Source organism: Lygodium microphyllum, unplaced genomic scaffold (assembly GCF_053477565.2).
Source record: "Lygodium microphyllum isolate KBCC unplaced genomic scaffold, Lygodium_microphyllum_v1.1.10 scaffold_125, whole genome shotgun sequence".
NCBI classification, from domain to species: domain Eukaryota; kingdom Viridiplantae; phylum Streptophyta; class Polypodiopsida; order Schizaeales; family Lygodiaceae; genus Lygodium; species Lygodium microphyllum.
This window is the reverse complement of record NW_028229608.1, coordinates 185,299-257,387: the sequence shown is the minus strand read 5'-3', so window position 1 is coordinate 257,387 and position 72,089 is coordinate 185,299.

Here is a 72,089-nt window from a genome sequence, read left to right as displayed (position 1 = left end):
TAGATCTTCCCTAAAGGTAGATAAGATATGCATTTTAAGAGGGATTTTTCAAAAATGATTTATATTAATGTACTTTGTATAGTTTAAATTGATTATTCTAACATCATTTTTTATCTGTACAGGTATCAACATTTTCAGGATGAGTCGAGGGATGAGCGATGAGGAGTTTCAGGACATGATGGCACGCATGTCTCCAGATCAGCTCGCGAGATTCAGAGAGATGGCAGATCAGGAGCTGTCTCGTTCTTCGTCAAGGCGCTCTACTAGATCAGCTTCAGCGCGATCAGATGCTTCAACTTCGAGCAGACGATCTCGACGCTCGCGACTTGGGCCAGAGGGAGGGACTGCGACTGCAGGAGGATGAGGGGGGTGCTGCTTTGGAGACACGAACGCGGTGTCTCCGTCTCGTCATTCAGCTGGAGCTGCGTCACCTCCAGGATTTGTCACACTTGTGGGGACGTCCACTCTAGTTACTCCGGCTTTTGCACAGCCGTCGGCAGATGGTACACCTTTTGGTGGCACTCTTTTTGGTGGCACCCCTTTGAGTGGCACTCCGGGAGAGGGTACCCCCGTCGATACACCGGATGTACAGGGGTCTCCTGGATATGCCCAGGAGCGTGGACGGAGATGGGAGAGGGCCCATCTTAGGCATACTCCTAGGGGTTATGGATACCTAGTGGATGGCAGGTCAGGAGCCATCATCATGAATGATGAGGGGAGGAGGGTGATGGCTCGCATGAGGGAGTTGTGCCAACAAGTTTTTCGGCACAACATCCTGAATCATTGGAGGAACATACCGGAGGGGAGCAAGGAGTACATAGTAGCATCCTTGCACGAGGAGTTCCCGGTGCCAGCCGCAGTGGATAGATTCTCTACGGGCTAGATGATGGATTGCATGCATGCATACATGTCACATAGACGATCCGATGCACGCAAGGCAATCAAGAGTAGGGCTCCAAAGCCCGAGTGGTTAGATGCAGACAACTGGTGCCGAGACTGAGGGAGGAGGCTACAAATTTGCCAGGATGTTGGAGTCAGCAGCGGGAGGCGGCGAGGGCACGAATCGAGGCCAGATTGGTACATCATCTTGGGAGTGGCGGCCACAGGACATATTAGGAGGACTTTGTAAGTTTCTCTTTTGTTTTGCTTATTTGTTTTTTTGAGATATTCTTTGTACTGACAATCATGTTTCTAACAGTTAGCATTTTGTTTTCTTTGCAGCACTCCATTACAAATTGTGATCCGCAAGGCCTTGAGACTCGATATGCAGAGAGGCACGGTCTCAGATCATTGATCAACCGATTGTATAGACGTGGCGGCCCAATAAGTCACTCATCTTTCTTGTCCGTAGTTACCATGAGATATTTGAATGCATTATTGTATGGTGGATTGATATGTTGTTTCTTTTTCTGCAGAATCCGTTTGATGCTCCTTTGCAGCGGGAAGAGCTTTCGGGGGACGAGGATTTGTAGCTCGCCCTTGGATCCTTAGAGCTCGCATACCTTTAGTTTTTAGTCGCCCGATCTATGTAGACATTTTCTATGTATTAGTGATATTGTTTTATGATTGTAGCAATCACATTTTATGCGATATCATGTATTTATTTCATCTATCAGTTTTATGATTTCAGTATACATTCTTTTTGTTTGCAAACGCTTTGTATGCAGCAGTGCAGAAACTATTTTGTATGGTGCCACAAAATTTTCTTTTTCTCTGTTACCGTCGCTATTTGCGTCGCAAATTTACTGCACGCGTCGCTATTGTCGTCGCTATGAGCGTCGCAAATTCTCTGTAACCGTCGCTATATGTGTCGCTATATAGCGATGCATATAGCGACGATTCTATGGCTTCGTCAATAACGACGCTTTTTGCGACGACGGGGGAAAATTTTGTTGTTTGTATTTTCGTCACTTTAAACGTCGCTATAAGGTCTATATCTTGTATGTCGTGGATTTGCATAGCTCATCAAGTTCAAGCCAGTCGTCATTATCTATAGTTTCAGGCTGCTCCCCACTCAACCGAAGTGGCTTAATCTGAGATTTCTGCACCAAAACCTGCCATATTTGACTCTTCCACTAAGAGTAGTTGGTACCATCCAACTTTGTAATGTTAAAGATGGCACTATCATGCAAAGATGATGCCATTATGCTGGCTGGAAATGCCCAAATAGTCCAAAACTGCTTGTTGTTTTACTACAGAAACTGCCCAAAAATGACCAAAATGGGGTCCAAAGGGCGAGCAAAGTGTGCCAAAAGCTGCTGCCCACTTAGTTCTAGGTGCGGTACACCAAATCAGGATATTTCAGCATGAAAAGTATACCTCAGTCCACCAATAACTGCTTGCTGTAATAAATTGTAGGTATGCAGTCTAGAGAGCAAACTGTCCCAAAATAGGATCCAATGTCAAGCAAACAATGCTAGGTCCAAAGCCGGCATGAAACGGACATAAGTAAGGCCAATGACAGTGAAAAGAACATGAGCTCAACACCGAAGCATGTCAAAATAACATTTGCCAGTGAAAGGCACACCCCCAGACACTCTAGGCAAAGTGTTCATGTAACTGCCAAAACCTGACACAAATAGGTGTCTGCTCAAAGAGAAAGATCCAAATATGAGACTCAGCTCATAAGCATCTTGTGAACCAAGAGTACATCAATGCATATCCATAAAGATCGCAGTATGATCCCAAAGTCTCAATGCGTATGTAGCTGCTCAAGACATAAACTGCTCCAAATACATGTAAGTGCTCCAATAGCATGCAACTGTCAAAGGTCAAGCAAGCATGTAAAATGCTCCCACTGGCACAAAAGGCGTACAAAGCGAGCTCAAAAGCTCAAAAAACCCAAGAGAAAGCACCAGTGATAAGTGACCCTGTCAATGCATCAAGCACATCCAAGAGAGCATGACATACATGAAGCACCGGTCGTATTAACCATGAAGCAATACATAAGCCCAAATAAGCTCTCGGTCAACTCAATGACATCCAAATAGCAACCAAGATCAGTGATCAAGTAAGCTGGGAATGCTCAAATACATCCAAATCCAAGCTCCAAATGTCGGTATGGCATACACGAACCAAATAGCATATGTCACGAACCAAAGCACGTAATGCAAAAGCCTAACTATCAAGCAGAGACATGAGGCATAGGCGGTCCACGAGCATGCCAAGTCGGTCCAAGTGCCAGTGAAGACGAAGCTAATGAGAAGCTCAAAAGCATCCCATAATCTCATACATATGCTCCAAGTCGTCCCCAAATGTCAAAGACATCATGCCAAAGCTCAAAGCATACATCCAATATCGGTAGGTAAGTGCCAAAGCATGTAAAGTACCTTCAGCCCACTGTTATTCCAGCATGTATTTACTGTTCTAAACAGTAGATTTCGGCCCCGAATTCAAGCCAAAATCATGGTCAAACCAAATGCATACATCCCCAATACATCCGGGTAGGAAGTAGACCGCATACGGGCATCAAATAGCTCCAATGGAATGAGGCCTAAGCAACAAATGTCAGTGTCAAGGGTGCTGTCCTGTTTCCAGCACTGTTATGCAGTGAATGACAGTTTCAAAACTGAGAATGATCAGCTCCCAACCTCAATGTCAAGCCAAATCATCAAAATGACATCCAAAAAATGGCTCAAATGCCCTCCAAATAGGCCAATGATGAGTGCTCCATGAGCAACAAAGCATTCAGCTGTAAAACGTGGAGGTCAAAGTCTGAAAATGGGCGCCATATTCAGCGTGTTGAGGCCTGGAGTGCTGCTTTAATCACATGGCTGAATGTTGAGTGTGGGGGGCTCAATGATGGCCCAAGGTAGGCACATACCAAGCCATGAAGGCCCAATGCAAAGGGGAGGGAAGATATGAGCTATGGAGCTCAAGAAGAGTGGCTGCCCTTTGTTCCTGCCCTGTTTCAAACTAAGAATACACTCAAATGCCTGCAAATGCTGAAGCAATACCTCAAGGGAAAGGCCCTGATGAAGCTCAAGAAGGCCGGGATGGAGCTCGGGAAGTCGGGGAGAGTCGTGAGCTCAAGAGGTCTGCTATGGCTGCCGGAATGGAGACCCAATGCATGAACCGAGTCGATGCAAAGGTCGGGAAGCACCGAGTCGAGCTCGAGCAAGAAAATGCCAAGCTCTGATACCAGTTGAAAGGTGAGAAGGATCGAAGCTTGCACGCGAGCTATGGCGGGAGAGCAAGAGCAAGAAAGAGAGAGACAAGAAATGGGAACTCCAACAGTCACAATGTGTGTTCGCGCCTTCCTTTATTCAAACTGTCACTAAAAGAATAAAGAATAAAGTGACGTGACGGGCGCCCGCCACCTGCAATGTGCAGTGGCGGGTACTGTCAGTGTAGTAATACACGGGGCGGCACGACGGAGGCGCCTTTACCCCCAACAGGCATGACAGTGACCTAAGTCCTTTTCTCCCATGACCGATATGTATATTTTTTTCTTTTTCTTTTTTTTTTCGATTTAAGCAAGGGAATGGTGGAAATACCATGTGTCAGAACCCACCTCGCCATTGCCGCTGGTGGAAAATAGAGGATAAGAGATCAAGGCTGGAAGGTGGGGCTGAGGGGACAGAAGGTTGCGTCCACCTCATCAGAAGTGGCTGAAGAACGGCTATCAGAAGTAGCATCATAAAAGTGATAGTACCACACCAACGAGGGAAAGGATCAGGTGACCGTGATTGTCAAGATCCCCAAGGAGGGAAGTACTTCTTGAGGCGATACCCATTGATCAGGAAGGGATCATCAAAGGCATCAACGGTCTTCACTTGGACAGAGCCATTAGGGTTGACAGAAAGTACCTTATATGGGCCCATCCACCACTATTGAAGCTTCCCAGAAAACTTGCCAAATTGTGAATCATAGGCTAGGACCAAATCACCTTCTTTGAACTCCTTGTGCTTGATGAAGCTGTCATGGTAAGCCTTGCGTCGAGCTTGCCTGGCTTCCATGCACTGTAGAGCCACCTTGTGAGTTTCGTCCAAACATTCCAAGTGCAGGAGATAGCATTGCAGTGAATCATCGTCCCCCAAACGCTCTTTGATAGCCACTCGCAAAGAGGGTAATTCCAGTTCAACAGGGAAAACAGCTTCTATACCATACACCAATTGGAAGGGTGTCTGTCCTGTTGCTGCTTTATGGAAGATTCTGTACCCCCAAAGGGCCTCTGTAAGTCGATCATCCCAGTCACGATGATGTGCGGCAATCATCCTTGTTAGAATCGAGCAGAAGATGCGATTGGTGACTTCGACTTGGCCGTTGGCTCTGGGGTAGTAAGGAGTGGACTTGCGATGGTGGATCTTATACAACTCCGTTAACTCTTCCATGACTTTATTAATAAAATGCGTACCTCTGTCACTTACCAACTCTAGGGGATTGCCAAAACGGGTGATGATATTCTCGTACATGAACAGGGCCACGCTGTTACCATTGTCCCACTTTAGGGCTTTAGCTTCACACCACTTGGTGACATAATCCGTACATATGAGGATGTATATGTTCTGCTTCCTTCTCGTAGGAGGATCGATTGGGCCTACGAAGTCAATCCCCCACTTCTCGAAAGGCTTCAAGGGAAGAATAGGTTGCAGTGGCATGGCACTTGTTTTCGTGGGTTTCCCCATTCTCTGACAAGCATAACATCTTTTACAGTAATCATAGGCATCCTTGTGGAGGGTCGGCCACCAGTATCCTGTAGCAGAGCTTTCCTGACTGTGGCTTCTCTTGCAAAGTGGCCCCCACATGGCTCGTCATGGCAAGCCTTCAAAACAATCCCAATCTCATCTCCTGCAACACATCTTCTGAGCACTTCATCTTTGCCTTTCTTGTACAGTGCGCCGCCTAACAGGGTATAGGGGGCTGATTCTAACATAAGCTTCTTCCTTTCCCGACTAGAAATGCCAGGAGGGTACTGTTAGGTTCCCAACAGATTGGCAATGTCTGCATACAAGGGAGTTACAGTTTCTACTAGGAATAGGGAAGCATCAGGGAGGTCTGGATCATCCGGCTCCTCGTCTGCAGTTTGTGGAAAACGAGACAAATGATCAGCGAGAACATGGGAACGACCAGGTTTGGTAATTACCTCAAAGTCAAACTCCTGGAATAGAAGGAGCCATCTCATCATTCGTCCTTTCACATCCGCTTTGTTCATCAGGAAGGACAAGACCTCATGATCCACATAAAATTTAAAGTGGGTAGATAGGAGGTAGTGGCGGAACTTCTCTAAGGCAAACACCATTGCCAAGCACTCCAGCTCTCTCATTGTATAGTTCCGTTCCCTATCAGTGACTTTTCGGCTTGCGTAATAGATGGGTTGATCCAGCTTCGAGGAGCCCTTCTGGCAAAGAACTGCGCCTAAGCCTTCAATGGATGCATCAGTGTGTATATGAAACTCCTTTGTCCAATCAGGAGGTTGCAGAAAATTTGCACATGTGACCGTGAGGATAACATCAATGGGTTTCAGGACATGGTTGCCCTCTGTATCTATCAGCAGAGTGTGAGATAGAGGGTGGGCTGAGTGTGACTAGAGTTTCTTCAATCAATTACCGAGAGGTGAGATTGAGGGACGTTACGACCCTTGGAGTCAGGTATGTTCCCATTTCCCTATGCACCCATGGGGTGGGTCTCTACCGTCATCACAGGACACATCACCCTGTTCTGTATACTGCACTATAAGGCTCCCTTGCCTTTCTCCTTGCACTTATGCCAGATGGGTTGGACGCACTAATGCACCATCAACTGTGCACCCTGGCATACTCCCTCTGCACCATTCCCTATTGCCGAGTACGAGATATGGGTTTCAATCATTCTTCCTCGAGTAATATTAGTCGTGGGGCAAGTGACAGTTCTTTCATTCCATTTGAGTGATTGTGAGTTGAGTGCAACATCCCTCATCATCGACAAATTTCCTGCGATTCCTTCAACCAGCTACCTCCCTGGGTGCTATTGCATGGTCCCTGCCATGAAGGATGAGTGCTATGAAGATGCCTTGATACCTCCTGCAGCAGCCGACAACGACATAGGACGTGCCATCGACAATCAACCTTGATTCTCAACAATATGGGCCAAGTTTTTCTAACCCTACATCTTCTGTTTCTTAGTGACATTCATGTTTTAAGTGTGGGGACGTTAGTGGATGGTCTGTGGCGTGGTCCTAGGTCCCTGTTGCTCGGTTCACCCTATCCGTTAAGGTCTTAAGTGTGGGGATGCGTCCCTACGCGTCTACATTGCATATCCTTTTGCAATGCCTCCACCTGCTAATACCTCTATGCCATGACTTGCTTTTACCCTGATGGGGTCCCTTCCCACCCACCCTCGGGGCTGTTTCCTTGCAGTTCTCCTTAATTATCTTATTTTGTTGTATTTTTATGTGAACGCACCCTATGTTCAACAAACTTCCCATCTGGCTTTACCAACATGTTCCTCCCTTTGAACTGATTATTTTTCCTTTTTACCTACCCCTGTTCTGGTACACGGTTTTCAAGTTATTAATTTTTGAAGTATTTTGCGCAAATTAGCCGGTTTTCCATGTGAACGCGCTTTGATTGCTTCGGAACCATGCTTTGACGTCATATCCCTAACAAAAAATTTCTCCCTGATATTTTTCCTTTTTACTCCGTGTCATTTTGATGCACGGTTTGTCCAATTTTAATTATGCGGTTTTTCAAGACTTTTTCGTGCGTCTTTTTGACATTTTTCCATGTGAACCTGCCTTGTTTGCATCGGAATTCCAATTTGATTTGACAGCCGTGTCCCCCGTACCTTCTCCCACCTTTTTCCTTTTTCCTCCATCCTATTTTCACTTCTCGATTATTAATTATTAATTTTTAAATGTGTTTTCGGGTGTATTTTTTGTGTTTTTTGCATGTGAACCCCTCGTACTTCTGCCGGACCTGCGTTTTGACATGACAACCCTGTACCCCCCCTTCTTGCGGATATTTTTTCTATTTACTACCTGTCATTCCGGTGAGCGGTTCGTCCAATATTAATTTTCGATTCCATTTTCAGGTCTTTTTTTGGGTTTTTCCCATGTGAACGCATCTTATCTCAGTCGGAACTATGTTTTGACATGATAGGATTGTCAGGCACGTCTTTTTGCACATTTTTCCTTTTTGTTGCCCCTCGTTCCGCTGCACGGATCTTCCGCTATTAATTTTTAATTGCGTTTTTGGACCCGTTTTTGCGTTTCTTGCATGTGAACGCCCTGTCTTTCCCCCAAAACCCCCGTTGCACATTTTTCCTGTCTTCCCCCTGCCGTCCTGCCCACTTTTTGTTTTTACGATATTTTGTTTTGATGACTTGCTTGGGAGATATTCATTTTTCTTTATTTTTTCGTGTTTTCGCGCGACTCGTCCTGCGCGTGAATGTGCCCGTTTTCAATTTCACGCTTCTCCACGCGCCCCGGTCGCGTCCGCGTGACCCATATCGCCATCCGGGTGCTATTTCTATCCCGTCACGGCAAATTTTTTTACCCCGCCCCGCGCACGCGCGCGGGACGGGGGTACGCCTTTCTTTTATGGCTATCATGGGCCCCCCGCCCATCCCATTCCCACCCCCGAGCGCCCTTTCAACCCTACCCACCCCGCCCATTCTCTCCCCTGGGCACCCCCCCACCCTTTCCCCAACCCACCCCAGGTGCCCTTTCCCACCTCCCATCCCATGGGCTCCCCTACCCAACCCTCCCCCTACCCTTCCCCTCGGGCACCCCCCCACACCCTTCCCCATCCCCCCACCCCACCCTTCTCTCTCCCTGACCCCTTCCCCCCAACCACCTCCCTCCCTCTCTCCCGCTCCCTTCTCCCTGCGTGTCTCCTTCACCTCTCCCTTCCCTCCACCTCCATATTCTTCACCTCCATCTCCTTCTCTCCCTCCCCTCCTCCTCCTTTCCTTCCCCTCCTTTCCCTCCCTATTCTCCTCATCTGACAGCGCCCTGCTCCGTGGCCTCCTGCCTTCCGCCGCCTGCCTCCAGCCTGTGGCCCTCTGCCCCCTCCTCGTGGGCCTTCCCACCTTGCCATCCACGCCTTGCCCCACGCTGTCGACGCCGCCGCTGATTGCTGCCATGGAGTCTTGGACGCCGCCCTGCCCAACGAGCGCCTGCCACCTCCTCCACGACGCTCCTTCCGCCCTGAGGCCACCGTGAAGCTCGTGGCTCCTCCCCGCTATGCCCCGCTTGTCCGCTGCCGACGGCCGCCCCTGTGGCTCGTGTCCGCCAGCCCTGTCCGCTGCTGCCACGTAGAGCTCTACCGCCCACGCCCACCCTCTTCACGCATGTGGTCCTCTGCCCCGCCTGTTGGGCCTCCTGCCGTGGCCTCCTCCACGTGCCCACCCCATTACCCTACCTAAGCCCCCCCTTTCCCCCCCCACAATCACATTCCCACCCACCCCTCTATAAGCCCCCCTTCCCACCATCCCACCAAACACCCTACCCCCCATCTAAGCCCCCCTTTCCACAGTCCCACCACACACCCATTACCCCACCTAAGCCCCCCTTCCCCCCAAGCACACAAACCCACCATTCCCACCCTTCAAGCCCCCTTCCCCCCCCACAGGCACACCAGCAGAAAACCACCCCCCTCCTAGCCATTGTTCCCCTGTAGACCCGCAGAACAGCAGAAACCCCCCCCCCCCCCCCCATAAGCCCCCTTGTCACCCACCGACACACGAAGGTTTTGACACTCTATCCGCGTGTTCAAGGAATATGGAAGTCCGACACTCCATTTTAGTCCAACGGTGTATTCAAGCATCCTAAACCTGCAGCTACCATTTTCAATCCACGATCACCCGCAAAGGTGTGAGTACGCAGGCGTGGCTGTTCATGTGGTTGTTCGTGATTGCTCGTGTTCGTGTGCGGGAGACCGCTAATGAATGTTCATGCGCACAGACGCGCGTTAGCTGGTCCATGAGGTGGTGTGCAACCGGCTGTTCATACGCAGTTGCCACACAGTTTATTTCTGGGTATATTTCCAAATTTTTAATTCCAAAACCCGAAAACCTTCAAAATATATTGCAAATTTATTTAAAAAATCATTAAAAAACACTTAAAATTCACAAAAATTACAGACAAATCTTGAAAAATCCTCAATCTTTCTGTAACAAATTGCCATATTTTTCTAAACAGAACATTTCAGAGAAAAAATAATTCAGTCCATTTTAAAAGTAAAAATTATTTTAAAACTACCCAAAAAAATAAAAACAATTCATTAAAAATGCTAAAAAAATTCCAAATTAATTACCAAAAAAATTCTTAAAATTTTCATTAACATTTTTACTTATTTTTGGCATATTTTCTAAGCTGTAAAAATACTTCATTAAACACCTAAATTAATAAAAAAATCATTTTTATTTCAAAATACCAACTGAAAAATCTAGAAACAAATGCAGATACCTTGGTTCTTTTTGGATTGCTGACCTCCATTTGGGATTGAGAAGTGTGCATTCATTGCATTCACATACACCCACTACTAGGTATTTTTTCCTTTTATTTTTAATTTTTTTTCACTACCCCAAAACTCACGATTACTTTTTAAAAAATGAACCCTAAACACCACATGGTACGCGTGCTCGCGCCAAACACACCATTTTTTAATAAAAATAAACCAACCGTTCACTTAGCATGCGCTAAGTACGCTTAAGAGGCACTTTAATATTTTTAATTAAAATGAACCAGCCGTCACAAGAGCACGCGCTGGCAAAAAAGCGCTCCACATCACCTTAATTTTTAATAAATGAATTTGCATTTAGAGACCCAGTCTGGGTATCGAAGTCTTGGATTCGAATTAAAGCACCGCTCTAACCTAATAATTGGTAATTAAAATTTTAAGAAGGAACCGCCGTTTTCTTAATAAGGTTTATCACTTAATTAAAAAATCATCCATTTCTTAATATTTCATAAAATGAACCTTTCATTAAATTAATTTCCATTTCACTGCACTTAATTTCCCTTTTTAATAAACTCGTTTCGTGGGATGGATACGCGGAGTCTTCGGAGTTGTCTCCATGGTCAAACCTGATTATCAAAGTTGTGGTCTTGATATGTGTGGGTTGTTGTTATGATTTGGTTCAGTTTCTTTGTTACGGTTAAGGGTACGGTGTGTAGTTTTTTTTTTAAAATTGCCTGATACGGGGATTTGGGTGTTTGCATATTGCATAGCATGAAGCTTTCGGTCGCATATGTCTAGAGGTCATGTCGAATTTTTTCTAGACTGTGGTTTGCTTGGGGATAGTTGGTCGAGTCACGTTTTACCATATTGGTTGATATCTTATCCTTGGTTTTTGTCTGTTGCTTTGCAGGCATTCTCCTTGTTTGTCTGTGTTTGTGGTGTGTGTGTAACCATCTGAATGGCGCCTCACGATCCTCCCCCTATCCAGTATGTCTCACTAGTCAGTAGGGATTACTCTTCCCTACTCACTTTTGAGCCTCTGACGAAGGCGGGGCTCACCACTTTCGTGGCTGCCTCCTTTCCATTTCTTCCAGAGGATCTATCGATGTGTGACGAGTTTCTGGCCTCCTACAGCAAGAAGTCAGGACTAGTCCAGGGTACTTCCATGACTTTGACACCTCGAGGCCTCGAGAAGGCTCTGTCTCTTCCCTCCAAAGGTGAACCCTTTGTTACAACTCGCCAGCTTTTCTTTAATGAAGAGATTTTGAAGCTGTTACAAAAACAGACCAGGGAAATTCTGGATGTTAAGAAGGTGATCAACACTTCAGGAGTTTCCTTTTCCATGATCATTGATCCTGTGTGGAAGTTGGTCTGCCAGTTTCTCCAAGACAGGTTTATGCCTGCAAAAACGCCATCCCATTACTTGTCCAAAGAGCTCTTTACTGCTTCAAGGATGGTGTTAAAAGGAGTAGCTATTGATTGGAGCACTTACCTACTCACTAAGATTGATCAACATTTCATCAAAGTCACCAGGGGCAATGTTACCAATGTCACCTATGGATCGTACTTGTCTGCCTTTTTGACCTACTCAGGTTTACAAAAGAGTGTGCCTCCACCTCCTCCATCTGATCCAGTACCTCCTCCTCCACCTTCAGATGAGTCAGAACCAATTGATATAGAGGATTTGGATTCTCCTCCTCCCCTGGTCATACAGCGCAAACGCTTGAAGCGGGTAGCAGATAAAGCTCCTTCAGTTCTTTCTTCCATGCCCATTCCTGCTACCTCTGGCAGTGATCTCCCTGTTTATCTCACATGTAATAACCTGTTCAGAGCACATTGAGAAGGTTCGTTGGACATATCAGTCCCCTCATTGAACAGTCTCATCTCGGGAGATGCCATTCCTTTCCTATGTAAAGACATTCAGAGTTCCATTGAATTGTTAGTGTCAGCCTGTGTTCAACAGCTGTACGCTTCCTTCTATGAAGAACTGATGCAGTCTACGGACCAGTTGCATAAGGTAACATCCAAGTTAGCCTTTGCTAAGGATACCCTAGCAGATTTGTTTAAGCAGATGGAGAAACAAACCCAACTGATTGAAACCCAAAGAGATGAGATATCTTCTCTGAAGATTCAGTTAATAGGGGCTCAATCAGAGGTTACTAGCCTCTCCAAGGAGAAGGAGAGGATGTCCAAAGAAGTGTAACAGTTCCAAACTCTTTTAGATGTCAAACTTTCAGACTTACAGACTACTCATGACACAGTGGAATCACAAGCTTCCCAAATCAAGCAGTTGCAAGATCAACTGGCAAAGTCACGGTCTATTCCTCCAAGTCCTAATGTTCCCTTGATCCCTTCTCTCTCACAGCAAGACTTGGCAGCTCTTCAGAGACAGGCTACCTTGTGTCCTCTCTTCCAAGATAAAGTGGAAAGATTGTAGTCCAGGATGGATCTGCTATGGTCTACATTTGAGCAATTTTAGGAATATGCTCCTTCGAACCATTCTTTCTTTGTCCACTATCAATTACAGAAGTTGGCCTTTACATGAAGCTTTCCACGATGGATCTTCCTCTTCCAGAGGATGGTTGGAGTGGGGCTTGGTCTCCTGAGTTGCTGACAGAGGTGGTCTATATGGTGTTTGAAGATTCTGTCACGACCGATACCATGTTGATGTCATATATGTATCTACGAGGAGACTTGTTGATTCGAGATAAAGTGGATATAGCCTGGTATGTGGGAGACGTGGTTTTACAAGTTGTTTTGTATGTCAACCATTTGGAGTTGCGAATATATGACATGTTCCAGAGTTACTCCTCCAAAGTGGCTACTTGCCCTGATAATTCCTGGCATTCCATGATTAATTCTGTGGTCCTGAATCAAAGATAGAACACAATCCCTACCTATGTACAGAGCACTAACCAACTGAGGGTAGATCTCTTAGCTTATCTTTCAAAACATAATCCATTTGATTCTACCTTTTTTGATGCCTATCAGAGAAGATCTATCTTAGGTCCTTCTGTTCCTACCAACAAATGGCTCACCGTTATGATATATATCTTTCCCTCTATCAAACCAATTCCACAACCATCTTACCCCTTCTTTTCCAACCTCAATCTGTTCCTCAAATTCCCATATTTACATACTGTTCTTTTATCGAGGATAGAGTATTTTCCCCTTCTCCACCATGTCCTTCTCCATCCATTCATGTACCTTCTACCTTTCCTATTTATCAATTAACACCCTTCTTAAGTGATTCCCTAAAATTTTCAGCCACTCCTTCTTTAAATTATTCCTCCTTTTATGATTTTTCCTACCCATCTCTTCATCCACTTTTACTTATTCCACTTCCATCTCTTGCCACTTATATCTCTCAACCACCTCAGTTGGTTAGTGAATATGATGGGTTTGATCATCAGATTTCCAGAAGACGGGGATGGAGCTCGAATGATTCTCTTAGAGGACCTCAGATAAACTGGCCAATAATTCCAAGAGATTGGACAACTGCCAGTCAAGCATACCATAACTATATTCATTTTGCTCAGCAATATTCACACTCTTTGGATCCTTCAGTGAGATTGACAGCTCATTTTGCTTGGTACCTAGCGTATATGCATAGGCATTCTCATAATGATTCAAAGCCTATTCCAAAGTTGTGCATGAATGTCAATGTGAGCATTGATTCCCAGCAACTAGATGTATTGTACTTTCATGCCCTTTGTTTGCCTAGCAGATATCTTGTCTTATTGAAAAGGATGTGCTGCCTTCAGTTTTTTCAGAATCCTCCCAAGACATTTGTAGATGAATCCTTATCCATGGATCGTTTCCGAAATCACCAATCTTTCAAGAGGGATCATCTTCATTGATACCTTTGCCATATATGGTGGATGATTTTTAATGATAAATCTCTCTTTTTGGAGGAGTCATTCAGATGGTTGTGTTGTGTGTAGTGTTTGTGTTGTCGGTTAATTTATGTAATAAGATCATGGTTGTTGCCTATTCGATTGGCTTTCGTACGAGCTACATTTTGAAGAATTGTGGTGATGGTGTTGCTGGTTGGATAGTTGAAGTTGCTGATGAAGAAGAAGAAGAAGAAACCTCTTATATCCTTTACAAGTTTGTTGTGATTTCCAGTTTGATAAGAAGTGTTAATGTATAAAGGGTTTTCCTTTCGTTGTATTTTTTATATCAGATACAGGTTATAAGTTGGGGTCGTGGTTGGATGGACTATTTTTGAAGATTTATTGAAGATCAAAGTTGAGCTCTTGAATGAACTTGTATTCCCTTTTTCCTGGTCCCGCGAGGACGCTTCCTTATTAAGTGTGGGGATATGTTGAGTGTGGAAAATGACCTATTTTTTGGCTGATTTTTGTTATTTTTGAGAGCTGAATGCTTGATTTATGAGATGATTGATTGGTTTGGAAGTGGTTTGAGAGTTTTTTGGATAGGTTGGAATGTTTTTATTGAGCTCATGATGTTTATTAGTAGAGATGTGAAGGTCTGATGATGTTCTGATATGTTCTGATTGGTCCTGATAGCTTCTGTTGAGCTTCTGTTTTGTTCTGTTTTCTCTCTGTAATGAGGGATGGAGTATTGATTGATAGGGTTTGAGATTGTTTGAAAGCTTATTGAGTGATTTTTGATGGTTTGGAATGATTTGAGTATGAGTTATGAGGTTTTGATGAGCTTCTGTAGACCTTCTGTCTCTGCTCTGTCTCTCTCCTGTAACTGTACTGTAGCTATTCTGGTGCTGTACTGTGATTGCTCTGTATGCTTTTGTATGTGTTCTATTGGATGAGAGTGTAGCTTGTGCAAGTTTTCTAGCCTTGGAAAGAGGTGAATACATGTACAAAAGAGCTAAAAGAAGTGAAAGAAGTAGCTGTTGAAGACTCAAGTAAAGACTGGAGTGAAGTGATAGTGGTGAGCTATGAAAGGACACTGTAGTGGCTCTGGTGACTCTTCATATCAGACACACCTCTTGGGAGGGGTATCCACGACCTAAGAAGGATTATTGTGAGTGATTATGAGAGATTGTAGTGAGGATATGATGTACTATTGATGGAGAGAGAGAGAGAGAGTCAGAGATAGCCAATTCTACTAAAACAGAGTGATTGTATATGAGAGATTGAGAGAGAAGACTATGAAGATATTGAAGATGAATACTATGTGATGTATTTTCATTCAAAGATGGTGTATTCCTTTGCTTTCTTTGTTATATTGATGGATTTTGTGAAGATATTGAAGAATATGGTTGATTCTATCAAATCCGTGGGAGATCTACATGATGCTGCATGAAGATTTGTTGTGCCTGGTGTTCTTTTCTTCATTGTGATCATACAAAACCTAATAAAAAAGATTGTTGATGTTACAAGATAGATTTTCTTGCAAGAGAATTCCCTTTTCCTTGGTGTTCCTCTTGGGGCTCCATTAAGAGGTCAATCCCTTCACTTACAACCAAATAGATCACTTGTTTTCTCATCAAAATGGACAAGAACAGTGGGCTGCCATGTTTATGACTAGTTTTATCAGTCCAAAACAGCCCATACACCTCTAAAATTCTCCCCTTTGCTTGCCCCAAAGTCACTCAAGTACTTGGGTACAAGATGGGCTTCATTGGAACATGAATATGGTAAGAGAATGGAAGAGGACGTACATAAGAGCAGGCTGAATACTTTTTCTCAGGCTTCCCCCTTTTATGGATTGTCATACCACTCATTTTTGTCATACCAAATGGACGGGCAAGAAGAGATCTTACCTTCTTTGTTTGTATCTCCTTCTTTAGCTTCAGTTTGCCCTGAGTTTGCATGCTTTGGAGCATGCACCATAGCCTTAAGCTCACCCTGCATCTACCACAGGTATGTAGACCCGAAATTTGCGCTGAAAAATCGGGCTGCAGTCCCTTCAGCTCCCACACTATAGTTTGACCATTTAGGTCACTTATAAGTCACATGAGTCCATTATTCCAAGTCCCATACAAACCTAGTGGACTTTTGGCACTTTTCTTGATTTCCAGGAAAATATTCCTCTTGAACCAATGTGACCTAGTCTGCAAACTGTCAATTACCTCCAGTTGATCAAGTTATGGATTCCCATAGACTTAATTTTTGTCAATTTACATGGTACTATTGAAAATTGCATGACAGTACAAAAGAACTTATAAGATTAAGTGATATCTAAGTCGGATGTTGGGTAATAATGACTGAATTATGTATGAAAGTTTCTCATGTGAATTCTAATGAAGTTCTTCTGCAAACATAAGAACTCTATGATTTATATCATGAACATAAAACTCTTTGACATTCACCCCCTCCTAACCTGCACATCCTCCGGCATGTGCCATTTCACAAATTTGCAGGTTAAGGAGGCTCTTCTTCTGATATATCTTCATCTTCATCCTATCAGTCTTCTTCATTCTCCTTGTCTTCAAGTAGATGGCTCACATCCAAGTCATCAAGCTCATAAGTAGAAGACTCTCTTCATTTGAAGAGCTTGATACATTTTCTGGCTATTGGTACCTTGACCATGGTTCCATCCATTTCAGCCAAAGTATAAGTAGCATTATCATGTACTACTTTCACCACATATGGTCCAAACCATCGCTTGGCTAGCTTCTTATGAGCACTATATTGATTGTCCAAGTTGTCGTCATAGACAAGTACCCAATCATTCTCTTGAATAGCTCTTGGACAGAGTCGATGATGCTTGTCAAACCTTTTCTAATTCTTCAATCTTGGCGCCTTCAGCCTTTCAATGGCTGTCTTGACATCTTCTAGCCTTCTTTCAAGCTGCCTTGTGTGTAAAATCAGCAGCTCTTCTCTATTTTATCCTTCATTCGGCATAATAGGTGGCTGCCCATATATTAGTTCAGGCGGCATATAACATGTTACTACACTATGGGTAGTTCTATCAGCCCATAATGCGAATGGAAGCATTCTAGGCCATTCTCTCATCTTTCCTATGCAAGATTTTGCCAATGCTTTGAGAATTGATTGACGACCTCTTTCACTCTTGCCATTGCCTTCAGGATTGTAGGCTGATGTAAGAGATAGCTTGATTCCCAATTGAGCAAAGAAATGGCGAGCCTCATCGGCGTCCAATTCTCCTCTATTAGCAGTTACTTTGGCAACACAGCCATACTTGCAAAATACTTCTTCAAGTAAAAATCTACAAACAACTTGAGTGGACTTTGTTATCAAGGCTTTTCCTTCCAGCTGATTTGTGAGATCTATAATCAACTTTTGCAGGTTGACTGTGTGGGACTGACTGTCTGCAATACCCTACAAAAACTCCCTCAAGGAGCAAGAACTAGATATCTCATGTTCCAAATTTCTGTAGGCATGGTTACTAAATTAACAACCCATTTGTAATGAATAGATAACGGAAAGGTAGGCTGAAGCCCATCTCTATGCTTAACCATAGAGTACATTTGACAAACATGACAAGTCTTGACAAAATGCTCAATGTCTTTATATATGTTTTGCCACCAAAATTTCTCTTTTATTTTGGCAAAAGTGCCCCATATGCCTCTATGGCCAGCCAATAGGCTTCCATGAAATTCTTTCATGACCTGTCTTTCAGTCTTCTTATCTCCTAAGACACGAACAGGTGCTCTTCCTTTCTTCTTTGCATGCCTCCAAAGGTAGCCATCTTTGAGAAAGAAGCCATAAGCTTTTCTTCTGATTCTCTTGAATTCTTCATTAGTCCAATCTTCCTTCTTTGTCATAGTGCTCAGAAATTGGCCAATTTTTAGCCAATCACTTGCATAATTTTATTCTTTAAAATGTGAACAAACCAAAACAAAACATTGAGCATGCTGCCTTTCAGCTGCCCATCGTTCTTCCATGGTTGTTTCTTCTATCTTTGTTGCTGTAAATTTTGTTACAACAGTTGAACCTATTGTACTTGTCGTAATTAATGATATACCTGTATTTTTTATAGCTATACCATCATTAGGAACAACTGTACTTGCTGTTTTCAGATCTGAACGTGCAATTATAGCATAATTTTTAGCAAATATAGACTCTGTTTCTTCCTCATCCATCATCTCTTCTTCATCCTTATATCTGGCACGCGAAAGCATGTCAGCAATTGGATTATCTCTTCCTGCAATATGTTTCAAATCAGGATTTAAGGATTTAATTTAGGCTATCTATCTTAGCATAACTATGTCAGGAGTGGAGCAGTTGGCAATCATGCCCAAGAGTGGAAGACAATCTGTTTCAACTATTACATGTGCGCCCATGAAGTACTCTCGATCACACTTCAATGCAGTTACAACTCCCCAAAGTTTTCTTTTAATTTGAGCATACCTTCTTTGACGTTCATTGAGAACCTTCGCTCCAAAGCGGATTGCATATCTGTTGCCCTCAAGATCATCTTGACCGACTGCCCATCCTATCCCAATAGAACTTGTATCTACTGTGAGTATGATAGGCTGTCCATTAGAGTAATTATCCCTTTTTAAGGTGGGGGTAGAAATTAGCAATTTCTTCAATTTTCGAATAGCTTGTGTATACTCTTTTTCCCATTTGCACCTTTGGCCTTTTCTTAACAGTTGATAAAGATTTTCAGCAACATGAGTGAAATGTGGGATCCAAATAAGATAGAAAACACATGCTCCAAGAAATCTTCTCACCTCCGAAACATCTGTGCATATTTCTCGCATTTTGTTGATAGCATCAATCTTTATTGGAGAAGGCTTTCGGCCATATGGACCATACATATGCCCAACCACAAGAACTTCTTCGACTCCAAAAACAGATTTAGTACCTGAAAGAGTAAGATGAACTTCTTCCAATTTAGACAAGATTTGAGCACAATCATTAATATGATGGGAAACAAACTTGTGGCATCCAAGCTCATTCAGTTCTTCATTCTTCTCATGAATTTCACATCCTTTGATCGGTACATCATCAAGGAAAGGAAGAGTTAGTTGGGGAATATAATCTCTCAATACTTTATGCATGGCATTCATCATGTGAGCTACTGAATTTGTAGCTCCTTGAGGTAGAGTACACATGCGGACTAAACCAAGAGGTGTCTTCATTGTGGTAAAGTCTCAGCTCTCCAAAGTAAGCTGAAATTGGTCATAACCCGAATATAAATTACCCATGGAATAAATTGCTCTACCTCCAAAAGCCTCAACAAATTTATCAACAATTGGCCCTGAACCAACATTTCTAATAGTGACTTTATTGACAGGCTGTAAATCTTGAATGAATCGCAAAGATCCATTCTTCTTAGGCACAGTAAACCATCGGTTGGAATACGGAGCTGAAGATCGCTTCAATATTCGCATCTTTATCTTTTCATTTAAAAGCTCCAGTAACTTAGGAAAATGAGCCCTTGGAACTAGAATTGGTTTAAGATTCCAAGGAACATGTGGGACCGTGAAAATCACCATTGGTGCCACAACACTTGGATCTACACAGCCAATTTCATGAGGCTAAAATGAAAAAGCTTTTCCATGTTTCTTTAATATCTGCATAAAGGCTTTCTTTTCAGCTGGCAGGAAAAAAGATTTTTCACCAATTACAGCCCAAATGGAACTTATATGACATAGTCCACCATGGGTAGTGTAGTTTTAATGGCCATCATGGCAATCATGGGTAGCATGGCAATGATGGCCACCATGGCTATAATGGGAAGCATGAAATAAATGCACAACATGGTATGTATGGATAGCAAGGTATGTATGGCCATCATAGTATGTATGGATAGCAAGGTTTCCATGGAAACCAAGGCCCTCATGATCTTCATGACAAGATCCTTCTCACTAGGTATGATTCACAATCTCCCTCATCACCATCCGACTTGGAAGAATAGACATCCAAGTTAGAGTCCTACCTGAATATCTATCCCCGCATGGATGATCAAAAAATTATCTTTACCCCTCTCCCATTGGAAGGATTTTCCCAAACATGGTGGCACTATATCAATGGGGAGAATCATTAGTTCATTGATTGGGAAGGCTTTGAAATGCATATGGTTCAAGCATTTGTATCCTCCGTGAAAAAAGAGCGATTGGCAAGATAATGGTGTACTCTTGACCAATGTAATATCACTATACAAGAGTACACAAATCAGTTTATGAACTTGACCATGTATGTGGAGAGCATTAATAATGATATCAAATTACATAAGTAGAACTATGGATTGGAACTAAGCCTATCACTGGATGTCATGGCTCAAAATCCAACCAAACTATTTGATACAATTAAATTGGATGAAAGATATGCAAGAAAGTATCATAAGAATGAGAGTTTTCAGCAAGGTTATGGACAGAGTCCCATCCCCCATTGAGTTTAGTCCCATATGGGGGTGGTTCTTAAAGCAACTCTATGCCTAATAGCAAAACCGAAATACCCACTTACTCCCACTTCCATGTTGAAAGAAAACAATGTACTTTTGGGACAACACTTGGATCTAAGGTTGAGAGTAAATATGCTGAAAATAGACACTCCACTACATCACCCTCCAATGGCTCAAGTTGCCAAAGGTTTATTTCCTCAGATGTTGTGAAAACGAAAGCAAAAAGTCATGTGTTTTAAATGTGGGGATAAGTACACTGTTGAACATGCCTCCAAGTGCCCTTAGAAGATAGCCAAGATCAAAGTTCATAGCAGATATGTAATAGAAGATTGGCACAATGATGAGGATGAATTAACTATTGACAATGAGGATCATGCTGAGGATGTGGACCATGAGAAATTCTATGACTCGAAGGGATGGATTCTCCTTTAACCCACATGGTTGTCCATCCTATGCACTTGCTTTGACATCCCACCTAACTACTGTTACAACTATATATATCATCTCTCACTTGACTTGGGTCTCACCTATATATACTAACTCTACATCAATATGAATCATTCTTTGGGAGCATGTTTTGTGTATCTCTCTCGTACTCTCTCTCTCTCTCTCAACATGGTATCAGAGCTATGGATGCGTAGCAACAACAAGGAAGATAAGTTGTTTCATTGTTTATACTTGATTGAATTCTTTGCACAAGTGATGATTTGATACATGAACTTGTTCAAAGTAGAAGTATTAGTTAATTTTGTCTTTCAAAACAAAACAAGTCTAGGTGTGTAGCTCTCGTCGTGCTCTCGAATCCTGTCAAAACCGCTTGTCAATCGGAGTTGTGGATCAAAAGTTATGACAGTTCAGGATTCAAGATAGCAATTCTGCTTGAATCTGCGATTCTTTATTTAAAACTTTAATTCTAATTACAGTTTTTTAATCCCCAATTACAATTTGTTAATTGCTCGTCTTCGTTAATGATGTTGATTATGACAAGCAAACATCTTGCTAATTTTAGCGATGTTTTATTATCGTTCACGTTCTTTGCTCGACCGAAATAGTACTTTTCTTATATGCGTCATCTCGTCTTGCACATTACGCCTCTCTATTTCGGGCTTTCTTTTTAGTCACTCAATACTTTTCGTCGTTCTTACGTGCATATCCCTATTTTGATTGTCATGCGTCTCAACTACGCTCGTCTTGATCATGGTTTGCACATTCTGCGATCTCATCTTATTTGTTTTCTCTTGACATACAGGCATGGGCAATTGCGTAATTGTTAACGGATATCCGTCTGGCCAACGTTCAGTTCCCTTCTTCCAAGGACAATGCTTTCCTGGGTGGAAAGCAAAGATGATGCTAATTCTGGAAGGTGACGAATTATTTGATATTGTTTTGGGCGACCTGTCTTGCCCAGTTCAACCTATTGATGTGATGAATAACAATTCTGTGATTACTGATGGTCCATTATTTGAACAATGGAAAATTGATCATACTGATTAGATTCGTCGTGACAAAGCGGCTCGTTGTTTTATATTGTCTGCACTTCCTGACTTACTTATGTTGGATATCTTTCATCTGGAAACCTCTCATGCTATTTGGGAGTATCTTATCTTAACGTTTGAGAAAAAATCAGTCACCGAAATTTTATATCTCCAAACTTGTTTGAAGAATCTTCAATATAAGGTTGGTACTTCTATGCACTCTCATATCGAGGCTTTTAAAGACATTATCAATCAGCTTGGTGCTGCCGGCACTCCTGTTGCTAAAAATCAGATTGTTACTCAACTTCTTCATACCATCAAAGATCCTTTATATGACAATATCATCACTATTTTGTCTAACAAGGATGATATCCACTTTGACAAAGCATGTATATCTCTTATTGAATATTCTCAATGTCATGAGCATCATTTGGAAAAATCTGATGCTGTTTTTGTCACTCGTGAACAAAGGGATTTTGATGCTGCTTTTGTTGCTCATAAGCGTCCCGCTTCACGTTTTCAGCAGGGTGGACGCCCTAATCAAGGTAGTAAATCTTCTCTCTTGCTTATCCTAACAAACATTGTTCTTATTGTGATAAGAAAGGCCATGTGGCTTCTGATTGCTGGGCACGTCAATATGATGAGGAGCATGGAGTTACTACAAAGCAACCTCGCTCGTCCAAAAGTTTTCCTCCTTGTGATTATTGTGCACATACAGATCATCCATCTCATCGTTGTTATAAATGCAGATATGATGAAGAACGTTCTCGAGCTTATATTGTTCAACAAACTACAACTGATGATGATCATACTCATCAAGAGCTCAATTTCATCCATCATGATATCTCTCCAGAAAAGGTACTTCATGTTCATGATGGTTCTCTATTCATCGTTGATTCAGGTGCCACTGGAAAGACGCTTCGCAGTGATAATGGCGGTGAATATGTATCTAATCTATTTGATGACTTTTGTAAGGATCAAGGTATTCATCATGAGTTTACAGTTCCTTATTCTCCTCAGCAAAATGGTGTTGCTGAGCCCAAAAATTGCACTATTCTTAATGCTATACGTTGCATGCTTACACACTCTGGTTTGTCTCGAAAGTTTTGGACTGAAACACTTCTAACAGCCATTTTTATTCAAAATCATCTTCCAACTATTGCACCTGTTGGTAAAATTCCTATAACAATCTAAACATGGAAGACACCTTCAGTATCTCACTTTCGCACATTTGGCTGCATTGCTTATATTCATGTGCCCAAGGACACTCGACATAAGTTGGATCCTCCAGGTTTGAAGGTTATTTTTTTTGGTTATTCAGATCATTCCAAAGGTTACAAATTTTATGATCCTTGTACTCAAAAGGTTATCATTAGTCGTGATGCTATATTTGATGAGAAGACTATGGGTGGCACATGGTCGTCAGATGTTTCAGATGATACACAGTCTTTGCTTAGTGCATTTCCTTACTTGCTTTGTGATTCTACTAATTCTGATGATCATAAACCTCCTTCACCTCCAAAGAAGATTGATGAAAATTTGGAGATCTATGTGGATCTTCCTATTGAGATAGAGCATGGATTCTATTCTATTGAATATGATGTCTTTGATGATGCTATGTCTGTCCAAGAGGATCCAATATCGTATATGGAAGCTATCAATTCGTCTCAAAGGGATCAATGGCAAGAAGCTATGCAAGCTGAGTACGATTCTTTAATCTCCAAAGGTACATGGATTCTTACTGAACTCCCCCCAAATTGTGTTCCTATCAAATGTAAGTGGGTTTATAAAACCAAGACCAAAGCTGATGGCTCGTTTGATAAGTTCAAAGCACGACTTGTTGCAAAAGGTTACTCACAGATTGCAGGAGTAGATTATCAAGAAACATTTTCTCCCACTGTGCGCTCCACAACTGTTCGTATGATTTTGGCTTTTGCAACACTATTTGATCTAGAAATTCACCAAATGGATGCTAAAATGGCTTTTCTCAATGGAGATTTTGAAGAAGAAATCTATATGGAGCAACCTGAAGGTTTTATGATTGCAGGAAAGGAGCATCTTGTATGCCAGCTTCATCGTGCATTATATGGATTGAAGCAAGCCTCTCGTGCTTGGTATATTAAGATTGATCAGTTCCTCACATCTAAAGGTTTTGTTGCATGTTTTACTGACCCAAATCTTTACATCAAAAGGGAGGACAAATATTTTATTATTCTTGCTCTATATGTTGATGATACTATTCTTGTGTCAAATAATATTGCTTTCTTGGATGCTATGAAGAAGCTTTTATCGACTGCATTTGAAATGGTGGATCTTGGTGAGATACATTCTTGTTTGGGTATTCAAGTTCAATGACACCGACAACAAGGCATTCTTCTTCTTTGCGAGGCAAAGTTTATTAATGATATTGTTAAGAAGTTTGAGTTGATAAATGCGCACTCTGCCAACACTCCCATTCTTTCAAGTTCTACCAAGGGTACATCTACAACACGCAATGAAGAATCAGCCATTCATCAACCTTTTGCTAATCTTGTTGGTTGTCTTCAATTTATTGGTTTAATAGATATTTTATTTGCATCTAATTTTTTGGGAGAGTATCTTTCTTCCCCTTCCACTATTCATTGGAGTGCTGCAAAACGTATTCTTAAGTACCTCAAGGGTACTAAGGAATTTGGTCTTATTTATTGGATATACAGATGCTGATTGGGAAAGTTCACACTTATCCATGCGATCTACAAGTGGGAATTGTTTCTTGGTAAATGGATGTTTGGTTTCTTGGTCCAGCAAGAAACAACGATGTGTTGCGGTTTCTACAACTGAGGACGAATATGTTGCTGCATCATTAGCAGCTCGCGAGCTAGTTTGGCTTCGACAACTACTTGCAGATTTGGGACATCCTTCATCATCTAGTACACCTCTTCGATGCGATAACCAAAGTGTTATTAGTCTTACCAATGACTATATACAACATAGTAAATCAAAGCATATTGCTATTCATTATCATTATGTTCAACATGAAGTCAAGAAAGGTTCCATTATGGTGGAGCATTGTCCCAGTGATCAAATGGTTGCAGACATCTTCACAAAAGCTCTTAGTGAAGCTCACTTTAGTTCATTAAGATATGCACTTGGTATTGTTCCAAGTTCTTGTCTCACTGATTGAGGCATGTATCATTGTATTCAAGAAAACTTTATAGTAAACCATTTTTGTATCGTAGGTATGTGTAGGGGCTCCGGTTTTTCCCTTGTTCTCCCCAAGGGTTTTTTCACTCGCAGCCAAAGACCTTTGTTTGAGTGGGGATGTTACAACTATATATATCATCTCTCACTTGACTTGGGTCTCACCTATATATACTAACTCTACATCAATATGAATCATTCTTTGGGAGCATGTTTTGTGTATCTCTCTCGTACTCTCTCTCTCTCTCAACAACTACCACCTCCCATTGCTCCATCTCCTTGGATGCTTGGACGGGTTTTAGGAGCCCTAGCACCTTGTGCATTCAAGGCACTATTCATGGAAAGGATGTATTTATCATTGTGGATACTAGTAGTACTCACAATTTTGTCAATAATTTAGCCATGTACTGGTTTAAATGCACCCCTATGAAATTACAGCACCCCCTGAAAGTTTAAGTAACAGATGATGGCGAGAAAGAAATCAACATTCATGTATGTTCTACAGTCCCCCTATGTTTGATTGAAAATTATGTAGCATTGGTTGACCTAATTGCATTAGAGATGGGGTCCATTAATGTTTTTTTGGGTTTCAATTGGGAAAAACAATTGAAAAAATTTGTTATGGACTTCTCTCAGCTTTACATGGAGTTTATGATGCATGGATAGCTTATCTGCTTAGGAGTTCATGACAATGGTGTTTTTTGGCTCATTATAGTAAAGCAACTCAAACAAGAGTTTAAGAAATTCTATTAAGAAATGGCACTACTATCTGTATGGCAATGGCTTTCAAGTAAAGAGCAAACAAAGAGTCCTCCACTACTTCTTAAATATCCTCCTTTTTAGAGTTGGATAGTGATTGAATTGAGGATCTTTAAGAAGATTATTTGTTGGATGAGGACTTCAACCACATATTTCAAAAATTACAACATGGGATAATGACTGAAAACTCCCAATATCAGCTCAAGCATGGCCTTATTTGGTCCCATGGGAAGATTGCCATCATCCACACTTCTCCTTTCACACAAAAGATCATGGAAGAGATGCATTCTTACCCCACTTCTAATCACTTAGGTGTTTTTAAAACTTATGATAGGATTGCCAAGAGAATCACTAGAAAGGATTATGGAGGGATGTTCCATGCCAACAAAACAAGGACAACACACTTTGGGCCGCTAGCCTCTTGCAACCCCTTCATATTCTTGAATGGCAGTGGACATATATCACCATGGACTTAATCATGGTCTTCCCGTTTTACAAAGAAAGGATAGAACAATATATATGTGGTAGTTCATTGCCTCACCATAGCTGCCTACTTTATCCCTACCACGACATAATACACTACATTTTCGATGGCCACTCAGTTTACGAAGTATGTCTTCAAGTTCCATGGCTTGTCATAGGACACAATCGAGATGCCAAGTTTGAGGATGTTTTGGTAAAAAAATTTCACATCTATGGGTACCAAGCTTTCTCCATCCACTACATACCATTCGTAGATAGATGGCTAGACTGAAAGAGTAAATAAATTGCTTGAGGCATACTTATGACACTTTTGCCATGATCTACAACACAATTGGGATACACGGCTCCACTTGCATGAGTTTACATAACAACTCCACCTACTCTAGCATTGGGGTTTCCCTTATTGAGGCATTATATGGATATAAGGTTCCCCTTCCTATAGTCTTATTCAATGATAAGATCAACCCTTAGAGCAAAGTCGAGTTGGATCACATGTAAGCCCTGCTTCAGTAATGAAACTTAAATCTTCAAAAGGCACAAACTCACATGAAGCTCTATGCTGATGAGAAAAGACAACATTTGGAATTTCAAGAGGGAGAGTTGGTCATCTTGGAAGTGCCTAGGTCCCATTACTCCACTCTTAAAGAGGGAAACAGTGACAAGTTGGCCCACTGTTTCTATGGCTCCTATTCGATCCTTAAGAGAGTTGGTGATTTGGTCTATCGATTAGAGATTCCCCCTACCACCAAGATTCACAATGTGTTTCATGTCAGCTAGCTAAAGCCCTTCATTAGCACCTTAGTGCACTATGTGGAATACCTTCCCCCCATAGATGAAGAAGGTATATACTCTATTAGACATAGCAACCCTCATTACTTCAACTAAATTAATCTTCATTATAAGGTTCAAGTTGAAGAGAAGCTACCTCTATGATTTGATCATATAACTAGCTCTATGTTATTTGAGCATCAAGGAAAGGATGCTAAAGTTGGATGTAAGATCTTAAAGGTTCTCATGATCTACTTCTTTTATTGTTTTGTTTCGAATAGGATGTTATTGGTGTTTTCCATGAATAAATTTCTCCAATTCTAGGTGAAATTTGTGCTGATACCGCATGATACAAACATGAATTAAATAGTCTCTTCTTCCAATCCAAAGGAAAGATGTTGTGAAGCTCCATGGTGATTTGAACTTGAGATAAAAATAACTTGTCTATGATTTTGTACAACCCCAAAATTCTTGACATCACATTAATAATGTGACTATAAGAAGATACAAGACAAAGTACCTTCAATGAAAATTGTGTTATAAGAACCATTGGATGTGGCAAGTTGGAAAAGTGTAAAAAATGAGGCTTAGGACTCATTTATTGAAGATAAGTTGATAATAATAAGTGATATTTCAAAATACTTTGCTAAGCTACTTTAAAAAACCTTAATACTCTTGAAGTTTGATATGGGGAAATCTTTAGGCGGAAAACTTTGTGTTTGTAACTTAATTCATGATCATAGACAATGTTGTCATTTGTAATGGAAAGTGATAGGCAAACCTCTAGTACTTAAAATAATTTCTTTCTTGGCTCGAATGGTTGGATAATTCAAAGAAGTTCCCTTTGTTTCAAAGGAAGAAGGGCTATCTTAAGGGTTCAGGTCTGAGATAAGCTACTTTAAATGAGTAGTAGAATTTATGATAATGGTACTTGGATTTTGGGCATAGAGACATGTCAGTATTGATAAGAACCCTAGGTAAAAGGAGTGTTAAGCTACTAAAAATGGATTAGAAACCTAGAAGAGATATAGAGGTATAGGGAAATAGCTTCTTTGTGATATGATTTGAATAATGTTTTCCCTTAGAGTGCTTAAGAACCTGTTGCTAGTTGTGTTTTGCAACATGACTAATCACAATTTGATAGAAATCAGCACAATTTGCGATAGAGAGATGCAACTACAAATACAAGAAGAGAAATTTGTATTATAATTTGAAGGAAAAAGAGTAGCAATAGATAACTCAATTAGAAATTTCATTCCAATGATAGGCAGACCTCTAGTACTTGAAACAATTTCTTTCTTGGCTAGAGTGTTTGGAAAATTCAAAGAAGTTCCCTTTGTTTCAAAGGAAGAAGGGGTATCTTAGGGGTTCAAGTTCAAGATAAGCTACTTTAAATGAGAGGTAGAATTTATGATAATGGTTCTTAGATGTTGGACATAGAGACATGTCAATATTGACAAGAACCCTAGGTAGAAGGAGTGTTAAGCTACTAAAAATTGATTAGAAAGCTAGAACATATATAAAGGTATAGGGAAATAGCTTCTTTGTGATATGATTTGAATAACGTTCTCCCTTAGAGTGCTTAAGAACCTATTGCTAATCGTGTTTTGCAACACCACTAATCACAATTTGATAGAAATTAACACAATTTGTGATAAAGAGATGCAAGTACAAAGACAAAATGAGAAATTTGTATTATAGTTTGAAGGAAATAGAGTAGCAATAGATAACACAATCAGAAATTGCACTCCAATGTAGAGCTTGAACCTCCCAACCACCCTTCAGCTGAATTCATGTACACGAAAGAATCACAATCTCACACACACTCACAATCTCAATCACAATCACAATCATATTCATAGTCTCAAAATCATAAATTTGTAAAAGAAGATGACGATGAAGATAACTATTCGTTCAGATTTTCTACCAAAATGACTTCATGTTTCCAAAATAGGCTTTTCCAAGAACGATGTGTTTCCCAAGAAAAGTGTGTACCAAATTGATGCAATCCTCCCAAATCATCACTCACATTCAAACCTACCAAAAATGAAAATAGTTAAGCACACACATCATTATACAATTTTTGAAGTATTGATTTTTTTTTTTCATTTTAGAAGCCTCATATCTCTAAAATGCTGAAGAATTGGTATGAGGATATGAGATGAGAAAATATTCTCCTTGATCTACTCTTCAGACTCCATGAGAGGAACTTTAGCCAAACTCTGCTTTGTTTGATCACAAATCAGCTTATAAAATAGGCATTATGCCTAAAAGTTAGAAAAGTTTTGACAAAAAAAATTTCATTATCAAAATTTGTCAAAACACTTAAACTTGAGAATATTTCTAAACTTCATGTACACATGTGTTAGAAAAAAGTTCAAAATGTCTTTTTAGGGCATATCACATGTCTAATTAAAGTTCAAGTCTAACAAACCCTAGTACTAGGTTACTAAACTCTACCAACACTCCTTAGTATCTCTCGACCATGCATGGTTATATAAGCTTTTCATTAGCAACTGAGCATGTGTCATCCTTTCTACTGCCCTCATTCGGGGTGTTGAGATTGAATCGAGCACTTTTGAGTGGACCAAACTTGATAAAGAGGACGGGAAACTCGTTTCCTAATTTTTGTGGAAGAAAAGGGGAGGATGCTCGAATGTTTCTATAGAAGCTAGAATTGGGTTCCATCCTTCAAATACTTGTAGAATAGAGCGCTTTTGAGTTGACCAAACTTGATAAAGAGGATGGGAAACTTGTTTCCCGAGTTTTGTGGAAGAAAAGGGGAGGATGCTCAAATTTTCCTATAGACGCTAGAATTGGGTTCCATCATTCTGATACTTGTAGAACCAACTACCAAGATCCAATTTTTAAAGTTTCAAATTTTGGATAAGTGTAGAAACTTGCTAGATGTCAAAGGTAGTTGAGTCAAAGAAACCCTCCAGCCCCGCCAAAATATAAAGCAATAAAGCAAGATTTTGTAAACTATTTTGAGGAAATTGAGACCCCACAAGAATTGTGGAAAAGGATTGAGCTATGTCGAAGGAAACAAGATCAAACCATGGAGTCTTTTACCCTACACTTTGAGAGACTATAAGATCATTTAAACAATGCCTTGGGTAATGGAGAAAGAGAACAAACCATACTCAAACTAACGCATTTTGTGGAAAAACTGCAAGGGTATGTAAGGACAAGATTGAAAGTCAAGTAAACAAAAACTTTTGAAGAGGTAGTAAGAATAGTGGTAAAGAAGAAAAGGAAAATTGAGATGTATAGAAAGAGAGAGTAGCTAGAGTGGCCTAGAGAAGAGATACCAAGACTAGAATCTTGAAACCTACCCTAGAATTCAATGTCCAAAACTACCAAACAATTGCTAAATAGGGAGCTCAACTAGCCCCTCAAGATGAAGACCAATTAGCTTCTAAAATGGAAAATATGAGGCTGGCTACCTTGAGGGATAGGCAATGGGAAAGAGGAGCTACTACACATATTAGCTAGGGATTGTAGGGAGAACTATCAAAAGGAAGTGGTAGAGGGTTTCCAAGAAGACTTCCCACATCTTTCATTTGTGATGAGGTTGGTGACATAAGTCCAAATTGTCCACAACCTAGAAGATGTGGGAGGTGAAATGTATCAACTTTCCAAGAACTTACCCAACACACAAAATAACCATGGGATAGAGATACATAATCCTTCAACCTTTAGAGGTTCTATGTCAAGAAGAACACAAATAGTGCATTGAATTGCATTCTGGCTGCCAACAAAAATTTTGATGTAGCACCTATGATGAACGAGAGGAGAACAATAGAGAGGGATGAGCAAATGACCAAAAAGGTTGGCAAGAGATGGAGAGAAAAGGTGAAATAAAATGTTGAGGTACAAATGGTAAGACCAAAGAGGTTGCAAAGCAAAAAAATAATAGGACTAGAGCTCTTAATAGGAGATATTATCATCCAGCTAACTTGCTTTCAATTGAGGGGAGGAGAAATATGACATCAAAAGGACTTGCTTGGGAAAAAAACTACCATGTCTTTTGCTCAAGTCATGGAGCTATGTCCAAATATGCAAAGAGAATGGAAGAGGTTGGTTAACTTGAAAGCTAAAGATAAGAAGAGAGGAGCAATGATCATCTTGAGTGTAGAGGAGTTTCTTGATATTTATACTGTTGTGAATGCTCAATAAAAAGATAAGGACATTAGAGAAGCTTATATAGATAGATGAGCATAGTTGTGTGTCATCACACAAGTGTCTGTTGAGAAGTTTGGTATTAAGATGATTAAAGGGTTGGATTTAGATTGTGGTTGGCTAATCATGCTAAAATTATGTGTATAGGAGTCATACAGGACCTTGAGATCAAGGTATATGCTATACCCCATGAAGATAAATTGACATGTGATGTTAGCCCGGAATAGGGGCATTTCCTCTAGTTCTAGCAATACCATGGCTTAGAAAGGTAGGATCAATATAAGATTGGAGAAAAGGCATAATCACTATCTATAACCAACAAGGCTTGCTAAGAAAGTTTGATATGTAAATAGGAAAGCTTATAAAGGAAGAAGATAGTAAGGTGGATGAAAGTGAGCATGAGGACATTGAAATATCTAAAGGACAAGAAGAGGAGGAGGAATCTAAAATGTCTAAGTATAATCTAGTCAAGATGTATCCTACCCTACAATGGAAATAGAAGAAGATAAAGAGAGAATCCAAATGGTATCCAAGAACCTACTTGACGAAGGCAATGTTGTAGAGCCATTTTGTGAAAGTTATTGTGAATCAAAAATAGAAGATGATGTTATGATTTTAGATCCTTATATATTGATTGAAGATGTTAATTCACATGTTTTTGAGGAGAAATCCTTACAGGATAAGGATTAATTCTCTAGAGAAAAAGAGGGAACTGTGGAGAGAAAATAAGTTGATATTGAGATAGATCTTGTTGAAGGTGATTTTGGACATTGTGAAACAAGAAGCCTAGATAATATGGATGCTCCCTTTGTAAGTAGAAAAAGTGGGTTATGTAGAAATGTACATAGAGAAGATATGTAGAGATGTGATAGAGAGGGAAGAGACAAACCATATACACTCCCAAAGACTATATCATATTGATCACAATCTACATATATATAGGTGAGAGCTAGTCTAGATAGGGTGAGCTATATATAGCTCCAATACCCCCATTCAAACAAAGGTCTCTAGTTTCGGCCACATGGCCATGTTGAATGAGAAGGGCATGCCTTTGTCTTATTGGGTTAAAGCAACACTTATTGTTGTCTATGTGATGAATAGAACACCTACTATAGGAATACATAAAAAGACACCTTATGAGCCATTGTATGGATATAACCCTAACATTCAACATTTGAAAGTATTTGATAGTATTGCCTATGTCCATGTTACAAATGAGAAATGAAAGAAACTTGACCCTAAAGTGGTAAAGCGTGTTTTCCTTAGATACTCACATGAAAGGAAGGCATACAAATGCATTATTTTGACTACATGAGAGATATTGTAGCTATGATATTGTGTTTGATGAGTTAGAATCTTGGTATGGGGCTAAGTAGGCTATAGTATATATGATGATGATTCATAAGGCACATATGATGAAAATGAATAATAGGGCACTACTTCTATCAATGGATCTACTCAGGATGCATCTAGTAGTGTAAGTCCTTCGACTAGAAGGCTCTACAACCATGGGTCTTCATCCACTAATATGGATTCCTTTCAGTAACTTCATGGAGTATAGCTACAAGTCAATTGCCTCCTAATCGCATGCTTTGCTATAATTTTTGAACATTTATATGTCCAATCCGCTTATGCCAAATATCAATGTCTTGGATACTTGTCCCATCATAAGCAAAGATAGCAACATTCAATTCATGTAAGTTTGTATCTACTAGTGTAAACATCCTACCATGTCTATAATGTTTAGTAGCCAATCTACATCCTTTGCCACATTCCTCTATGAAGCAGACATCTCTATTAAATCATACCTGCACGTTCTACTCAACCATTTGACCAACAAATAGAATATTCTTGGTGATTGATGGAATATGCAATCAATCATGCAGCTGCTTTTTCTTGCCATCTGGCATAACCAAGGGAAAAATCCCTATGTGTGCTATGTCATGTTGAGAATCATCTCTAGTACTACATACATAGCCATAAGCACTTGTTTTTAGCTCATCAAACCACTCACCATGTGGTATCATGTGATTGAAGGCACCAAAATTCATAAACAAGACATCATACGACTTTCCTTGCTACTTGTCTTTATTATGTACACAAGTCATAGCAAGCATTTGTCACTTGTCTCAAGCTTTGCATGACTAGAAGATGCATAGTGTCCCTACTGTCTACACTTTTGATCAACTTGCTTTTTCTAGCACTCTTTTGCAATGTGGCCAAGCTTGCCACATTAATGGTATTTTCTATCCTTATTAGCATTTTCATGAGTAGAATAAGTATGCCAGGATCCTCATAGAGAGTATCCACCATCTCTACAAACAAATCCCTCCTGACTTTGCTCATATTGAGATGCATGATGCTAGGTTCTCCTGCCACGGTAGCTAGAACCTTTGCCATGATGACCATGGCCTATTTGACTAGAGTAAAAATATGCATCTCTATGTTTAGAGCTAGTCAAGCTCATAGTCAACCCCAATTTCACTTTTTCGTGGATAAGCAAGGGTACTAATTCATTAAAGTTAAGCACTTCAACCATGATTGAAATTGATGTATCAAAGGACTTGTATTCAGGCCCTAGAACATTCAAAGTCACATCCACCAAATCCTCATTATCCACCTTGGTCCCAATGGATTCTAGCTAATTCACAATAGTTTTTATCTTACTCATATAGTCTTGAATGGAGAGTCCTTTCCTAGCTATTGTGTTGAACTTCTACTTTCGCTATATTCTTCTGGCACTAGTGGTAGTACGGTAGTATCTCATCAAAATATCCCATGCATTCTTCAATGAGCTGTAATTCATTATTTGCATAACCATAGCATAAAAAATACATAGCGATAGCCAATGTAGTACTCTATGAGCTCTCTTAGTCCATGCTCAATGTACCCTAAGCTGATCAAGAGTTACATTCACATCGAGGATTTTATCTTGAGCCTCAAGTTCTAGTGTATAGACGAGCTCAAGCTCAACTGCCAAGACCCAAAAATCGCTTACTCTTTCAAGTGTTTCAAGTCGAGCATGTAATATTTTCATACGAAATATTAATGACCCCGCACACGACGTGAAAAAAGCGGTTCAAAATAATCTTCCGCATCGATAAATGTTGGTGGCTAAGTGTTCCCTCCACACGCATTGATAAATTCCGGCTCTGTGACGTGCATAAGAGGTTGTGGCTTGAAGATCGCAATCCCGCATAGGAACACCTCTTCTAGGGGGAAAAAGGGGGATAATGGTTAAAATTTTGAAATTTTTTTTAATTATTAACCCCCTCCCCTCAGTCGATGCATGGTGGGGAGAGGTAGTGTGGGAAGAACATGAGTGTAAGAGGAGTGGTGTAGGAGAGCATGGGAGGGAGGAGGCATGCTACTGACCACGTGTGTGGCCATTCCCTCCCCCCTCTAACTATTTAAAGCATGATATTTCTTTTACCTTAGTTGTATCTCTTTAATGTGTTTCTTCATTCTTTTTAAATTTTCATCGATTATTTTAAGCATTTGTTTTAAATTTTCTACTCTATTTAAAGCATTAAAAAATGAATAGGAGTCACATAGTTATAACCATACATTGTTTCAAATAGAGTCGTTTTAGTTTATGCAAATCATTCCTGGTTCAGGCAGGAAGTATTCACCCATTGACAATGGCTTTGCCTGATGCCATGAGGCATATTTCACGGTGGATTCCGTGCCATGGTGGATTCCGTGAGGTTTTACGGTGGATTCCGTAAACTTTGATGACCGGGGCTCATACACAAAGTGGATTCTTTGTGCGAGAAGTTGATGGGGACGCTTGTCCTTTTCAGGAGTTTCATTAATTTAGTGTGTACATGGGTGATTCCATAGCGGGTGATTCCGGAAAATGCATATTAAATTAATAAACGTTTATGAGTTTAGAGTGCACACTCATAATAAATTAAGGTTAGGATTTATTTCTAACTAGTTGATTTATTTATGTAGCTGAAGACTGCTAGGTATTCACTTTTGTCGGTTTAATTGTATTATTTTACTAACGATTGTGAATGCTTGAGTTGATGTGTACAGATAGTAGCAGTGACGAAGGAAAGCATTGGAGGATAGTGAGTATTCGATTTATCATTTATATTTTGATGGGTGCCACGTCTATATTTTGTCACGCCTATTTATTGAGGCGTTGGATATTTATTATTATTTTGTATGTGCATGGGCGCACGATTATGTTATTTATACTTGGACATTGTATTGGGCATGCCAGACTCTTTGGGCACCGCTCATTAGCTTTATTCCTATTTTGTGCTAAAGCAAACTCAAAAGCTAAAAGCTTGCTATTTTGTAATTTGGGCTATTATCTGAGTTTGAAGATGATTAATACATAAAATACATGCTTTGTGGAGTGCTCACACAAGGCATGGGGGGAGATTGCACCCAATTGGTCTCTTGTTCATGTCGTTCATACTTTTTACATTGAATTTTTTGCAAAAAGTAGAGTTCTATTGTTCTTGGGGACCTTCCGGCATTCATTACGCAAGCGTACAGCATCCGATCTGCGCACCAGTGGTATCAAAGCGAAGCTGAGAACAAGAGCTTCCAATCGCTACCCATCTTGTGCGAAGGCGGAGCTCCTGTAACGATCGAGCTCTACGGTCAATCTTGTCACGAACGGTCGATACAGGCGGATTCCTAGCGGTCAAGAACCTCTATTTCCATCATCAGACTGCGAAGGACCAGCTAGTAGAGGCGGAGGACCACTCCTATCTCTTCTTCATCAAGTCGTCTTCATACACAGAGATAAGCCTCCATAGCTTACAAGCCTAAAAGCTTTTATTTTTATTAAGCTTAGTATTAAAGCTTTATAAGCTTTAAGAATCTTAAATCTTCGAAATTGCATCACGAGATCTCAGAGGATGTTTCGAAAATTGGGCCGCGTTGAAAAAACGCCCCCCCCCCCAAATTGAGGACGACTTGCTACCCTTTAATTAAGCTACACTACTAAGCTAGGTCATAAGCCACAGGTCACACCAGAGCAATCAGATTCTGCAAGTTCTTTCAAGTTAAGTTCTGCAAGTCACATAAATCAATCAAGTTCTGCAAGTCTACAAACTCTGTAAGTCACATTAGTCTAGTACTCTGCAAGTCAGACAAGTCAACTGGAGTCAAAACTGACTTCTATTCAAAACTCATAGAAGGGTTGTTCTTGCACAGAAATTTCGAACTGCAAAGTTGTTCATTGGAAGGTACTCTACGCATACCCAGGCTTGCTGAAGCATTTTCAGCATACGAAGAAGGATAAAACATAGATTTCTCAAAAATTACAAATCCCGCAATAGTCGAAGACAAAGATTGTGAAAGCCACACCCAAAAAAAAATATAAGCCTTGTATTCCCAAACTTAAGCTACGCTCATCCCGCTAACTTGATTTTGAGAGTGAGAGGTCTTTTGAGTTTTGCAGGATGACGGAACCACATATGGATGATTTAATGGCTGAAGGCAACCTACCTGAACCTACGATGGAGCAAAATCTGGACTTAATTATGATGCAATTGGATGAAGAACGATGAGCTAGGCAAGCATTGCAAGTTCAATTGGCAAATTTACAAATATCGTCTACCGATAAAGAAGAACTTCAATCTGAAGACCTTATCCGACGTACCATGGACGCAACTCTCGAAGCTCAATCCGTCCGCAAGGAATCAAATATAAGTAAAAGAAATTTCAAATTCCATACTTTCAATGGCACTCGAGAGGGAAAAACTGTTCTTGCATTCATTAGTTAGTTTGATGACTACTTTCATGAGGAAACTTATGCAGAAAAAGATAAAATCAAGTGTGTCACTAATCATTTAGTGGATAGAGCATCTCTTTGGTGGACTGTAGTACGCAAGAGTATAGATTGTCCCATTACCTGGGAGAATTTCAAGAAGAAGTTTATGCAGAATTTCCTTCCTCCACAATTTCATGAGAAAGCTATAAAGCAATGGGATCTTCTTCAACAACGGGATCGTGAGCCTATTCCTCAATACACAGAGCGTTTTTGGAATGCACTACTCCAGTTACGCATGCTTGAAGACGTACCTGAAGTGACACACAAGCGCAAGTATATGTCTGGACTCCTTGGGCATTACTACGTTGAAGTTAACATGTTCAAGCCTGCTACTCTTGAAGATGCAATTTCACTAGCTCACGACACTGAAGACAAGCTGTGAGGTAGAGACAGACGTCCACAGAGGTAACTATGGATCTAAGCAATTCAACTCAAATTTTAGAAGATTTAATCAAGGTTGTTTCACTTCATCATCTTTCCGTAAGAATTGGGCAAAAACTCCTACTTTACCATCCAATGTCAATCAAAACCCTAAGCCTATTCCACAGCCAAATCCTAGACTTCCCGCCATTGCAAACAATGTAACCAAAGCCAAACCTATAATATGCTATAAATGCCACCAGCCTGGACATCTAGTGGCAAATTGCCATTCAAAGAAGCCACCTGTCCATATCAACTACCTTGGAGCAATGGAAGATGAAGAACATGAAGAAATGCCTGATTTCATGGAAGATGAGGACGACATTAGTACTCCTTCGGATACTTTACCAGGTATGCCAACTCCACATTCTTTATTGACTATGAAATGTTTAGTGCATGGAAAGGAAAAGATTATTTTGCATGATGATGGTAGTACTCATGATTTTATTTCAGCAAAGCTAGTAAAAGAATTGAAGTTACAGACTGTACCTACGCATTATCGTATCAAAGCAGCATTCTTAGGCACTAGGTATAATGGTACACAGGAAGTGCATGACTTAGAGATTCAAATTGGTGAATACACTGAAAGAATAAATTTTCTAATTATTCCATTACAGTCGAGTGACATTATTTTAGGTATGCCTTGGCGTCATCAGCATAACCCAGATATAGATTATTTCACACATTCAATTAATATTAAATTTTAAGAAAAACATATTACATTGTATGGTATGCATGCATCTAATGCTTTTCCACTACTTTCGCATACTCAAGCTAAACGTGCATTACGCAAAAGTAGTAAGTCTTATCTCATTTGGGTAAATGAACTGCAAGTTAAAGAAAATCATATGCACCCTAGGCATAAAGAATTTCTTGCACATTTTAAAGACTGTTTTGCCAAAGATCTACCACCTGGTTTACCTCCTTCACGTCTAGAAGACCATAAAATAGATTTGATTCTTGGTACACAACCACCTTGTAAAGCACCATATAGGCATAACCAGATAGAGCAAAAAGAAATTCAAAGTCAAGTTGAGGAATTAGTAAATAGAGGATTGATTAGACCTAGTAGTTCTCCATTTGATGCAGCTGTTCTGTTAGTCAAGAAGAAGAATAATACCTATCGTATGTGCATTGACTATCGAGCTTTAAATAAGATCACTGTAAAGAATAGGTATCCAATTCCTAGAGTTGATGACCTCATGGACAAACTGCAAGGATCTGCTATATTTAGTAAAATAGACCTTAAATCTGGTTATCATCAGGTGAGACTAGATAAGTCTGACATATTCAAGACTGCATTTAGGACATAGTTTGGTCATTATGAATTTTTAGTGATGCCTTTCGGATTGACTAATACACCTGCTACATTTAGTAGAATGATGAACCGTATATTTCTGAAATATCAGTATTGTGTAATTGTCTTCTTTGATGATATTTTGGTGTTTAGTCAAAATGAGAAAGAACATTATGAACATTTGTCATTGGTTTTCCAATTATTAAAAGATAATCAACTATATGCAAATCCTGAAAAGAGTGAATTCTTTAAAATAAAAATTGAGTATTTAGGTCATATTGTATCATTTGATGGAATTAAAGTTGACCCTAAGAAAATAGATGCAATATTGAATTGGCATGTACCTAAAAATGTGCATGAGTTACGATCTTTCCTTGGTCTTGCTAGTTTCTGTAGGAAGTTTGTACGTAATTTTTCATTACTTGCTTTACCACTGACTAAACTTTTGAAGAAAGGAATTGTTTATCATTGGTCCGATAATCAACAGAAATCCTTTGACTTATTGAAACATGCATTAACCCATGCCCCTGTTTTACAGTTGCCTGATTTTAATAGACCATTCTATTTAGTAGTGTGACTGATGCTAGTGGATCAGGAATAGGAGCTGTACTTATACAGGATAATCATCCCATAGCCTATTCTAATTGTAAGCTGAAACCCTTTGAACTGAAATATTCCACATATGACAAAGAATTATTAGCTGCTGTGCAAGCCTTAAGACAGTGGAAACACTACTTAATGGGTTCAGAATTCATGATAAAGACCGATCAGCAAAGTATTAGACATTTACTTAGCCAACCCTAAATATCTGACTGACATATCAAATGGGCTGCCTTTATTCAAAGTTTTCATCCTATCATTCAATATCAACCCGGTAAAGAAAATGTAGTGGATGATGCATTAAGTAGAAGACCTGCCATTCATAATGTTTCTATTATATCTTTTGATTCTTTGATTACTATGAAAGATACTTATCATCAGGATATTACTTTTCATGCTGATTGGAATAAATTAGTTCAAAATAACTTGATTCCTATTGACTCATTATCATATAATGATGGATTTATGTTTTATGAAAAGAGATTATGTGTTACAGTTCCATTCTGATCTTTTGTTTTGAATGAGATTCATTGTCCTCCATATCAAGGTCATAGAGGTATAATATCTACTTTATGTACATTAACTGAAGATTTTTATTGGCCACATATGGACACTGATGTATCTAACTTTGTTTTTGAATGTTTGATTTGTCAAAGAGTTAAGAGACATCATGGTAAACAGTATGGATTACTTATGCCTTTGTCTATTCCATCTAGACCATGGGAAAAAATTTATATGGATTTTATTACTGGTTTACCTAATACTAAATCTAATCATGATATGATTTCGACAATAGTAGATAGGCTTAGTAAACAAGCATATTTCATTCCATGTAAGAAAATTTTAATAGCATCATAGGCAGCACAATTGTTTTTGAAAATTGTTTTCACTAACCATGGATTACCAAAAGTTATTATTTCTGATCGTGATTCTAGATTTTGTAACAACTTTTGGATTACTCTGTTTGCTAATCTAGGCACAAAAATTGATTTCTCATCTGCATTTCATCCTGAAACTAATGGACAAACAGAAGCCACTAATAGCACTATTCTAGATCTTTTACGTGCTTATACTATTTCTAAACCTCAGACATGGGATACACATTTGCATTTATTATAGTTTGCATATAACAATACACCACACACATCTACAAAGAAAGCACCGTTTGAAGTAATTTATGATTATAGATTACCTACATTTGTTGCATCTTTGTCAAATAGAATTCAAAGTGCTAATGATATTGCTAGTATGCATAATACTATTTTTGATGAAGTTAAAGACATGATTGCCAAAGCCCAGCAATCATATACCAAGCAAGCCAATAAGAAAAGACAAGCAATGAATTTCAAAGTTGATGACTATGTTTGGTTGAGAATAGAAAAATGTAGACTACAAAGTGTAGATAGACACCTAGTTGTGAAATTAGCCCCTAGATTCTATGGACTAGAGGCCAATTACCTGTACAGCCTGTTTATAAAAACCCACCTTTGTTAGAGGAAGAGACTGAAGTACTTGAACGTGAAGCTATCATAGATACTGATTTTATGACCACTATAATTGGCCGAAGATATTCTAGATATCTAGTCAAATTTAAGAACCATCCTGTAGAGGAAGCACAATGGATGCATGCTAGAGACTTAAATGCTTTCCCCACTCTGTTAGCTCCACATTGAGCTAATAGCAATTGAGGTCAATTACTATCCCACCCCAGGGGTATGATGCCAGGAGGCATATTTGACGGTGGATTCCGTGCCACGGTGGATTCCGTGCCACGGTGGATTCCGTGAGGTTTTACGGTGGATTCCGTAAACTTTGATGACCGGGGCTCATACACAAAGTGGATTCTTTGTGCGAGAAGTTGATGGGGATGCCTGTCCTTTTCGGGCGTTTCATTAATTTAGTGTGTACATGGGTGATTCCATAGCGAGTGATTCCGCAAAATGCATATTAAATTAATAAATGTTTATGAGTTTAGAGTGCGCACTCGTAATAAATTAAGGTTAGGATTTATTTCTAACCAGTTGATTTATTTATGTAGCTGAAGACTGCTAGGTATTCACTTTTGTTGGTTTAATTGTATTATTTTACTAACGATTGTGAATGCTTCAGTTGATGTGTAGAGATAGCAGCAGATGCGGAGGAAAGCATTGGAGGATAGCGAGTATTTGATTTATCATTTATATTTTGATGGGCGCCACGCCTATATTTTGTCACACCTATTTATTGAGGCGTTGGATATTTATTATTATTTTGTATGTACATGGGCGCACGATTATGTTATTTATACTTGGACATTGTATTGGGCATGCCAGACTCTTTGGACACCGCTCATTAGCTTTATTCCTATTTTGTGCTAAAGCAAACTCAAAAGCTAAAAGCTTGCTATTTTGTAATTTGGGCTATTATTTGAGTTTGAAGATGATTAATACATAAAATACATGCTTTGTGGAGCGCTCACACAAGGCATGGGGGAAGATTGCACCCAATTGGTCTCTTGTTCATGTCGTTCATGCTTTTTACATTGAATTTTGTGCAAAAAGTAGAGTTCTATTGTTCTTGGGGACCTTCCGGCATTCACTACTCAAGCGTACAGCATCCGATCTGCGCACCATTGCATCTTTTGGGAGTTGGCTTACCGTATCCACTGTTAAGGAATGTGCCACTGTTTTCTTGGGAAGGATCTGTTTGAGAGCATCTTTGTCTGCTGATGTTCCATCTGTAGCCTCATTAGGGGAGTCAGAAGATAACTCCAAGGAGGTGGATCCATGTCCTTTTTGAGCACCATATAGCTTCAACACCACTTTATTGGGTCCTCTACCCGAGGTCAAGGTTCCTTTGAGAACCAATCCGTTCTTGCTCTGGCTTCAAAAAGCCATGGTCTGCCCAGTAATAGAGGGTAGGATGTACCATAAGAGTTTGGCTTCACCACCAGATAGGTTAGCCAATAATCTTTTCCGGCTATTGTAGTCTTCACATATGGGAGAATGCCCAAAGGCTTGATTATGCTCTGATCCGCCAGTATGATGAGCCATTAGGTTGGTTGCACACCTTGTAGGCCTAGATCCTTCATTGTCACATCCGTCATAATGTTCACTGATGAACCACCATCAATCAGTGCATTTGCAATGAAGCAACCTTCTATCCACACGCCAGTCTATGGGGTACCCGGATCTAGGAAGGCGTTAGCCACGTCCACTTCTTTGACAGGCTCTGGAGCTTTGTTGGACTTTATTGCTGTTGAGGGAGCAATCCTTAATCCACGTCGTCTTGTCAGTATACTTTTGAACATTTTTCGGCAACTAGGAGACAACATCAATAATTGTCGGAATGTGAGGTTTGGTTTAAAGGTATCTAGATCTCTGACCAGATCATATTCCTTAATAGGATCCACTGGTTTCTCTAACCGGTTAGGAAATGGGAAAACTCCCATTTTCATTTTCCTTGTTTCTTCCAACAGGGGCATCATGGGGACTTCTTCTGCCACTTGTGGCACCTCCTCCTCTTCTATCTCTTGGACCTCTGGTCCTGTCTCTGGAACTGACTTTGTGACTCTTTGTGGCACTGTGGTGCTTTGTACGGCACTGTCAGGCTCTATTCTATTCTGTTCTTTTGGTTGAAGATTGAACTTTATTGTTCTGGAAGGAGTATTATTTTCTTTCTAGATAGGTGGTTCCTTCTTCTTTGCATGCGTGATGGCAGCAACTTCCAATTCCACTAAATTGGAGGTAGGCTCTTGGGCCTTGGCCGGACTATCAGTAGCACTGTTTTTCACTGGGGCTGGGCTTGGACAATCTTTTGCAGTGTGGCCTTCTCCTTTGCATTGACTGCATAAGGGCTTATAGTCCACTGACCTTCTGGGATTTGGAAAATTTGGTGAAATGTGTCCCTTTTCTCCGCATTTGTAACACTCCACTTCTGATCTCTGACCACCGCCAGACTATCTTCCTCTGTAACTTTGGGATGGAAATCTTCTGGGTCCGAAATTAGAACCAAACTCTCTAGGCTTGGGTCAAATATCCTGTGTTGTCATTTTGGATTCCAGCAAGTTAAATCTTGCGTCTTCTTCCTTCCTTCTCCTATCATGCATCTCCTTCAGAGAGCAAATATCCTCTGTATGTTTCTTCCGCAAACAGTAGGAACAGAAAGCTCCAGGAATGGTTGGTTTTCGTGTACATTCAGTGGGTAAATGGCCTGCTTGATGACACTTACCACACCAAGTATTTGACCGCATCACATCTCTTCCTGCTCCTGCCACATTGGATATGCTGGCGGTATTCACTTTCAGCATTTGTTGCTGCTCTGTAATCACATCCATCAACTCCTTTTTGATACTTGCAACTGAGTTGGATAAGTAATCCTTCAAGCTTTCTCCTCCTGAGGTACTGGTAGTAGGGTTTTGAGGAGTCTCTGTAATTACTGCATAAACAGGTTGGGCTAGTGCAGAGGGATCTTTGTTCTGGTTCTGATTCAGAGCTCATGTTTGAACTGTTGGCTGTTGGATCCAGTTGGTAGGGTTCCATTGTTGCTGCTGATTTGGCATTGAGAAAATTGGTTGGGACCATTGTTGTTGTGGTTGAACCATCATTTGAGGCATTGATTGTGGCCACTGTGGATTTGGTGCACTATACTGTGATACTAGGGGTATCTGTTGATAAGGGTAGGGAACTGTCCCTAGGACTGCATTTGTTGGGTACATCATTCCTGGCATCAGAGGAGGTAGGACTCCTCTTCCTGGATTCATTGCCAATCTAGCTTCCGCTTCATCGTACAGTCTTGCACCTTCTGTTGCAGCTTGCAGTGTGGCGGGTCTTTGTAGCTCCACAAACTTATGGACTTCTGGTTGTAATCCTCTGAGGAACACCCCCTTCTGAATGCCATTATCTAGATTATGGTTAGTCCATCTCTTCAAGATGGATTCCATTCGTAAGACATAAGCTTCTACTCTTTCTCTAGAGGACTGACTTAGGTTCATAAATTCCGCTCGCATCTGCTCTTCAAAACCTTAATGCCTGAATTTAGTGAGGAAGGCCAATTTCAGGTTGTCCCATGTGCCAAAAGTTCCTGCTACTTGTCTCTCATACCACTGAAACACCACGCCCTTGAAAGTGGTTGAATTCGCCTTTTTGACTCACGACAACAGCATGCCCTAAGCATATCCTCGATGACTTGATTGACTCGCTCTGTTTGGCCATCCGTTTGGGGATGGTAAGCTGTGCTAAAACAAAGTTGAGTCTCAATGGCTTCAAAGATAGCTCTCCAGAAGTGTGATGTGAAGAGAGAATCACGATCACTAATGATTCTTCTGGGTAACCCATGTATCTTGAATATCTCCTTGATAAACAATCGTGCAATGTCTGAGGCCTTATATTTTGTCTTTACAGGAATAAGGTGTGCAACCTTAGTTAGCATGTCAACCACAACCATAATGGAGTTGTATCCTCCCTGAACTTGGGGTAGGCCAACAATAAAGTCCATAATGATGAATTCCCATTTCATTTGAGGGATGTCAAGTGGTTGCAGCTTTCCTGGCATCTTGAGATGTTCGGCCTTGATACGTTGACAAGACAAACACTCGGCGATGTATTTGAGAATGTCACCTTTGAGCCTCTCCCAATGTTAGCTCTTCCTAACTGTGTTGAGAGTCTTGGCATAGCCAAGATGTCCTGCGAAAGGGGAATCATGAGCTTCCCACAATATCTTCTGTTTAAGTGATTGGCTTGCTGGTATCCAGCCTTGTTTTATAGTAGACAAGTCCATTATTGATAGAAAATTCATGATATTTAGCCTGCAGCTTTTGGTTCTGATCCTTGATAGAGATATCCCTTAGCATTGTTTGGTAGGCCGGATCATGGCATGCATCCTCCCTAGCTAGCTCAAGTATTGGGTTGTTTGGCATAGATACTTTTGTAGCTAGAGATCTAGCTGTAGATGGATTCTGCAAGATTAGGGAATTAAGGAATGCCTTGCAACTAAGTGCATCGGCAACTACATTCTCTTTTCCTGGTCGGTACTTGATTTCGATGTCATACTCCTCCAACACTTCAATCCACCGACGTTGCCTCATGTATAGCTCATTCTAGGTAAAGATCCATTTGAGACTCTTATGGTCAGTTACTAGAGTAAACTTGTTACCCAACATGTAGTGTCTCCAAAGCTTTAGAGCGTGGATGACAGCTAGCAATTCCAGATCATGTATAGTATAATTCTTCTCATGACTCTTCAATTTTCTTGAAGAGTATGCTACAGGATAACCTACTTGCATGCGTACACACCCCAATGCAAGTGTGTTAGCATCAGTTATTACTTCGAACTCCTTATTGAGGTCTGGAAGTTTTAAGATAGGTGGTGATACCAAACCTTGCTTCAATCTATCGAAGCTATTTTGTTCGGGAGTTGACCATGCAATGGAAGTTTGCTTCTTCAGCAAGTCTGTCTTAGAGGTGCTGCAATCAAAGCATAGTTTTTTATGAATAACCTATACCATCCTGTCAATCCAAGAAAGCTGTGTATTTCTTTGACAAATGTTGGTATTGGGCATTCTAGTACATCTATGACCTTGGCTGGGTCCACTGAGATTCCTTCTGCTGATACTATGAATCCCAGATATTGAATCTGACGTTTAAAGAATGCACACTTCTTCATATTAGTATATAGCTTATGTGACCTCATTGTCTCAAGGACAATCCAAAGTTGGGGTTCATGATCTTCTTCCTGTTTGGAATAGACTAAAGTGTCATCGAAGAAGATGAGCACGAAGTCATCAAGATATGGCCTTAAGATATCCTGCATTAACATGTTGAAGGTAGCAGCTGCATTTGTAAGCCCAAGTGACATAACTAGGGACTCAAAGTGCCCATATCTTGTGTTGAAGGCTGTCTTTGGGATATCTTCTTCCTTGATCCTTATTTGATAGTAACCCGACCTGAGATCAATCTTGGAGAAGATCTTTGCACCTTGAAGACGATGAAGAAGCTCATCTATTCTGGGAATAGGGTACTTGTTCTTGACCATTGATTGATTCAATCCTTTGTAAAATCAATACATAGTCGAAGTGTTCCATCTTTCTTTTTCTAGAACAATACTGGAGCTCCCCATGGTGAGCTGCTAGGACAGATGTAGCCATGTTCTAGCAGTTGCTTGAGTTGTTCCTTCAGCTCAATTGTTTCCGGTATAGACATTCTATAAGGTCTTTTTGCAATTGGCGCAGCTCCTGGTACTAGCTTAATCTCATGATCCACTTCTCTTTGAGGCGGGAGTTCTGTTAACTCCTTAGGAAATACATCTGCATATTCCTTTAGCCAAGAAGGTTCTTTCACTAGACTCCTACTTTTGATCTAACTTGTTGACCTTAATTAAGTAGACATGTAATCCTTTTCTAACTCCTTTTATGATCCGAGATGCTTTGGCCAATTGGATTTTTGGCACGCCAGCCTCACTTGAGTTGTGACTAATTCCCTTTCAGAGTTCCAAAAGGAAACTTGGCCCTTTCCACAAAGAATGTGGGCGTCGTTAAGCTTAAGCAATCCATTCCGAGTAGGCACTCATGGATACCTAAATTCATGACTCTGAATTTGACCGAAGTCTTCTTTCCTCCCTGAAAGAATTCCACCTTAGTAGTTTGCCTGGTACAAGTAACCTCACGACCATTTTCCAATTCCACAAGCAAGATAGGTGCTTTTACTATGGCTATTCCTAATCTTTTTGCACAAGCTACTGAGATAAAGGAATATGTACTGCCACAATCGATCAAGGTCTTGAAACTTTTACCTTAATAGTCCGACGGTGTCTAAATCACTGAGAATTGGTGATTCGGGCCTTTCTTGTGTAGAGCGGCATGGACTATTGCCCTTTCAAACTCTGCTTCCATGGTTGGATCTTCTTTTTCTTTGCACATTTGCCTATTGGCATAGCAGGTGGTTCTTCCTCTACCTCAGGTAGCAGCTCCTTGACCACGGCCCGTTCCTTAGAAAGGTGCTTGGCGATGTCCTCCTCCAAGTTTGGGACATTGCCTCTTGAAGTGACCGGGCTCGTTGTAGTGGAAACAACGGAGGTTTCGGCCATTGCTTTGAGTAGGAACAAAGTTGTTGACGTTGTTAGTTCTTGCTTTCTTTCTTTGTCCCTGATTCTAACATTGAACTCTCTTCATTTGAGGTCTGAATGCTCCTGTGTTCTGGTCATTATAAGACCAAGTTTTGTTACCCCTTGGTCTAGACCACACCTCCTAAATTATAGGTGCATCTCGAATGAGAGTGTCCTAAAGATCTAAGGGACACATAGATTCGAGACGGGTATTTACTGATGGGTTTAAACCAACACAAATTTTGGACACCTGCTATGTCATGTCCATCTGTGGCGCATACTTAAGAAGTGAGACAAATTTAGAGTAGTAGGCGTCAAGAGTGAGTCCCAACTAATTTAGCTCGTAGAACTCATTCATTTTCTGCGTGCGATACGCAGGTGGTAGGTATCTTCCCTGCACGGCTTTCTTCAGCTTCTCCCAGGTAATGGATCCCTCCGCAATCCCTTGATCCTTGCACCATTGCTTTCACCAAAGCCTAGCTTCACCGGTGAGCTTTGGCTTGGCGAGCATAGCTTGATTAGCAGGTGCAGTACCGGCTGCTTCGAAGCAATCCTCCATGGATTCAATCCAAATTTCAGCATCTACTTGGACAGATCTGCCTCTCCCATCAAACTCGGGTAGCTTAATCTACTTGAGAAGGAACTTCTTCTCCTGGATTATAGTAGTACTTGATGTAGGAGGCGAACTAGGAACATGTACCTGGGGTTGTACTTGGATAAAGGTTTCTTAATGTTATTACACGATAATCGTTATTGATTTATATTAACCTTTAATTCTACTATCGCCCAAACAATCTAACCATTTAACTTTTTATCAATTCTCATGCACAATCAGACATTGATAAAAAGAAGTCTTATTTGTATTTATATGGGCATAGTTTGGGGAGAATAACGTTGTATTACATTTATCTACAGGAAATGTATAATAGTATGGTTTTGGGTCATGGATCTTCAGGAATCGATAAGTCATTGGAAGTTCAAGGTATCCTTTCCTTTGGAACCCATTCTTCTCATGGCGCCCCAACACTTTAATCCTGTTAGTGGGGATCACACGGGTTACTTCCTCATATACATATGAGTTCATCTCAACCCTTCAACCTCGAATATATAGAGTTGAGTTTACATGAGCTTCCACAAAAATGAACAGCTTCATGACTTTCAGGTCTTCCAACCACTTGATCTTGTTTAAGTTGGTTTGTAGACAAGCAAACCGGTGGGCGGCTATATAGTAGATTCCTGAAGCACCTGTCCATCATTGTTCCATGTACAAAGGCGATGGATTATAGATTTGCTCTAGGATGTTCATCATCTCAACCCTTTGTTGATAATGCGGACAATGCATTGCAGTCATAAACATGATGCGGAATACCAAGAACTTGTTCCATGCTTCGTTATTTTGCAAGACAACATTGAAAGTAAGGAAATGTTTGGATAGCAACATTTTCTTTACTTTATCTTATTAAGATTTCATAAAAATAATTCCCTTGTTGGTTGGCTATCATTTCTATTAGTTGGTACTCTCTTGTAAGGCTATCATTTCTATTAGTTGGTTCGTACTTGGCCATTTGTAAAGGAATAGACTGTGCCATTGCCTAACGGCAATCAGTACAAACTCCCTATTATGGCCATGGCTTATGTTGATGTAAGACCTCAAATCTCCAAGTTTAATGTAAAATATTTCCATGCCTAGCAAGTCTTGGTGAAATATTGTAATGTCCTCCCCCTGTTTCCCCCATGCTTCCCTTGTGACCCCCGTACTTCCCCCCCCTCCCCCATGAGAACACTCCCCCCCTTTAGATTTTTTTTTTTTTTGAAAATTTTTTATCTCTCCCCCTACCGTGTGCATGGCAAGGAGAGAGAGAGAGAGGAAGTGAAGTGAGAGAAGATGGGCATGCAGCCTCCCCAGGTGGCGGGTGGCACCATCCACCCCCTCGTACCACCTCCTCCCTCTATAAAGTCCCCTGTGGGGGCTCGTCGTCAGGGGCACAAGCATCCCCCCTCCGTCTGGACACAGCGCAAAGCGGCTTCCCCCTCCATGTCGCTAGGTGTCGCCCCCCTTGTGGCCTGATCATTAGTACACCCGCCTCCTTGGCTACTGTAAAATATTACACGGCGCAGCGAACAGAATCTGAGAAAGAGATAGAGAGTACACAACAGAAAAGAGGAGAATCAGTAAATTCTTTAACTCCAAACAACTGATACAAAGATGGTTCTGTCCACCCGTGTGCTTCCACTGTGTGAAGCTTAGATGGCGATCTAGACAGAAGATAGGTGAAGAGCTTAAGGTTAGCTGGAACAACAACTCTGATTGGGTGAAAGATGAGTAAGAGATGGTTGCGAGGGGATTTAGCTTTTATAGCCCGCGAAGGTTGTTAGGTTGGCTTGCTGACCGACCTACCATATGAGCCTCCACTAGTCACCAGGGAATATTCCAAGGAATATTCCCTTTACCATCGACGGCTCCTGAACCCCACAATAGGGATCCCTTTTAACTCCCTTACACCACAACTCGATGCAATGCGCCTCGAGTTGCTACCAGCTTAACCACTCTGTCTAACCCAAAGTTTAGACCCACAATGGTCACCTTTTTGCCATCCGGTCACATAGACCTCATCTGATATACAAGTCAGGACTCAACCAATGTCCGGTCTTACATTAGGCTTCTCCTCATAATGGGGGCCTTACAACTTTGAGCACCATGGATCATTGGTAGCACCTAATGAGGGTGGGGCATTGATCATATCTAACAGCTACGACAGCAGCACACAGCACCCCTCCCTACGTCAAACGGGGACCCCCCTGGTCCTGACGTCAGCACCCCCCGGCCTGTGATCAGTGAGAGAGTGAGAGAGAGGAGAAGGAGGAGAAGAAGAAGAGGGAGAGGGAGAGAGAGGAGAAGAAGAAGAAGAAGAGAGAGTAGAAGAAGAAGGAGAAGAAGAGAGAAGAGAGAGAAGAGGGAGAGGAGAGAGGAAAATAAGAAGAAGAAGAAGAAGGGGAAGAAGAAGGGAGAGAGGGAATGAGAAGAAGAGAGAGAGAGAAGAAGAGAAGAAGGGAGAGAAAGAAGAAGAAGAAGAAGAGAAGAAGGAGAAGAAGAGGGAGAGAGAGAAGGAGAAGAAGAAGGAGAAGAAGAGGGAGAGAGAGGACAAGAAGAAGGAGAGGAAGAGGGAGAGAGGGAAGGAGAAGAGGAAGGAGGAGAAGAGGGAGAGAGAGGAGAAGAAGAAGGAGAAGAAGAGGGAGAGAGAGGAAAGGAAGAAAAAGAAGAAGTAGAGAAGAGAAAGAGAAGGGGAAGAAGGGTAGAAGAAGAAGAAGAAGAAGAGGAAGGGAGAGAGAGAAGGAGAAGAAGAGGAAAAGAAGGAGAGGAGAGAGAGAAGGAGCGGAAGAAGAGAAGAAGAAGAAGAAGAGGAAGAAGGAGGACGGGAGCTCGTTCGACGGGATTGAAGTAAGAAAGTGGGAGCTGCGAAAGGGGAAAAGAAGCCGACCGAATCAAGTGGAACTGTTAATGTCTCAACTCCTGCGGATCAAAACTAGGTTTTTCTAAGACCCGGGATTTATGGTTTAAATGTATTAGAACTTGGGACGGAAAAATTCTCCTGTTCTTCCATGAAGGGGAGACTTACATACTAGGGCAAGGACGTCCTAGTGGACTCCATGCACAAAAACATTTAGGAGTTAGATAGGCAAACCATCTAGGGGAAAATCCCTATGAATACCTAGTCGATGCTAAGGTCATTGCAAAGGGCGGAGCACCAATCCATAACTCCAAAAGCACTAGTTGAATTGGCATCCGACTATGTAGATTCTTGTTCCTTACAAGTAAAGACAAACTTAGGGAAAAACCCAATTCCTAAGGTATTGAATCTTGCAGGTTGCAATCGACCTAAGGAAGAATGCTGAGGGTATTTAGGAAAGGAACTTCACCTTAACACGAATGTTGTACAAACCACCAAACTTGTCTATGTTTGAAACAACAGGACAATGCTAGCCTTGATCAAATTAGGATCAAGGGGAGGACCACTTAGATCAATTAAAGAATCTAGAAGGAATTTGTTAAATTGACCTTGAGAAGCCCTAACCCAAGGGGGAGAGCTGACTTTATGGTAGTTGATTTATGCTAGGCATGTTGCTTGGAACTGTTGAAATGGTTTTAATGAAGGTTGATCTTGTTAAAGATGGATTGTTGACCCAAGTTATGCTTGGTTGTTTGAAAATGGTATCCCCAAGTAAATGTCGACTGGTTGTGTTGGTAAGAGGCGAGAATCTTACTAAGTATAGGTGGATCATAAGCAAGGTGATTGCTTGATGTGGTTTTGGATGCTAATCCAAGTTGTTTGTGATTGATGATTGCATGGCCTGGTGTGAGATGACTGATTGCCATGGAAACAAAAGGATTGTTTTCCCTAGTAAATGTTATTAAGCTGGTTGCAATTTTCTAAAGGGGATAATTAAGGAAGGATGACGCTAGCTACCCCCCACGAACTGCCAAACCCTAACCAAGGGGGTTATGAATCCGCACCGGGAATGTGGACCGAAGTTGTCGTGAAAGATCTCTCTGTGGAAATTACTTAGTGTAGGAGGACACTTGGGTGCCAGTGGAGGCTCTGGTTGTAAATCCCAATGCCTGCGGACCCTACACAAGTGTTCTACGTGACTCGAAATGGGATCTCAAGGCCTTGATACTAGTAAGAAGGCGGAATCTTGGTAGGATAAACCTTTAGGTTTTACGGAATGATTTTTTTGCAGAGGCAGAAAGGAACACTGAATTCTCTTGTATGGGCGAGAGACAAACATTAATCTGAAGATAAGTTAATGAAGTTTTTGATCTTGTTTTATCTTGTTTTTGTGTCAGTGTCCTAAAACATAAAGGAACCTGTGATTAATGGGATTAATTAAGAAAGCTGCTTTATGTGTCAAACATAATGTGATACGTAATTAGATAACTAAAATAAACCCCGAGGGAAGCATGGTGGATGTGACCAATGGGTCTATCCTATGGAAGGGTGGTCTCGGTTAGCCGAGAGCTTTCCTCAAAGGAAATGTTAATGAGGAATGTTAGGAAAGGTCGAATGATGACCTTAGACAATGTTGGTTAGAACCCTGATTCATACTGTTTTAGGGGACCAGAATGGGACTATGCCCTACAGGCAGAGAGGTCAAGCGATGCATCCCTCTCATTTCCTATTCTCTTTGAACCAAGTGCGGTATGAGTCTGCTTTGGCCCAGTTGTGTGTGCGCAAAGTGGAGTAGTTGTAGACTGGGTGCTGGAAGGCTGTTAAGAAGACCCTATTACAAGGAAGCCGGACTTCAGGTCGATTCTACTGGGAACAGCCGGATAAGTTTCGTTGCAAGGCAGACTCGAGAGACCCTAGTTGGCAAACCCCGTGTCATTCCTTGGGAGTGCCGGGCGGTGTCTTCTAGATATATCTCTCGATGGACTACTAAGATGTGTCCTCCAATTTGCGGAGTAGTACCGGTACGTTAGAGTTGGTATCAGAGAAAAAACATTAAAGTACTGAGTGCTGCAGGATTAGAGTTGCGTAGCGGATGCATGGTGGGTCCTAACCAACAGATCATAAGCCCCAATGGTTCTTATCTTCCCCAGTTTCTTCTCGAGATGAGAAAATCTTGATTCCTCTAAGGGGGAGAGGATGTAGTGTCCCCCCCTGTGTTTGCCCCGTGCTTTCCCCGTGACCCCGTACTTTCCCCCCCATGAGAATACTCCCCCCTTTAGATTTTTTTTTTTAAATTGAATTTTTTTTATCTCTCCCTACCATGTGCATGGTGGGGAGAGAGAGAGAGAGGGGAATGAAGTGAGAGAAGGGGGACATGCAGTACCCCTAGGTGGCGGGTGGTAGGTGGCGCTATCCTCCCCCCCCATACCACCTCCTCCCTCTATAAAGCCCCCCGTGGGGGCTCGTTGTTAGGGGCAAAAGCTTCCCCCCCTCCGTCTGGACACAACGTAGAGCCATTCCCCCCTCCATGTCGCTAGGTGCTGCCCCCTGTGGCCAAATCATTAGTACACCTGCCTCCTTGGCTACGAAGGCAGCAAACAGCGCCCCTCCCTGCATCAAATGGAGACCCCCCTGGTCATGACGTCAGCACCCCCCGACCCGTGAATTAGTGAGAGAGTGAGAGAGAGGAGAAGGAGGAGAAGAAGAAGAGGGAGAGGGAGAGAGAGGAGAAGAAGAAGGAGAAAAAGGAGAGAAAGGAGAAGAAGAGAGAAGAGAGAGAAGAGGGAGAGGAGAGAGAAAAAAGAGAAGAAGAAGAGAAGAAGAAGAAGAAGGGGAAGAAGAAGGGAGAGAGGGAAGGAGAAGAAGAGAGAGAGAGAAGAAGAGAAGAAGGGAGAGAAAGAAGAAGAAGAAGAAGAGAAGAAGGAGAAGAAGGGGGAGAGAGAGAAGGCGAAGAAGAAGGAGACGAAGAGGGAGAGAGAGGAGGCGAACAAGGAGAGAAAGAGGGAGAGAGGGAAGGAGAAGAGGAAGGATGAGAAGAGGGAGAGAGAGGAGAAGAAGAAGGAGAAGAAGAGGGAGAGAGAGGAAAGGAAGAAAAAGAAGAAGTAGAGGAGAGAAAGAGAAGGGGAAGAAGGGTAGAAGAAGAAGAAGAAGAGGAGAGAAAGAGAAGGAGAAGAAGGGTAGAAGAAGAAGAAGAGGAGGAGAGAAAGAGAAGGAGAAGAAGGGTAGAAGAAGAAGAAGAAGAGGAAGGGAGAGAGAGAAGGAGAAAAAGAGGAAAACAAGGAGAGGAGAGATAGAAGGAGAGGAAGAAGAAGAGGAAGAAGGAGGACGGGAGCTTGTTCGACGCGATCGAAGTACGAAAGTGGGAGCTACGAAAGGGAAAAAGAAGTTGTCTGAATCAAGTGGAACTGTTAATGTCTCAACTCTTGTGGATCAAAACCACGTTTTTCTAAGACCCGCGATTTATGGTAAATTATAAGTTTGAAAATATAGTTTAAATGCATTAGAACTTGGGACGGAAAAATTCTCATGTTCTTCCAGGAAGGGGAGACTTACATAGGGCAAGGACGTCCTAGTGGACTCAATGCACAACAAAATTTAGAAGTTCGATAGGGAAACTATCTAGGGGAAAATTCCTATGAAGACCTAGTCGATGCTAAGGTCATTGGAAAGGGCAGAGCACCAGTCCATAACTCAAAAAGCACAAGTTGAATTGGCATTCGGCTATGTAGATTCGTGTTCCCTACAAGCAAAGAGGAACTTAGGGAAAACCTCAATTCCTAAGGTATCGGATCTTGCGGGTTGCAATCAACCTAAGGAAGAATGCTGAGGGTATTCAGGAAAGGAACTTCACCGTAACACAAATGTTGTACAAACCACCAAACTTGTCTATGTTTGAAATAATAGGACAATGTTAGCCTTGATCAAATTAGGATTAAGGGGAAGACCACTTAGATCAATTAAAGGATCTAGAAGGAGTTTGTTAAATTGACCTTGCAAAGCCCTAACCCAAGGGGGAGAGCCGACTTTATGGTAGTTGATTTATGCTAAGCATGTTGCTTGGAACTATTGAAATGGTTTTAACAAAGGTTGATATTATTAAAGATGGATTGCTGACCAAAGTTATTGCTTGGTTGTTTGAAAATGGTATCCCCAAGTGAATGTCGACTAGTTGTGTTGGTAAGAGGAGAGAATCTTACTAAGGATAGGTGGATCATAAGCAAGGTGATTGCTTGATGTGGTTTTGGATGCTAATCCAAGTTGTTTGTGATTGATGATTGCATGGCCGGGTGTGAGATGACTGATTGCCATGGAAACAAAAGGGATGTTCTCCCTAGTAAATGTTATTAAGCTGGTTGCAATTTCCTAAAGGGGATAATTAAGGAAGGATGGCGCTAGCTACCCCCCACGAACTGCCAAACCCTAACCAAGGGGGTTATGAATCCGCACCGGGAATGTGGACCGAAGTTGTCGTGAGAGATCTCTCTGTGGAAATTACTTAGTGTAGGAGGACACTTGGGTGCCAGTGGAGGCTCTGGCTGTAAATCCCAATGCCTGCGGACCCTACACAAGTGTTCTACGTGACTCGAAATGGAATCTCAAGGCCTTGATACTAGTTACAAGGCGGAATCTTGGTAGGATAAACCTTTAGGTTTTACGGAATGATTTTTTTGCAGAGGCAGAAAGGAACACTGAATTCTCTTGTATGGGCGAGAGACAAACATTAATCTGAAGATAAGTTAATGAAGTTTTTGATCTTGTTTTATCTTTTTTTGTGTTAGTGTCCTAAAACATAAAGGAACCTGTGATTAATGGGATTAATTAAGAAAGCTGCTTTATGTGTCAAGCATAATGTGATACGTAATTAGATAACTAAAATAAACCCCGAGGGAAGCATGGTGGATGTGACCAATGGGTCTATCCTATGGAAGGGTGGTCTCGGTTAGCCAAGAGCTTTCCTCAAAGGAAATGTTAATGAGGAATGTTAGGAAAGGTCAAACGATGACCTTAGACAATGTTGGTTAGAACCCTGATTCATACTGTTTTAGGGGACCAGAATGGGACTATGCCCTACAGGCAGAGAGGTCAAGCAATGCATCCCTCTCGTTTCTTATTTTCTTTGAACCAAGTGCGGTATGAGTCTGCTTTGGCCCAGTTGTGTGTGCGCAAAGTGGAGTAGTTGTAGACTGGGTGCTGGAAGGCTGTTAGGAAGACCCTATTACAAGGAAGCCGGACTTCAGGTCGATTCTACTGGGAACAGCCGGATAAGTTTCGTTGCAAGGCAGACTCGAGAGACCCTAGTTGGCAAACCCCGTGTCATTCCTTGGGAGTGCCGGGCGGTGTCTTCTAGATATATCTCTCGATGGACTGCTAAGACACGTCCTGCAATTAGCGGAGTAGGTACGTTAGAGTTGGTATCAGAGCAATAACGTTAAAGGACTGAGTGCTGCAGGATTAGAGTTGTGTAGCGGATGCATGGTGGGTCCTAACCAACAGATCATAAGCCCCAATGGTTCCTGTCTTCCCCATTTTCTTCTCGAGATGAGAAAATCTTGATTCCTCTAAGGGGGAGAGGATGTAGTGTCCCCCCCTGTGTTTGCCCCGTGCTTTCCCCGTGACCCCGTACTTTCCCCCCCATGAGAATACTCCCCCCTTTAGAATTTTTTTTTTAAATTGAAAATTTTTTATCTCTCCCTCTCTCTCCCTACCATGTGCATGGCGGGGAGAGAGAGAGAGAGGGGAGTGAAGTGAGAGAAGGGGGACATGCAGTCCCCCTAGGTGGCGGGTGGCGGGTGGTAGGTGGTGCTATCCTCCCCCCCATACCACCTTCTCCCTCTATAAAGCCCCCCGTGGGGGCTCGTTGTTAGGGGCAAAAGCTTCCCCACCTCTGTCTGGACACAACGTAGAGCAATTCCCCCCTCCATGTCACTAGGTGCTGCCCCCTGTGGCCAGATCATTAGTACACCTGCCTCCTTGGCTACGAAGGCAGCACACAGCGCCCCTCCCTGCATCAAATGGAGGCCCCCCCTGGTCATGACGTCAGCACCCCCCGGCCTGTGACTTAGTGAGAGAGTGAGAGAGAGGAGAAGGAGGAGAAGAAGAAGAGGGAGAGGGAGAGAGAGGAGAAGAAGAAGGAGAAAAAGGAGAGAAAGGAGAAGAAGAAGGAGAAGAAGAGAGAAGAGGGAGAGGAGAGAGAAAAAAGAGAAGAAGAAGAGAATAAGAAGAAGGGGAAGAAGAAGGGAGAGAGGGAAGGAGAAGAAGAGAGAGAGAGAAGAAGAGAAGAAGGGAGAGAAAGAAGAAGAAGAAGACGAGAAGAAGGAGAAGAAGGGGGAGAGAGAGAAGGCGAAGAAGAAGGAGACGAAGAGGGAGAGAGAGGAGGCGAACAAGGAGAGAAAGAGGGAGAGAGGGAAGGAGAAGAGGAAGGATGAGAAGAGGGAGAGAGAGGAGAAGAAGAAGGAGAAGAAGAGGGAGAGAGAGGAAAGGAAGAAAAAGAAGAAGTAGAGGAGAGAAAGAGAAGGGGAAGAAGGGTAGAAGAAGAAGAAGAGGAGGAGAGAAAGAGAAGGAGAAGAAGGGTAGAAGAAGAAGAAGAAGAGGAAGGGAGAGAGATAAGGAGAAAAAGAGGAAAAGAAGGAGAGGAGAGATAGAAGGAGAGGAAGAAGAAGAGGAAGGAGGACGGGAGCTTGTTCGACGCGATCGAAGTACAAAAGTGGGAGCTACGAAAGGGAAAAAGAAGCTGACTGAATCAAGTGACACTGTTAATGTCTCAACTCTTGTGGATCAAAACCACGTTTTTCTAAGACCTGCGATTTATGGTAAATTATAAGTTTGAAAATATAGTTTAAATGCATTAGAACTTGGGACGGAAAAATTCTCCTGTTCTTCCAGGAAGGGGAGACTTACATAGGGCAAGGACATCCTAGTGGACTCAATGCACAACAAAATTTAGAAGTTAGATAGGGAAACTATCTAGGGGAAAATTCCTATGAAGACCTAGTCAATGCTAAGGTCATTGGAAAGGGCAGAGCACCAGTCCATAACTCAAAAAGCACAAGTTGAATTGGCATTCGGCTATGTAGATTCGTGTTCCCTACAAGCAAAGAGGAACTTAGGGAAAACCTCAATTCCTAAGGTATCGGATCTTGTGGGTTGCAATCAACCTAAGGAAGAATGCTGAGGGTATTCAGGAAAGGAACTTCACCGTAACACAAATGTTGTACAAACCACCAAACTTGTCTATGTTTGAAATAATAGGACAATGTTAGCCTTGATCAAATTAGGATTAAGGGGAAGACCACTTAGATCAATTAAAGGATCTAGAAGGAGTTTGTTAAATTGACCTTGCAAAGCCCTAACCCAAGGGGGAGAGCCGACTTTATGGTAGTTGATTTATGCTAAGCATGTTGCTTGGAACTATTGAAATGGTTTTAACAAAGGTTGATATTATTAAAGATGGATTGCTGACCAAAGTTATTGCTTGGTTGTTTGAAAATGGTATCCCCAAGTGAATGTCGACTAGTTGTGTTGGTAAGAGGAGAGAATCTTACTAAGGATAGGTGGATCATAAGCAAGGTGATTGCTTGATGTGGTTTTGGATGCTAATCCAAGTTGTTTGTGATTGATGATTGCATGGCCGGGTGTGAGATGACTGATTGCCATGGAAACAAAAGGGATGTTCTCCCTAGTAAATGTTATTAAGCTGGTTGCAATTTCCTAAAGGGGATAATTAAGGAAGGATGGCGCTAGCTACCCCCCGCGAACCGCCAAACCCTAACCAAAGGGGTTATGAATCTGCACACTAGGAATGTGTACCAAACCCGCCACGAGAGGTCTCTCCGTGGAAATTACTTGGTATAGGAGGACGCGTGGGTGCGAGTGGGGGACTCTGGCCGTAAATCCCAATGCCTTCGGACCCTACACAAGTGTTCTACGTGACTCAAGATGGGATCTCATGGCCTTGATACTAGTTACAAGGCAGAATCTTGGTAGGATAAAAATTTGGGTTTTTATGTTCGGGGTACGAAAAGATTTTTCTACGGAGGCAGAAAGGAACACTTAATTCTCATGTATGGGCGGGAGACAAACATTAATCTGAAGAGAAGTTAAGGAAGTGTTTGATCTTGTTTTATCTTATTCTCGTGTCAGTGCCCTAAATTACGTAAAGGAACCTATGATTAACGGGATCAATTAAGGAGCTGCTTTTATGTGTCAAACATAATGTGGTAGGTAATTAGATAACTAAAACAACCCTCGAGGGAAGCGTGGTGGATGTGACCAATGGGTCTATCCTATGCAAGGGTGGTCTCGGTTAGCCGAGAGCTTTCCTCAAAGGGAATGTTAACGAGGAATGTTAGGAAAGGTCGGCGGACGATGACCATAAACAATGTTTGTTAGAACCCTGATTCAGACCATTTTAGGATCCAGAAGGGGACTATGCCCTACGGGCAGGGAGGTTGAGTGATGCATCCATCTCGTTTCCCATTCTCTTTGAACAAAGTGCGGTATGAGTCTGCTTTGGCCCAATTGTGTGTGCACAAAGTGGAGTAGTTGTAGACCGATGCTAGAAGGCTGTTAGGAAGACCCGATTACAAGGAACCCAGACTTTAGGTCGATCCTAGTGGAAACGGCTGGATAAGTTCCGTTGCGGGGTAGACTCGAGAGACCCTAGTTGGAAAATCCCGTGTCATTCCTTGGGAGTTCCGGGTGGCGTCTTCTAGATATATCTCTCGATGGATTGCTAAGACGTGTCCCGCAATTCGAGGAGCAGGCACGTTACAAATATAAAATGATGGAATGGGGCTACTAGCCCTTCATAAAAGGGACCAAAGTTATCGATCCATCAAATCCACTTGATGTAGAAGATGATGAGCGAGATCAAGCCATCATGATGCTTCATTTGGATGAGTCCCTAATTCATCATATTGACCAATTCTCCACTGCTCATTTTGATGAGCTTGAAAAGCTCTATGGTACTACAGGAAAGAACTCTAAGATTTTTCTAAAGATTGAATTATTTAGCTTGGAGTATAAAAAAGGAGAAGACCTCAATAAGTTTATTTCACATATGAAGGGGCTCATGGCACAGGTAGCCTCCGTTCAAGCACCAATTCATGATGAAGATGCCATTGCCATCCTTTTGAAGGCTACTAAGAAAGTCTTTCCAACCCTTGTAACTACCCTTACCAATATCCCTAATCCAACTTTTGAAAACACCATCTAGTCGTGCTTAGATAAGAAGAAGAGGAGTCAAGGATCTACTTCAATAACCCATGAGCAAGTCAATGGCATAACCCACATGGGATTCATAAAAGCATAAATAGTTAGTACGACGAACACCTCAAAGTGCTAGGTAGGGTTTAGTTACGTTAAAAAAATTCTGCCTAGTATCGCACTTGGGATGCCAAGTCAAGACTTTCAATCCCAAAGATCCTACCCACATTCATGAAATGTTAGGGTTAGTTAAATGCAAGAACGATCTAGGATCCTTACCCTAAGGATCAATTGGCCAAATACTAGACTTCCATTTGAATTTAGAAACCCTAGGGCCAAACGTTGTCGGCCTAATATGGTTAGGGTTGGGTTGGGTCAAGAGGACTCCCAAACCCTACATCTTGACCAAAGGTATTCTGGATTAAAGAGTACCATTTGATGAGAGAACTAATCCCGCAAGTCAGATGCAACTCCTATGCAACAAGTTGCAACGTTGTATGGCTTTGTGTTTAAATCACAAGATAGATTTGCCACTCCTTGGAACAAGGTTGGCAGGTTCCAAGTACAAGTTTAATTTGCAAGAGGATAATTAGTCATCCTACTACATCACCCTTCTAGTAGCCTGAGCTGCCAAGTTAGGGTAACTATGAATTCCCTAGCAAGCAATCAAGTTAGGGTGACAAGGTTGCCCACGATTTACTGTCTTAGTTTAAGGAACCTAAGGTGTTTGTTGATTTGGGTTAACAGGTTATAAACCCTAACCTAAGGATAAAAGGATAAAAAAACAACAAACCCTTGGGGATCTTGCCAAGTCGCAATTGATCTCGGATCGAATGCTGGATGCATTCGGAGAGAAGGAATATACCTTAGGAGTTGGCCAAACAAACGACCACTCAATTGATTGTGTTTGTACAGTTAGGTGAACTGTTTGTACTTCTTTGCTCAATGAACTAAAGTTGGAAAAATAATTAATGCTTCAGGTTGAAGGCATGGAGGGAGAGGCAGCATCAACTACCCCCGAATGTCTGCCTGACCCTATCCAAGGGGGTTGTTAGCCGCGCCGCATACGTGGACCGAACCCACCGCAAGAGGTCTCTCCGTGGGTGCTAGTTGGAGCAGGAGGATGCTTGGGTGCCAATTGGGGCTTTGGCCATAAATCCCTTGCCTCCGGGTCCTGCACAAGAGGCGGACGTGACTCGGGATTTGATCTCGAGGCCCGCATACTAGTCTACGGGCGAAAACTTGGATTAGCAATCCCTGAGGATTTCTAGAATTGCCTTTGGGTAGATTATGGATTAGCCTTCGGGCTGTATTATATGATGTACTCCAAAGACTGATAAATAAGATCAATTGTTGAAAAGGAACTTGCTTGACATTGTTTTTCTATGTCAGTGCTTAAGTTACGTGAAGGAACTGGTGATGAATTGGGTAATTAAGGAAGCTGTTTTTGCTTGTCAAATTCATTGTGGTAGGTAATTAGATAACTAAAGAAACCCTGAGGAAAGTGTGGTAGATGCGACCATGGGTCCGTCCTACGGAAGGGTGGTCCCGATTGGCCGGGAACTTTTCTCAATGGAATTGAGAGCAAGGAATGATGACCTAGAATCTAGAGTACTAGAGTCCCGATTTTTGTTGTTTTAGGGGAACGGAATGGGACTCTGCCTTACGGTAGAGAGGTCGAGCTTTGCATCCCTCTCATTTCCCATTCTCCTTGAACTAAGTGCAGCATGAATCCGCTTCGACCCTGACGTTTCTATGTAAAGTAGTTCGTTTGGGGCTCAATGCTAGTTACTTCCGAGAAATTTGACCATTAGGGAAACCCTGATTCAGGTTGATCCTAAGTAGGAAGGGTAAGAATGCTTCCACTTCATGGCAGACTCGAGAAGACCTAGATCACAAACCCCGTGACATTCCGTGGGAGTGCTGGGCGGCGCTTTCTGGACTCTCTTCGCGATGGGCTGCTAAGATGTGTCCTACAAGTGAACAGGTGGACACGTTACAGAGCACTTGGTTACCTCAATGCCCCTTGTATTGCAGACATGGAAATTTGATGCAACCCATCAATCCTTCCATGCTTTGTCTGGATGCTCCAACTCTCTAGCTCAAGTCAGAAGATCTTTTGTGACCCTCTTTCAAGTGTGGTACAAAGTGGAAAGGGGTACTTGACACGAGTGCAACGGACCTTGTGCGGTGCATAAAGAGACATGCAGTAGTATTGTGTGTTCCTTAGTGCATTCCCAAGGGGTCCACTAGGGTTTACCATATGGTACCACGTGAGTGTAAGGGAGGGGGTTATTTAAGGGAAGGAAGGTACATTTTATAAGGTAAGGTCCCATAAATAGGGGGTAGATAAGGGGTATTTTCATATATTTCTTGTACGCAGGTGACGTCTCCTTATTACTACTGGTGAATCCCCTGTGAGTGCATTCATGTTCTACATGCTCCCCTGCCTCAAAGGTCCAAGTGAAAGAAGATGAATGATGCAAAGTGCTAGGATCATGCCTTCCATATAAGGAGACATGCATTTGTACAAGATGGCAGTGCGGCCCCTTCAAAAAGAATGCTTGTGCCATCAAAGTGTGAATTAGGGCAATTGAGGTCGAACTTTGTTCAAGGGGAGATGGGTACTTAAGACACACCTCTTGGATTGTGAGGTATCCGGCTACCCCATAGTGGTCAAATGCTGCCTCACAGAAGTGGAGAAATGTGGCCATTCAAGCATGGTCAAATGCTCTCTCTTGCCTCGAACACAGCTTGACAATTTTGTCAAACTAGGCTTCCTCTCGCACAACAATTCCACCGTTTCGGACCTTTGCCTTCTATGCATGGCTTCTAAGTATGCTCATTATGCAACCTTCTCTTGCAATGCTCTTTTCTACCTTTTGAGCCCTTTGCCTCCTCTCACAAGTCACCACCTTCTCTCTCCATCCCTCTCTCCCTTCCCTTTATTTATCTCTATCTCTTTCTCTTTTTATTATTTTTATATTTCCATGTCAGTCTCTCTCTATTTCTCTCTCCTCCCTTTATTTCTCTCTCTCCCTCTCCCTCTCGCTCTCCCTCTCTCTATCTCTCTCTCTCTCTCTCTCTCTCTCTCTCTCTCTCTCTTTAATTTCCCTCCTTTTCCTCTCACCTCTCTCTCTCCCTCTCCCTTCCTCCTTTCTATCACTATCCATCTTCTCTTTTTATTTTTTTGTTGCCCCTCTCTATTTTTTTATTTTTCTCTCTTTCCTTATCTCTTTATCTCTCTATTTATTTTTATCTCTCTCTCCCTCCCTATCTCTATGTCTCTCTCTCTCTCTTTCTCTCTCTCTCTCTCTCTCTTTTCCTCTTTCTCTTTACTTTTCTCCTTTTTCAAAATTTCTCTTAATCCCTACCTCCCTCCCTCTATTTATCTCTCACCCTCTTTATATATATATATATTCCTCATTCTCTTTACTTTTCTCTTTTTTAAAATTTTCTCTCACTCCCTACCTCCCTCCCTCTGTTTATCTCTCACTCTCTTTATTTCTCTCTCTCTCTCAGTCTCTATGTGTATATATATATATTGCTCTTGCTCATTTACAAACATGCAAAATATTGCTCTTAGGTAATGATGCTTTTTTTTTCCTTAGTACACCATCCCTATTTGCATCACTATTCGTATTAGTGACATAAGCAACGATGCTAATAGAGACATAAATAGCAACAAAAATAGTGATACTACCTTATCGCATTGGAAATGGCCATCATTATGGCAATACCACCTAATTGTGTCAGAAACGGTCCTTGTTATGCTTTTATTTCCTTGTAGTGAATATGAGTTTATATGCAAGTGAATCAATATTCTTTAGAATTTTAAATGGGCCTATAAAACATGGAGATAACCTTGTATCTTTTCCAAGAAACAAGTTAATTCAACGAGGCTCAACTATCAAGAAAACCATATCACCTTCACTAAACTCTAACATTCTCTTTTTCTTGTCATGGTATTTCTTTTACCTTAGTTGTGTCTCTTTAATGTGTTTCTTCATTCTTTTTTAATTTTCAACGATTATTTTAAGCATTTGTTTTAAATTTTCTACTCTATTTAAAGCATTAAAAAATGAATAGGAGTCACATAGTTATAGCCATACATTGTTTCAAATAGAGTCGTTTTAGTTTATGCATACAATGAACAATTCTATGAAAATTCAATTAAGACCAAATATCCACTCTAGTTGTTTTATTTTTCATTTACATACATTTTAAGTATGTCTTCTATTAAGACCTGGTTCACTCTCTTTGCCTCTTCATCAAATTGAGGATGAAATGTAGTACTCATCCTTAGTTCGGTTCGAATGGCCTCAAAAGTAGCTTGCCTAAAGTTAGATGTGAATTTTGAGTATCTATCATGAACAATACTTTTTTATATGCCATGCAAAAGAAAGATTTCTTTCACAAATAATTTAGCTACATTTACAGCTGTGTCAATCTTTTTCATTGGAAATAAATGTACCATTTTTGTGAGTCTATCCACTAACACAAAGATAGTGTCGTACCCTTCCTTAGCAACATGCAACTTAGTGATCAAATACATAAATATATATTTTCACTTGTGAAAGGGTATATCCAATTGTTGCATTTCCTGAGGCATTCATTTCTGTTCAATTTTAACTTGTTGACATTCCAAACATTCCTTCACATATGTTCCAATATCCTTCTTCATCCTTGGCCAAAAGAATGAGTTCTTGAATTTTTTGTAAGTCTTTGAAAATCAAGGATGAGCAGAGAAAGGCAAATTATGGCATTCCTTAAGAATTTCTTTCTTGAATTTGGAAGTAGTAAGAATACACAAATCATCCAAATAACAAATATTTCCCTGAAGTATATTAAATTTTTCATCACAGATTTTTCAAGTTTCTATTTAAGAACAGTAAACTTTTAGAATACATGGGATCATCCTACACTTCAAGTCACGCAACATCAATTATGTCAGTTCTTCGTATAATAAATAAACTATTACACATATGCCTATGACTTAAAGCATTAGTAACTTTGTTTTCCTTTCTAGGGTACATATTTAATATCAAAGTCATATTCACATAGCAATCACGACCATCTCTTTTTTTAATTATTTCACAAAGGCTAAGTAAAAATATATTTTTGACTTTGATGATTAGCTCTCAACTCACATTTCACACCAAGTAATAAATGTCTCCAATATTTTAGAGCATGAAATATATTAGTAAGTTCTAAGTCTTGTACACGATAGTTCATCTCATGTCTCCTTAATTTTTGAGATTCATAAGCCACTACTCTCCCCTCTTGTGTCAACACATAGATTTGTAGATTCTAAAGATTATCAGGAACATGAGATATATCTTAGAAAGACTCTTTATATTTTGAGAAAACATAACCTTTATGCTAAATTGAGTGAATGTTTCATTGTGCAAAAGATAAGATTGTTTATCTAGGAAGAGTTATTTCTAAACAGGAAACTCATATAGATCTAGAGAAGGTAATGAATATTGTTGATTGGCATGTACCGAAATGTGTGAAAGATGTGAAATGTTTCTTAGGATTTGCTCAGCATGAGAAAACTCATATTCGAGGTTTTTCTAAGATAGCTAGTCCTTTGACTAAGTTAACTAAGAGAATTAAACGTGCACATTAAATTAATTTGACACCCAAAAAGGACAGGCATCCCCGTCAACTTATCGCTTAAGGAATCCACCTTGTGTATGAGCCCCGATAAATAAATATAGTTTTATGGAATCCACCGTGGAATAAAAACCTCATGGAATCCACTATGAAATATACCTCCTGGCATCATGTTTCCATAGGCTTATAATCCATCATTCTATACTTGATCAGCATAACCTATGCATATTGTTTCTGTAGTAGCCAAATTCCTTGAGGTATACTCACTACCTCAATGGTAAGAAAATATTTCAACTCTAGCAAAATTTTCACTTTAAAATCCATGTATAACATGGATTTTATTTCATTAATACCATGGTCATCATTTCTATTAATGATCAAGTCATTTACATAGATGATGAAGACTACATATCCCAACTCTATCTCCTTACTGAATGGGTAAAAGCATCGTTAGGTGGCACTACTTTTCTACTATTTTAGTAATTGTAATGAAACCACTTTTAGAAGATTCTTGAAATAATTATGCTCTGAAGCGTATGCCTAGAAGTGTAAAAAATACTTATATAAAGTGATAGAATTGAAAAGTAGTTTAGTTTACTTATATCATTGAGTCAATTAGCCTATTTCATAAATAAATTTTCTTAGGAAAGTGCTATCAATGACATTGTTTTTTGTACAACCTAGCCATGCTTTTATCCAAACTAACTATGATTTGCATTTTCCATTCGATATCCAAGTTACTAAAAATGCAACCTAATCCAAGCATTCCATACTCTCAATACATATTTTAATCCATAAAGTGCATTTCTTAGCCTACACAGATGATTTGGGTAATCAGGATATACATAATCGTCAACATGTTTCGTGTGCACTTTGTCAATCAATTCTCCATTCAAAAGTGCATGTGTGACATCCATCTACCAAAGCTTCATCCCTTAGATAGTTCCAAAGTAATGATAGTTCTCCTGGCTACCTACAAAAGTAATGACAATTGCCATTGAAAAGAGGTCTCAACTAAACTCTCCACCATGATCTGCTCACACGCTAGAAACTAGAGTAGTTATGTCTCCACAAACACCTTCCACTCGCAGAAATAGGAGCTTGCCTTGCTCTTATACTCTGAAAAATTAGGCTACATATAATGATTGAAGTTGTTGACAATCAATATCAGATACTTGGTCTTCCCAAGGGAGGCCTTGCCCATAGTCCGCCGTCCACCATCTCCTTTCAAAAAGCTTGTTTGATAGTATTAAAATTGAGATGATCATAATAGGCATACCAAAGTAGTTGGAATTCATGGGAACACCTCATAGCTAAGGTTGTGAGTATGTAAAGCCCACCCTCCTAGGATCTTGCCCAAAGAATGGCACTGTAGAAGTATCCTCCATTGTCACTGCATTTTGGTACAGATGACATGAATACCAAACCATGTAAGACCATGAACAGACAAGAAGTTAAAACCTAAATCCAATACATAGAAAACTTTGGCTAAAGAAGACTACCTATTTGGCAACAAAGGAATAGTCCACACTCCTTGAATGGGAATAGTAGAGTTGTCACTGACGGTGACTGTGCCCTCTATGACACTTAGATCCTAAAGCCAATCCTATCTATAGGTCATGTGAGAAGAGGCCCACTCAAAAGGCTATTGGGGTAACCATCAAATCCTTTGAATCCTTCTCGTTTGGCTTGAAATGGAAAAAGAAAATTCAAGCACTTCTCTTCAAGATGAGTATCCTTCCCACAATGTGCATACTTGGGCTTCTTTTTCTTCCTCCCATCATTCTTGTCATCTTCCTTCTTGTCCTTGCCTTCTTTATCTTTTCTACACTTGTGCATACTTGGGCCTCTTCTTCTTCTTCTCATCATTCTTCTCATCTTCCTTCTTGTCCTTGGCATGTGCCTTCTTTTTCTTTTCTCCACTTGTACTTGTAGTAAATGGCTTGGTTGAGCTAGAACCACTAGCCCCAACCTCTCAAAGTTGCCTGCTGTCATGCTCCAAGTCAAGTAGTAAAAGCTTCTCGCTTAAGAGTATCTCCTACGTTCTTGATGTGATAAGGCTAGTGTAGAAAACATCAAAACAAGGAGATGGCAACTAAGTCAAAAGGATCATAGCCATGTGTTCAAAGGATATCATCTGACTAAGAGAGGCAAGCTCACCTCTCATGTCCTCCATCTTTGTGATATGCTCCTTTATAGAGGAGGAATCATCAAGACTAAGTATTTAAAACTTTTTCTCAAGGGAAATCTTGCGGACAAACATCTTATGTTGATGTAAATATGCAAGCTACTTCCACACTTCTGGTGCAATCCTCAGCATATGTGAAAATGTAGAAGGACAGAATCTTGTGAACTCATAAAAGAGAAAGGATTGGGCTTGAGAGTTAAGTTGATCCCACAAGGCTGCATGGTCCATAGAAGTTCTATTTGCTAGATCCTCCTTAGGACGAGGGATGGAATGTGAAACAAGAGCCAAATGATCAAAGATGTCAAGTATACACTCCACCTTACATGAGCAAAACAAATAGTTTAAACCACCTAGTTTGTGTTCTTTAGGTGATGAGGATAATTTAAGCACCTACAACAAGGATATCAAGGACAATATCTTCATTGAGGATGAAGCCTTCGGTGAAAGATGAATAGAAGGGGGATGGATGCATGCTAATCTCGTCTCTGCTCAAAAGAGTATCTAAAAAGAAGATCCTCCTCGGAGTCATCGAAGCTCATAAACTAGTAAGATATGATCGATCTTATAATCACCTAGAAATCTGCATTTTGATGGATACAATGGAAATCATAGAAGGTAATCAACTAACAGAGACTATAGATGCATCATTTGTCCCGAAAAATCTATTAGCTATACAACTTGGAAGTTGTCACTTGTACCAAGTTATTATCATGCACAAGATGTGCTCACCTAAAAAATGTAGAAATTCATGCCACTTCATGGACGAATGCTATCATGTAGGACCTAGAGAGTATTGCCTAGCTGTTATGAAGCTCAAATGGGGTAATGCAACACCTGTATGGGCTATAAATGCAAAAAAAATGTAGGCTAAATATGTGCATTTTGAAGATTTGGGCTACTTCTCTTCCGATGAAAACTTGTTGTTCTATAAGAAATCTCTAGATTGTGTCATCAATTAGGCCATGATACCATGTCAGAGTGCACAATAGAAGAGAAACATGAACATAGAGAGAAGGAGAGATTGAGAAGAAGTTGAAAAGGAAGATGAAGGAAGAATACTACATTGGCTGAAAAATAATGCTGATACAATGGTAATGGAGTCACAACGTCGGTATTTAAAAAGGACTGAAGGACCGACTCGGACGTGTCTTTAAGCCTATATCTTATTCCGTTTTAGCTATGATGTCCGATGGTGTTGATCGTGAGACAAGATGGAACAACAGCTCCGATTACAAGAAGCCGCTACATTATATTCCAGTCTTACACACAAGGGACTTTTAATCAATCCCTATATAGGAAATCTTGTGAAATGTAGGAAATGTTGCAATATTTCCTATGTGTGTACGCATGTATTCCCTATGTACAACTAGGAAATCACATTTCCCACATCTAATAGTAGGGAATTAAAGGTCAATATAGACTATTTCCTACATTCTTTTAAAATTCTCTATGTAAGAGTACACATGAATGTTATTCCCTACTTCTCCTTGTAGGGAATCATAGGTCACTATGAAGATTTCCTATGTTATCTCTAAATTCCCTATATAACAGAATTTTGAAAGAGTGCCATTTTCTAATTGTAATAGTAGGAAACTATAAGTACATAGAGAATTTCCTACCTTCTCTCAAAAATCTCTATATGGGAGATTATAAGAAATTCAAGCTTTGATCTAGCTCGTAAACACAAATCAAAATTAATGAAATCGGAAGTAGCCATATGAAGGTGATCCTAGATTTTCTAACCCCCCTAGACACATATGAACATGTTGCATACACACGTGCCTACATTTACATGTGCACACATACACACTGAAACACAAGTGTACATGCTTACATGTGCACATGATAGACACACACACATGCAAGCCTCTTTAGTTTTAGTCACAAGGCCATATCTAAATATAGTCATGGGCTTATTTATCCCTCGAGTAAGTTACTCGTGAATATATGTGTGCATCACATGGGTTCAAAATAAGGTATTTTTAAAATAACATTTTTATACATTTTTTATATATAGAAGGCTATAATATAAAGGGGTTATTTACAAATTGAATAGAAAAGGGTTATGTTTTGTTCAAGAAAAATTCATAGATTAGGATATTTATAAATAGGCCATGAATGCATGTGATGTAGAGGATATACATATAGTAACTTCCTCGAGGTTTATCCTAGCACTAAATGTTTGAAATGACCACCATGTTGTAGAAAAATGAGGCCTCAAACCAAGTAGTTACATACCTATTTTGTGCAACATTACTCTCTTTTCTCTAACTTTTTTCAGTGATATAACCATTCAATGCCTATGTTTTGATATTTCATGTAGACATAGAATATTGTATTATGGCATACATGGCAATGTTTGGATTAAAAACCTAATAGATCTTCATGCATGCCTTAAATAAATTTTTCTACAAATCATGGTTATAAGAACAATAGTAAAATACTCATCCTTGCAAGCTTGGACATGTCAATGTAAACATAATCTTGGTCTAGCACTATGACCCTTGGATGAGAAACCATCAAGATTTTGAATGGTTATAGTGTTTGGACTAATGACCTAGATGGTTTAAATGGTCCAATTTTTTTGAGATATCCTATTACTCTTGTTAGAAAAGAATGTTGATATTTGTATAACTTCTTTAAATGAGAAAGATGGTCCTTGCCTTTGACTGCCATAGTGAAAACAAGTGTCCAATGAGCCATAATCTTCCTTTAGTAGTTCTTAAAGTAGCAAGACACATATGTTGTATACTCTAGATTACTCAAAAACCATGGGATCTCCTAGTAACGCCCCTTATGGACTAACTTTTAGAGGTCCCTAGAAAGGAGGAGTTACACTGTATGACTATTGCAACCATAAAAAGGAAAAATACAAAATACAAAGCAACATAGTTCAACAATCCATTGTGATGGCTTGGTTTGTAGTCATTGTGATAGAGCAATTCTCTAAATGAATGTAAGGATGGCACTATAAGCTTGGATTATCAACAATCTGTAATCAATCATTCATATTGCATCAAAGAATTGTAAGGCACAACATGAGAGCAATTTTGAAAAACCAATAAAAATGCATTTGTATATTTGTGACAAAAGTGCATAATATAGTTTCCCTTCATTAGAGTCTTGGATATATGTATACCACTTTATAATTGAAGATGATACCAAAGGAAAACCCATGTCTATGTGTCATTCATTAGATGCCTCCCAAACCTAAAAAACTATTGAAAAATCTTGGAAAAATAGCACTTTCTATTCGATTGCCAATGTGGCATCACTTGGGTGCTTTTATTACCCTCCCCCTCTCCCTACTAGTTTGGTACCCCCCACAACCACACACACACACACACACACACACACACACTCTCTCTCTCTCTCTCTCTCTCTCTCTCTCTCTCTCTCTCTCTCTCTCTCTCTCTCTCTCTCTCTCTCTCTCTGTGATGCCCTCAAGGGTCTTCAGGTGATGTTCCCCAAAGCCATATGGAAACAGATTACAAAAAAATCTTGTGAACCCATCACTTTGAGAAAAAGTTGTTGGCTTAACCATTCTAGAGCATGAATCCAAATGTCAAACACTTTTGGCTTCATTTGTATGCTTACTAGAAGATCCTAAGCTTTTTTAGGTAGCTAGAGTATATAACATACTATCCTTGCATTTTAAGAACTTGTACAATAAAATTAGAGCTCATTGGAAGCTTATGATCATTAGGGTAGTCAAAGGCGAGCAACATCATCCTTAATTAAAGAGTATATTTTCTTCTACTAAGATCAATAGGATGCCCCAAAAATTTCAACCATTTGACTAAGCAATTAAAACACTACAACAATTGATGGTTTCTCATCCAAAGCATATAAGGTGTAGAACCAAGACTATGTTTATATTGGCATGTTCAAGTTTGCAATTA